Source organism: Procambarus clarkii, chromosome 15 (genome assembly GCF_040958095.1).
Source record: "Procambarus clarkii isolate CNS0578487 chromosome 15, FALCON_Pclarkii_2.0, whole genome shotgun sequence".
Lineage (NCBI taxonomy): Eukaryota > Metazoa > Arthropoda > Malacostraca > Decapoda > Cambaridae > Procambarus > Procambarus clarkii.
In genome coordinates this window covers 50,221,967-50,294,055 of record NC_091164.1, presented here as the reverse complement: position 1 = coordinate 50,294,055, position 72,089 = coordinate 50,221,967, and the positions used below count along the sequence as shown (strand labels likewise).

The following is a 72,089-nucleotide window of genomic DNA, read 5'->3' as shown; positions in this document are numbered from 1 at the left end:
TAGTGGAAAGGGTTAGAGTCCATGGCGGACTGAAGAAAATGTATATATGCTGGTTAGCATTGTTAATGTGTGGCCACGTCTGTGGTAGAAAATAATACAAAAAATCAAATAAAGGTATTATTGAAACTTTATAGGAAAACATTAAATCCTAAATATATCTTTAATATTATACTTGAAATATTGTATACTTTGCTCTTTCCATCGTACTTCTGCACCTGCTGGCAAGTGGTTCGGTGCAGTGTGCAGGTGATGTTCATTACTGGGTGAGCTGGCAGGTGGTGCTCACCTGCCAGCTCACCCAACGAAAATTTGGTTTTTAATACACTTACACATTTATTGGGTCTTTCCTTCACCTTCATTCAAGCACTAGGGTATTACAGTAAGTGTTTTAATTATAATATTTATTAACGTTATTATTTTTAATTTTTATTATTATTAGTATTATTATTAACAGGAGAGGAGTGTGTGTGTGTGGGGGGGGGGGGGGGGGGGTGTATAATGGTACACATGTCCACATCCCAATGCCCGCCGAGGACTGGGGGTGCGGGGGTGTACAATAAACTATACCCACATCCGGCGGCAGCTTGTCGAAGGCGGAAGTGTAGCCTAGACAATTTGTCATGATAATTAGTGATGACTCTTATTTTGATTATGGGTCCGTAATCCAGTTAAGCTTTTATTCTTAATTTATATTACAATGCTGGTAAAATACACTTCTTGATGATGAGTATGGAGTACAAATGAACTCATTGTGTACCCAAGTTCAAGTTCAAGTATGTTTATTGAGATAAGCAATAAATACATCTCAAAGGGATAGAGTAGCTTAGGCTATTTCAACCCCCCCTCTAATTCAAGTCCCTCAAGGGGCGCACAAATACTGTGACTACAAATAGACAAATAACATTACAAGAATCCAAACAAGAATTGTGTACCCTATACTCACAGGATGAATATAGGGTACACAATAAACTACCACTCACATCATGGGTATGGGTTGCACAAGAAACTATCGCGCAGAGGATGAATATAGAGAGCAAAGTAAACAAAGATTCACACGATGAGAAAGGGTTGCGCAATGTCCTATGACTCACAGAATGAGTATTAGCTGCACAATAAACTACAGGTCACAGGATAAGTATGGGTTGCACAATAAATTACAGGTCACAGGATGGGTATGGGCTGCACAAACTACCGGTAACAGGATGAGTATGGGATGCACAATAAATTACGGGTCACAGGATGAGTATGGGTTGCACAAACTACTGTTAGCAAGATGAGTATGGGGTGCACAATAAATTACCGCACAGAGGATGAGTATAGGGTGCACAAACTGGTTGGGTAAATGGAAATGGTTGGGTACATTTCCTTTCACCTAATGCGACTATTCATGTGTCCGGACACCGGCGATTGTGTGGTATTGGCTATTTATTTAACCATAACTTTGCATTCATTTAATAATTATATTAAGATATGTTTTCCTTGAAATGTAGTTACATTATCGTCTACATGGCTTTATTCTGACATAAAGACCTATGGCGTTACTTTGCATATATGCAAAGTAATTATAAAATTGATTGGCTTGTGTGGAGGCCTTCACACTCCCTGAGCGAGCCATCAAGTATACAATACAATACAATACAATACAACAATACAATTTTATTTAGGTAAGGTACATACATACAATAAATATTTACAAGGATTGTTTGACTTATAGGTAGAGCTAGTACATACAATGCCTAAAGCCACTATTACGCAAAGCGTTTCGGGCATGATAAACTTAAATGACAAGCTTAATACTAATTGAGCATAATGAGTAGAATGAAAACAAGAAATGAAAACATAGATGAAAAAGCAGCACAAATACAATTATGTCAACAAACAGCGCTCTTTAAAGAAAAAAAACAGACATTGGTTGACAATAGAAGGGTAAGGTAGGTTACAGGGAATTTATTAGGTATAGCTTCGCTTTTAACTTAAACTGGTTGAGAGAGGTACAGTCTTTAACATGGTTGGGAAGGTCATTCCACATTCTGGGCCCCTTGATTTGTACAGCATTTCTAGTTTGATTAAGTCGTACTCTAGGAATATCAAAACTGTATTTATTTCTGGTGTGATGCTCATGGGTTCTGATACAACCTTCTATGAAGCTTTTGAGATCAGGATTGGCATTATAGTTTAGCGTTTTATATATGTATAATACACATGAGAGAATGTGCAGTGACTTAATGTCTAACATATTCAGAGATTTAAGAAGGGGTACCGAGTGATGTCTGGGGCCAGAATTGGATATTGTCCTAATAGCAGCTTTGTGTTGAGTAATTAGAGGACGTAAGTGATTTTGGGTAGTAGAGCCCCAAGCACAAATACCATAGTTGAGATATGGATAGATAAGGGAGTAATAGAGAGTCACCAGGGCAGGGCGTGGTACATAATATCTGATCTTAGAAAGAATGCCCACAGTTTTTGAAACTTTTTTTGATATGTTTAGAATGTGTCCCTGGAAATTAAGCTTGTGGTCAATGAGAATGCCAAGGAATTTGCCATCTAATTTGTTACAAATTTGGGTATTGTTTATTTTGAGATTTATTTGATTAGAGGATTTATTGCCAAACAGAATATAGAAGGTTTTGTCAATGTTAAGGGTGAGTTTGTTAGCAGTTAGCCACAGATGGACTTTATTTAGCTCAGTATTTACTGTGGCATTTAGAGCAAGGGGATCAGGACTGGAGTAAATGAAGGTTGTATCGTCAGCAAATAGAATTGGTTTGAGGTGTTGGGAGGCATTTGGAAGGTCATTAATGTAGATGAGAAAGAGGAGAGGGCCAAGTATGCTGCCCTGGGGAACACCAATGTTGATGGGTAGGGTGGGAGAAATTGTATTATTCACAGAAACATATTGGAGCCTGTCAGTAAGGTAGGATTTGAGGTATTGTAGGGAGTGTCCTCTGACTCCATAATGATGTAATTTAAGAAGAAGGTTTTGGTGGTTAACAGTGTCAAAAGCTTTACGCAGGTAAGTAACTATAAAAAGGCATATATCTTAACTTTCAATTCAGTTATATTTATGCCAAATTATTAACATGCAGCTTATATTTATGTCTTTATGATGACATAGAAAACTTCGTTTATTACAATATCTAGATTAAATTAACATTGATCTTCGGAAGGTCATAGTTCCCATATCGGTAAGGAGAGCGTCGGCCATGAGGCCTTGTTTAAAGTATGAATAGTTTTCCTCTCTAATAAGGTATAATCTCTGTGATGGATTCACAAAAACTATTTTATATCTGCCTTTCTGATAACATATACAAATATAATCTTTATTTGTGAATATTTGTTAATTAAGCAATATATCAGAGGGCGTGTAGGGTTCGGTGTTCAATGAACGAAAAGGACTGGATCACTGTGTACAGGAGGCTGATATGGCAGCAAACACTCTCCTGGCGACCATATATCTTGGATAAGTCGCTCCACACAATTGTCGCTTGGACCGTCGACTTCCTATGGCGTCACCTCTCACATATTTACGTCTAATTTCGTTATGAAATTAGATTATTTCAGAGTAAAAATAGGTTTGATCATGTTCTATGTGTAGCACCAACATTATAGTAAGTAAATATACCATATTTCTTCATTACTTACGTAATGCTAGGACGATTTGGGTAGTTTTGGGCCGATTTGGGTAATTCTATGGACCGCCGGCGGGTCCTGCTAAGATGGCGGCGGTTGTTTACCCTCTCATCACCTGAGCGTTGCAATGTTTTTGTCAGGTTCCACATATCATTTTTCCTACTTCTTATTTTTGTTAATAAGTGATCATTTACAATTAACACTTGTATTTATATTCATGTTTTTCAATCAGAGAATGTACTTGAAATTATGTACGGATACAAGACACTCCGTACATTGACAACATCGCACACTAATATTTTTACCACTTCGGACACCAGCTTTCGACGTTTCGCATATGTGTACGTGTTCCATATTAAAACGACAATATAATGCTATTTATTTATTTATTTTTATTTATTTATTTATGCATATACAAGAATGTACATAAGGAATGTGAGGATACAAATATGGTAATTACAGTCTTGTAAAGCCACTAGCACGCGCAGCGTTTCGGGCAGGTCCTTAATCTAAGAATATTTTAAGGAGGTAAATACTTGCAAAATTTATAGACAAAAAAATGATAACAGATTACATGGAATGAAAAAAAAAGATGATAGAAAATTATAAGTACAGTATATTAAAGCACATAGGTAGCTATGATTGATTGCAATGACAGCTTAAAATGGTAGTTGACAACAAATTGGTAGGCACAATACAGCAGAAACAATATAAGATTGATTGCAATGACAGCTTGAATGGTAGTTGACAAAAATTGGTAGTCACAATACAGCATATGGCTAGCACATAAAAGAAGACAGCAATGAACACAATGATAAGGTTGTTTGATATTACATAAAAATTAGGAGATTGGGTAACACTAGGTACAGAGCAAATTTAAAGCTCAGTGTAGGAAACTAAATAGATGAAGTTAGGTACTTTTTGGTTTTGCTTTTAAATAAGGCAAAAGTTTTACAGTTTTTCAATTCACTAGGGAGTGAGTTCCATAGACTAGGTCCCTTAATTTGCATAAAGTGTTTACACAGATTAAGTTTGACCCTGGGGATATCAAAGAGATATTTATTTCTGGTGTGGTGATAATGGGTCCTATTACATCTGTCCAGGGAGAGTTTCAGAGCATGGTTTGCATTTAAGAACAGGGTTTTGTAAATGTAGTTGACACAAGAGAATGTGTGGAGGGAGTTAATATTTAGCAAGTTTAGGGATTTAAACAAGGGAGCTGAGTGTTGTCTGAAAGCAGAGTTAGTTATTATTCTGATAGCAGATTTTTGCTGTGTGATGATGGGCTTAAGGTGGTTTGCAGTAGTAGACCCCCATGCACAGATACCATAATTAAAATAGGGGTAGATTAGTGCATAATATAGTGAGAGGAGAGCAGAGTTAGGAACATAATATCTGATTTTGGTGAGTATACCAACTGTCTTAGAGACTTTCTTAGTTATGTGTTGAATGTGGGTGCTGAAGTTGAGTCTCTTGTCTAGGAATAGGCCAAGAAACTTGCCATCATTTTTATTACTGATGTTAATGTTGTCTATCTGTAGCTGAATTGCATTTGATGATTTGCTTCCAAATAAGATGTAGTAAGTCTTTTCGATGTTTAATGTTAGTTTGTTCGTTGACATCCATAAGTGGACTTTTTTTAATTCATTATTCACAACATTATTTAGTGTATGTGGGTTGAGGTTTGAGTAGATAAGGGTAGTATCGTCAGCAAACAATATAGGTTTGAGAATATTAGAGACATTAGGCAGATCGTTTATATATATAAGAAATAGAAGAGGTCCTAAGATGCTGCCCTGTGGCACTCCAACGGTAATTGGTAGAGTGGAAGAAGTTGTATCATTGATGGTTACATATTGGTGTCTGTCACTAAGATAGGATCGGATGTAGTCAAGGGCAAGGCCTCGGATTCCATAATGCTGGAGTTTAAGTAAGAGGTAGTTGTGATTAACAGTATCAAAGGCTTTTCTTAGGTCAATGAAGAGTCCAATCGGAAACTCATTTTTGTCAAGGGCTGAGTAGATAATGTCAAGGAGACTAATGATTGCATCATTGGTGCTCTTTTGGGACCGGAAGCCAAACTGGCAGGGGCTGAGTATGTCGAATTTTACGAGGTAGGAATAGAGCTGTTTGTAAATAATTTTTTCAAATATTTTTGATAGAATGGGTAGATTTGATATTGGTCTATAATTGTTTATGTCCGCCAGATTGCCTCCTTTATGGACTGGCGTTACTCTTGCTTTTTTGAGGATATCAGGGAAGGTGTGATACTCTATAGATTTGTTGAACAGTAGTGCTATGGGTGGGGCAAGGGCATGGGAGGCTCTCTTGTACACAATGGACGGAATTTCACTGGTGTTCCCTGCCTTGGTTTCTAGAGAATGTATGATGGACACAACATCTGCCGGGCTGATTGGTGAAAGGAGAAGAGAGTTTGGATAGCTATTAACAATTAAAATCTTTTATTTAACAGGCATATAGTTATTAAATGAAGTTTAGTGATGTAATAGACATAATCTGGAGTTAGTAAGGACGCCGCCGGCCAGCGTAAACACAACACACCCGAATGCCCACAAACACGATACAACGCACAAAACACAACACTTCTGTCAGTTTTTGGATAAACTCCTTTTATATTTATTATGTGAGAGTTATACTTTTATAAAATGATAACTATTATAGGTAAGCGCCTAATATTTAATATTAATCAATAAAAAGAAGTCAGAAGCCACACGCCTGTCTGTACATGTCTTTTGTGTAAAAGTATTTTGGGCGCTCATGTACTTGTGCGCTAGCTGGCGTTCACAACTGTTCTCGCCTACAAGCATTAGAATTAAACAAACGAATTCATTTTTTCATTTATATACAAGAAGAGAAGGCTACCCTTGAGTCTGTAATATTCATCTGATCACTGGTCTCCCATTTGGTCCTCATTGCTTTATCTTACTATTATTGAATGTCAATAACCGTATTATGCAATTTCAATTTCTTCTATTTCTTTCTTTATTATGCACCCCATACCCATCCCGTGGGCGGTGGTGTAAAGGATTACAGAGGCACATAATCGGTTCAGGAACTGAACCCTCTAGTTCGTTTAGCTAAGCAAATAACAATGTTTGACGCTAGTTGTAAAATTATTAATGTTGTATACACATGTACACACACTCATACATACATACATATATATATATATATATATATATATATATATATATATATATATATATATATATATATATATATATATATATATATATATATATATATATATATATATATATATATATATATGTCGTACCTAGTAGCCAGAACGCACTTCTCAGCCTACTATGCAAGGCCCGATTTGCCTAATAAGCCAAATTTTCATGAATTAATGTTTTTTCAACTACCTAACCTAACCTAACCTAACTTTTTCGGCTACCATACCTAACCTAACCTATAAAGATAGGTTAGGTTAGGTTAGGTAGGGTTGGTTAGGTTCGGTCATATATCTACGTTAATTTTAACTCCAATAAAAAAAAAATGACCTCATACATAATGAAATGGGTAGCTTTATCATTTCATCAGAAAAAAATTAGAGAAAATATATTAATTCAGGAAAACTTGGCTTATTAGGCAAATCGGGCGTTGCATAGTAGGCCGAGAAGTGCGTTCAGGCTACTAGGTACAACATACATACACATACATATATAATCACCTACACAAATACACACATCAATAATCTTTGTGTCACAAGTGATCAACAAGAGGCTCACAACAGTTACTATAAAAGGCACTTTACATCTATAGTGAGTCACACAGTTACTAGTCTTGCTCCACACCCACCCAACTGGGCGGCAGCTTTACAGTCATGTGCTCCACACCCACTCAACTGGGCGGCAGCTTTACAGTCATGTGCATGCATTACCAACAGCAAGCAAATTTTGGATACTTCGCTAAGATTTCGGGCAGCACATCATTATGAATGAAGTACTTACACATTTCATTATGCAACTTTAATAAAGTTGTCCTTCAGCATTTTGTGGTGTTCAGCTACCCTTATCTTCTGTATGTTCCTCACATTACCAGTATACACAAACATTGACATGTAGGGATATAGACTCTCAGGTAAGTTAGTAATTTAAATGCACAGTAGCAGTCCTAGGCGTTCAATCCCCGACCGCCGTCCAAGTGGTTTGGCACCATTCCTCCCCATCCCATCCCAAATCCTTATCCTGATCCCTTCCCAGTGTTAAATAGTTGTAATGAACAGGCACTATATATATATATATATATATATATATATATATATATATATATATATATATATATATATATATATATATATATATATATATATATATATATATATATATAATGTCGTACCTAGTAGCCAGAACGCACTTCTCAGCCTACTATGCAAGGCCCGATTTGCCTAATAAGCCAAGTTTTCATGAATTAATTGTTTTTCGACTACCTAACCTAACCTACCTTTTTGGGCTACCTAACCAAACCTAACCTATAAAGATAGGTTAGGTTAGGTTAGGTAGGGTTGGTTAGGTTCGGTCATATATCTACGTTAATTTTAACTCCAATAAAAAAAAATTGACCTCATACATAATGAAATGGGTAGCTTTATCATTTCATAAGAAAAAAATTAGTAAAAATATATTAATTCAGCAAAACTTGGCTCATTAGGCAAATCGCGCCTTGCAAAATAGGCTGAGAAGTGAGTTCTGGCTACTAGGTACGACATATATATATATATACATATATATATATATATATATATATATATATATATATATATATATATATATATATATATATATATATATATATAATTATACCAGTATAATCTAATAATATATACTGGTCTAATAAAATAATTAGACCAGTTAATACTCTCACTCATTGTGTTAGGATATGTTAGCTTGATAAAACTGACTGTTCATAGTTGAGAAATGTGTTAACAAACAATATATCTGACTTTATCAAGACTGTAGCTTGCTTAGCAAAAGGAACTTTATTAAATTTGGGTTCAGTTTAACTACCTCTCAATGGATGAGTAATTGGGGCATAATAAAGGAACTAAGCTGATAAAATGAAGATGGGAAAACAACATTAGAGAGATAAACTCGAGAGACGTTTTCATGTTAACCCGAAAATTATTTGAGGAGCAAGACGGACTGCAGGTCAGGCAATTGGTCTTCATGCTATCGTTATGGGGGATCAGCCATTACACGTGTTAATGACTCTTGTATAGTTGTGTAGTAAACACAACTATACAAGACAACAGGGTAAAGGGGTAATGGGCATTGTGGTTGATTGTTCTACCTGGGAATCCTCCACTGTTTTATATCTTATGTATGTATGTATGTACTCACCTAGTTGTGTTTGCAGGGGTTGAGCCCTGGCTCTTTGGTCCCGCCTCTCAACCGTCAATCAACTGATGTACAGATTCCTGAGCCTACTGGGCTCTGTCATATCTACATTTGAAACTGTGTATGGAGTCAGCCTCCACCACATTATTGCCTAATGCATTCCATTTATTAACTACTCTGACACTGAAAAGTTCTTTCTATAATCTCTCTGTGGCTCATTTGGGTACTCAGCTTCCACCTGTGTCCCCTTGTGCGTGTACCACATGTGTTAAATAAATGCATGTATGTAAGGAGAGAGAGAGAGAGAAGGAGAGAGAGAGAGAAAGAGATGAAGACCGAGACAGAGAAATAGATATAGACAGAGTCAGGGAGAGAATGTTAAACACAGAGACGGATAGATAAGGATATGCAAAGTTAGTGAGAGAATGACAGAGATAGAGCGAGGAAAGAGACAGAGAGATAGGCTGACACAGAGAATGGCAGAAACGAGGAGAGGCAGAGACAGAGGGGGACAGGGACAGGGATAGGCGGACAGGGACAGGAGCAGAGGGACAGGGACAGACGGACAGGGCCAGAGGAGGGACGGGGGAACAGAGGGGGGGGCAGTGGGACAGGGAGGGAGACAGGGACAGAGAGGGGGACAGGGACAGAGACAGAGGGAAAGGGTCAGAGAGAGGGACCGGGGGACAGAGGGAGGAGAGGGGACAGAGGAGAGACAGGGGATAGAAAGAGTGGGCAAGGGGACAGGGAGGGACAGGAACAGACAGAGAAGGACAGGGACAGGAACAGGGGGCAGAAAGGGCGGACAGGGGGACAGGGGGCAGAGATAGGGACAGGGGAACAGAGACAGGGACAAGGGGACTGGAGGAAAGGGAGGGGGACAGATGAAGGACAGCGGACAGAAAGAGTGGGCAGGGGGACAGAGAGGTACAGGGGACAGAGAGAAGGACAGGGGGACAAAGATGGACAGGGCGACAAAGATGGACAGGGCAACAAAGATTGACAGGGGGACAGGAGGAAAGGGGGGAGATGTATGAGGGGGAATGTTTGCGAGAGATGGAGAAGGGGTATTTAGAACGATAAGTTAGAGAGGGGACAACTAAGGCGCATCATTGAAAAGCAAATGAGCATCATTGCAATAGCAGGAGCCACGCACATCTTCAGCCTGCATTGTTGAGACATTGTCAATTAAGCGGTGTCCAATGACAGTATCTTCGGTATTTAAGCGATACCTTTAAAAATACTGGAAATATTGAAAGATATTAATCCAGATATTAATCCCCTTGTGAAACGCACACAAGAGGCAACAGCTTCTAGCTCTGCAAGCGGCAATATAAAATAGAGAATAGGCGATTGTTTTCACTCATAGTGTAATAAACCCACGGACCCACCCACCCGCTGAAGCCATAAATGCCAAGACATTACTTCCGTTTAAAATTAAGCCGGAAAAATCCTCAGGTATGTGGAGGATGGGGGAGGCCTTTGATCAACCGCCGACTTCCTGCCCCCGTCGACGGGGCCATCAGCCCTCAGTGTGCCCTCAGCCAAATTCATGTGAAACATGTATGTGTGTGTATTAAATATTTTAATTTATTATTTCTAAGATTTAGCTGTTAGCTCTTGGACCCCGCCTTTCTAAGCGTCGGTTGTCTAATGTACCGACTCTCAGCCTCTTTTCCTCCATCATATCTAAACAACATATATTTTTATCTAACACACACACACATCCCCAAGATGCAGCCTTTAGCAGCTTCCTGACTTTCAGGTTCCTATTTACTGCAAGGTGAATAGAGGCATTAGTGTGTGTATGTCTGTGTCTGTGTGTGTGTGTGTACGTGTGTGTGTATGTGTGTGTGTATACTCACCTAGTTGTGGTTGCGGGGGTTGAGCTCTGGCTCTTTGGTCTCGCCTCTCAACTGGCAATCAACTGATGTACAGATTCCCGAGCCTACTGGGCTCTATCATATCTGCATTTGAAACTGTGTATGGAGTCAGCCTCCACCACATCACTGCCTAATGCATTCCATCTATTAACTACTCTGACACTGAAAAAGTTCTTTCTAACATCCCAGTGGCTCATTTGGGTACTAAGTTTCCACCTGTGTCCCCTTGTTCGCCTACCACCCGTGTTAAACAGTTTATCTTTATGTACCCTATCAATTGCTCTGAGAATTTTGTAGGTAGTGATCATGTCTCCCCTTACTCTTCTGTCTTCCAGTGTCATGAGGTGCATTTCTCGCAGTCTGTCCTCGTAACTTATGCCTCTTAGTCCTTGGACTAGCCTATTGGCATACCACTAAAATTTTTCAAGCTTCGTCTTGTGCTTGACAAGGTGTGTGTGTGTACGTGTGTAACACACACGTACTTATGTGGTACGTATGTACTACATAATTGTAAGGCGTTTGCTGAATTAGAAAAGTCGGCTAGCAGTTCACCCTTAACGACACAATTAACTCATTACATAAAAAAATACGTGGCTGTGCAACAGTGTGTGGGAATTGGGGAACTGGTGTGCATTTAGACGACTGGTGAGGACCAACAATGACGTAGAAGGATGGCACCAGCGTCTGAATCAAAGGGCAGTGAGGGACAACTTGGCTTTATATATTTTAATCCCCTTACTATACCGTGAGGCGTCCCTGGTAACCTTACAATACCAACTGGTTTCTGATCAAAAGCTAAAGTCTAGTCGCCGCAGGGGCAATAAAGAGAAACAGGAGCATATGTGGAAGCTTTGGGACCGTTACGAGGAAAAACAGATAAGCACCTCACAGTTCCTCAAGGAATGTTCGCGTTTTATCCCAGGAAGTGCCTGAACTAGAATTAGAAAACAGCAGTCTGTTTACTGGTTGTTATTTAACTTAAGTTAGTTGTAAATGATAATGTAAAAATAGCCACTGAGAACTGATGAGTTGGCCAAGACTTTTGCTCGTAAAGAGGGAATTGATTACCAACTTGGACTGCCTTTGAGCAGCCTGAGGGCAGCAATATCCCAGGAACATCAACTAAATTTCGGAGACTTGAGGCAAAGTTAAATTCACACCAGTTACTCCATCTATCATCATTCCATTATGCAAAAAGAACCGCACGTCTATGGGTCATCCAATAATGTTAGCAAACTTCTAGATGTTACCACTGCTAGGCTTAGGCTCGGCTACAAGTACCTCTGGGAGTTTGTAACATTTGCTGATGTAGATTTGACTAAATGTAATCTCTGTCAGCAGAACTATTCACATACTTTGCGTCATTATATAATGGAATGTGAAAAAATCCCGGAATTTAGAGATAACACCATCAATAGTGTCCAAGAAATGTGTAAGTACTTCATTCATAATGATGTGCTGCTCGAAATCTTAGCGAAGTATTCAAAATTTGCTTACTGTAGGTAATGCATGCACATGACTGTAAAGCTGCCGCGCAGTTGGGTGGGTGTGCAGCAAGACTAGTAACTGTGTGACTCACCATAGATGTAAAGTGCCTTGTATAGTGACTGTTGTGAGCCTATTGTTGATCACTTGTGACACAAAGATTATTGATGTGTGTATTTGTGTAGGTGATTAGATATGTATGTGTATGTATATATGTATACGTAAAATGATATTTTTTGTAACAAAGTTCAAATAAAGTAAATATATATGTGTACATACAAAAGAATGGGGGTGGTAGGAGAAGATAATATTAATGTTCAGTGAGAAACCACAAGTTCTCCTCTGAATACTTTTTATTTTCTTCTCCGAGGCTATGGGTCCCCACATTGGTACCAGAGGTGGTACCCTCGCAATCTATACGTATATATATATGTACATGTATGTATGAGAGTGTGTACATGTATATATAATATTAATAATTTTGTAACTAGCGTCACAAATTGTTATTTGCTTAGCTAAACGAACTAGAGGGTTCAGTTCCTGAACCGATTATGTGCCTCTGTAATCCTTTACACCACCGCCCACGGGATGGGTATGGGGTGCATAATAAAGAAAGAAATTGAATTGAATTGGTCTGATTAAGACTTTATGACCATGTAATCTATGTTTTGCTCCACTACTTACTGGTTGAGTATGGAGTGCATAACAAATAATAGCCTCCTTCGGGGGCGCCTTGTTTCTAAACGTGTTAGTCTTAAATCCTTTAATCTCAAATCTTGCTACAATGTACCTCTTAATATATGTTATGTACTCTCGCAACCCAATGTACCTTCTTGTATATAAATAAATAGATTTCAACTGTAAGGGGGTATGGTTTGCACCTTGTTATTCTAATAATGGATAAATAATTCTAATAATGGAAGCGCTAATTATATGAACAAGTGCCATGTATTTATTCAGAGGAGAACAACAGCGAACACAAACCAGCGCATATACGAATGGAATGGTTTGTATGTACAAACTTCTCAGTGAACGAAGTTAATTCTAGCCCGGTATCCGAAATTGCAGTATACGACTTGACCAGTCCCCCCCACAGTGGATGCACTACATACGCAGAGTTGACCAACAAGAGTTTCATATTCACTTTTATCTATATATATATATATATATATATATATATATAAAGAAATATATATATATATATATAATATATATATAAAGAAATATATATATATATATATATATATATATATATATATATATATATATATATATATATATATATATATATATATATATATATATATATATATATATATATATATATGTCGTACCTAGTAGCCAGAACGCACTTCTCAGCCTACTATGCATGGCCCAATTTGCCTAATAAGCCAAGTTTTCATGAATTAATTGTTTTTCGACTACCTAACCTACCTAACCTAACCTAACCTAACTTTTTCGGCTACCTAACCTAACCTAACCTATAAAGATAGGTTAGGTAGAGTTGGTTAGGTTCGGTCATATATCTACGTTAATTTTAACTCCAATAAAAAAAAATTGACCTCATACATAATGAAATAGGTAGCTTTATCATTTCATAAGAAAAAAATGAGAGAAAATATATTAATTCAGGAAAACTTGGCTTGGCTTATTAGGCAAATCGGGCCTTGCATAGTAGGCCGAGAAGTGTGTTCTGGCTACTAGGTACGACACATATATATATATATATATATATATGTCGTACCTAGTAGCCAGAACTCACTTCTCAGCCTACTATTCAAGGCCCGATTTGCCTAATAAGCCAAGTTTTCCTGAATTAATATATTTACTATAATTTTTTTCTTATGAAATGATAAAGCAACCCTTTTCTCTATGTATGAGGTCAATTTTTTTTTATTGGAGTTAAAATTAACGTAGATATATGACCGAACCTAACCAACCCTACCTAACCTAACCTAACCTATATTTATAGGTAAGGTTAGGTTAGGTAGCCAAAAAAAGCTAGGTTAGGTTAGGTTAGGTAGGTTAGGTAGACGAAAAAACATTAATTCATGAAAACTTGGCTTATTAGGCAAATCGGGCCTTGAATAGTAGGCTGAGAAGTGCGTTCTGGCTATTAGGTACGACATATATATATATATATATATATATATATATATATATATATATATATATATATGTCGTACCTAGTAGCCAGAACTCACTTCTCAGCCTACTATGCAAGGCCCGATTTGCCTAATAAGCCAAGTTTTCCTGAATTAATATATTTACCATAATTTTTTTCTTATGAAATGATAAAGCAACCCTTTTCTCTATGTATGAGGTCAATTTTTTTTATTGGAGTTAAAATTAACGTAGATATATGACCGAACCTAACCAACCCTACCTAACCTAACCTAACCTATATTTATAGGTAAGGTTAGGTTAGGTAGCCAAAAAAAGCTAGGTTAGGTTAGGTTAGGTAGGTTAGGTAGACGAAAAAACATTAATTCATGAAAACTTGGCTTATTAGGCAAATCGGGCCTTGAATAGTAGGCTGAGAAGTGCGTTCTGGCTATTAGGTACGACATATATATATATATATATATATATATATATATATATATATATATATATATATATATATATATATATATATATATATATATATATATATATATATATATATATATATATATATATAATATGGAAGGGAGTACCACCTCTAGCTGGAAGAAGGGGGACCCATAGCCTCGGATGAAACCACGCATAACGCATTAGAGGGAATGTTTAGATCCCCTCCAATACAGTTTCTGTGTGCTTTTCTCCTACCACCCCCTTCCTTTTTTATTTTTTGTGCTTTATTATGCATTTGATGGTTACAAGATATACATGGGTTGATACAAAAATAATAATGCAAAAAGGTGCTTAAAGGTTATGGATCTCTTGAAAAACACAACAATGGGAAACATTGATGAATGTCACAGACGGGTTCGATCATTGTTGCAAGTCAAACACTTCTTCGAATTCCTCTGAAGTTGGACTAGTGCCGAAGACGCAACAGGCATTTCCCCTCTGAATCGCAACACTGAGGCGCTGGAACAAGAAACTTTTTGCTCTCTGGTCTTTTGTAGCGCTGATCAATTTGTCCCCCAATTCCTTCAGGAACTTCAATGCACATTTTCCCCACGAACCGAGGGTCTCTGAGCCGATCGGAACAAAGCTGTAGCAGTGTGCTAGACCTCTGTATTTAATAATTTTCTGCGATTCCCTGAAAGAAGCAGCACCACCGATTTCACGTGTGTTGTAGTGGAGGGAGGTACTGGCCAGTGTGGCAGCGCACGTGGAGTCCAATACCACTTGCTTGCCATCCTTCCAAGGTAGCAAGGTGACCCCATCAGGGCGCTTCTGAGGGTCGTTAGGTCTGGATAAGCGTTGTTCTCTTTGTGCCAGGCAGTGGGCTGTGGCGAGGCTCCTCTTGATGATGTCGTTGACTTCTTCATGTCTTGCAATTTTACCCTGTGATTTACGACATACCAGACCATGACGACCATATTGGTCTGCCATCGCAGTTCCGCAGATGCACCTATGTTCGGTGAGGATGGGGGCGGCAAGGCGAAGGGCAACTCCAATGCGGAGAGCGTCATGACTGAGGCGAGTTCCCAGGGCTGCATTGGGCACAGCAAATAAAAAATCACCGGCATGGGGTGCTGTTACCGCTAGGAGGCGGGCTTTGTTTTCAGCATCAGCGTTGTCAATCATTGCTGTGACAGTCTTTTCCATTATGGGGCTATCCCAGTGGCCTGCTTGTGGTCTTTTGGGACTTGTGGTCGGGGTTGAGGGTGTGCAATGGTGTCCCATTGTCTGGCTGCTTTGATGAACGTTTGATCATGAGTTCCCGCTGTCTCTCTCATACGCTCTGGTAGGATCTGCCCTACCAATTCGTTGGCTGCTGTACATGAGGATAAGAATGCTGGAAGTGCTACCTCAGTTGCCTTTCGTATGCCTATCCCTCCAAATCTCACTGGTAGTGTTGCTTGGTCCCACTGACTGTCATTAAATCTAGGTTGAGCGCCTTCCTGAATATTGACCTGAGGAGCTCATCATATTGATGTAGAAGTGGGTTGCCAAAAGTTGGTGCACACACCTTAAGAAGTATGCTAGCCTGGGCAAGGTAAGGCACTTTGTGAGAAGGTAGAGGGCATCGTGGGAGTCCAAGTCCCCAATTCTCTCTTCCATCCTCTTTAGGTCTCTAAACTTTTCGTCAAGGACTGCAGCAATTGAATTGTGGCCCAGAGGTGCTCCGAGTAGTGTGCTGTCGGTAGGTTTAACGACTGAGGCTTCTGGTAGAACTGATTTCACTGCTCTAATGATTACTTCACTGGAAGCAATAATTTCGCACTTGGAGGGGTTAAGAACGAGACCCATGGACTCCCCCCCGTGTCTTCGCCAGCTGTAGGTCTTCTAGCAGGGAATCTTGTGTGCCTGCCAGAGTGCCATCATCCAGGAACCAGATGTTGAGCTCACTGGACAGTCTGGTTGTAATTTCTCGAACCGCTATGCAAAAGAGGAACGGTGCAAGTGGGTCACCCTGTTGAATTCCCTCTGCTGAGGTGACTTCATGTTTGCCAAACAGGAGGGTTGAGTCTTTGCTGTAGCCTGCTGACACAAACGGGAGAATGCTTGGGCAATGTTCCTGGACTGCAGTGAGGATTGCTTCCCTTTTGACCGAGTTGAAAGCGTTTTTAAAATCTAATTTTACTACTGCCTGGTCTTCAGTAAGAGAGCTAATGTAGGCTCGTGCAGCATGACCCGCTGCTTCACAGCCTTGGGGGACTCCAAACCCCAGCTGGTTGGGTTGCAGCATGGTGGCTGCTTCCATTCGGATACTTCTGACAGCAGCTCTTGCAACTAGGCGGCGAAGGGTATTACCAACGGCAATGGGTCTGATCCCTCCCCCCTTCTTTTTCAGGGCACATAGGGATGCACCAAAGAAGAATGGTTTGATTTCATCAGGGATTAACCCGGCGAGGCAGTTGTTGACAAACGTTGTGATTTCTGTCAGGAGCGCTTCTGCAGCTGGGCCAAGAACAGGGTTCACCATTTCCTTCACATGTTGAGGTCTTACCCCTGTGTAGCCTCCTGAGGAGCCCGGGGTAAATGAAACGATAGCTTTATAAACCTCTGACTCCCGGAGGACGAGAGGTTCCTTGTTAGGGGCGAGCCTGACCTGTGGGGGAGGTCCACCTACGGCCCAGAGGGGGTGTTTTTCTCTCAGTGCTTGGGCTGTGGTTTCATCGCTGGGCAAAATTTTGTCCTCACTTGTGATCAACCTGAGTGCCCCGACTGTATTGCCCTCTTCAATTTTCTTGCTGACTTGGGTACCTAATTTTCTGTTGTCGCTGATTGTCGTACTTGGTCTGCCTCGGCGGTGTTTGGTGTGTTTGGGGAGGCGGACTAGGTTGTCAGTCCTAGGAAAATCCCTAATTGCTTTATTGACGGATGAGGCCAGTGTCTTGCCTCCTCTGTCTGGTACACCTAAGCATGCATTGCCAAAAAGTAACAGATTGTGCCAGGCTTTGATGGTATCAGGTGCATCAAGGTTATTTGACCCTCTGTTGACTTTTGCGATGAGGTCCGTGTATTTCCCGGCAGCAAATGGGCGAGAGGCCTTTGGGATGTGGGTGAGTGTCCTGGTTGACGTTGCTTTAATTGCCTCTAGCAGGTCGTCTGTTGCAATGTAATCTGTTGCGATTTGTACTGGTGCAACAGGCTCCTGAGTGCTGCCTCCTCCCAAGGGAGGCTTCCCTGACCCAGGACAGTCGCCATGCTATATACATATATATATATACATATATACATATATATATATATATATATATATATATATATATATATATATATATATATATATATATATATATATATATATATATATATATATATATATATATATATATATATATATATATATTATTATTAAATATGACCGAACAAGTAAGATTAATAATTCTAACACGAATTTTCTCAATCTTTCGTACATTTCTTTTCAATGTTGGAGGTAATTCAAAAATCAATTCTCCAAAATTCATTTTATTTCTAGTCTGACGCGACACTTGAGCGCATTTCGTAAAACTTATTACATTTTCAAAGACTTTACATATACACAACTGAATAGAACTTACATATCTCCGATTTGTTTATATCTACATTTGAGTGAGGTGGATGGGGTGAGGTGGTATTTAATAGGGTATTAATTTCATCAACACAAGACAGAACACGAAACAATGGGTATTGAAATGGAAGTGATTGTAGAAAGCCTATTGGTCCATATTTCTTGATGCTTCTATATTGGAGCGGAGTCTTGAGGTGGGTAGAATATAGTTGTGCATTTATTGGCTGTTGATTGCTGGTGTTGACTTCTTAATGTGCAGTGCCTCGCAAACGTCAAGCCGTCTGCTATCGCTGTATCTATCGATGATTTCTGTGTTGTTTACTAGGATTTCTCTGGCGATGGTTTGGTTGTGGGAAGAGATTATATGTTCCTTAATGGAGCCCTGTTGCTTATGCATCGTTAAACGCCTAGAAAGAGATGTTGTTGTCTTGCCTATATACTGGGTTTTTTTGAGCTTACAGTCCCCAAGTGGGCATTTGAAGGCATAGACGACGTTGGTCTCTTTTAAAGCGTTCTGCTTTGTGTCTGGAGAGTTTCTCATGAGTAGGCTGGCCGTTTTTCTGGTTTTATAGTAAATCGTCAGTTGTATCCTCTGATTTTTGTCTGTGGGGATAACGTTTCTAATAACAATATCTTTCAGGACCCTTTCCTCCATTTTATGAGCTGTGGAAAAGAAGTTCCTGTAAAATAGTCTAATAGGGGGTATATAGGTGTTGTGTTAGTTGTCTCTTCAGAGGTTGCATGGCGTTTCACTTTCCTTCTTATGATGTCTTCGACGAAACCATTGCAGAAGCCGTTGTTGACTAGGACCTGCCTTACCCTACAGAGTTCTTCGTCGACTTGCTTCCATTCTGAGCTGTGGCTGAGAGCACAGTCGACATATGCGTTAACAACACTCCTCTTGTACCTGTCTGGGCAGTCGCTATTGGCATTTAGGCACATTCCTATGTTCGTTTCCTTAGTGTAGACTGCAGTGTGGAAACCTCCGCTCTTTTCCATGACTGTTACATCTAGAAAGGGCAGCTTCCCATCCTTTTCCATCTCGTAAGTGAAATGCAGCACGGAACTCTGCTCAAATGCCTCCTTCAGCTCCTGCAGATGTCTGACATCAGGTACCTGTGTAAAAATGTCGTCAACATACCTGCAGTATATGGCCGGTTTCAAGTTCATGTCGACTAAGACTTTTTGCTCGATGGTACCCATGTAGAAGTTTGCAAACAGGACACCTAGGGGAGAACCCATGGCGACCCCATCTACTTGCTTATACATGTGCCCATCCAGGCTCAAGAAGGGTGCCTCTTTAGTACAAGCTTGGAGTAGTTTCCTCAGAATATTTTCTAGTATGTCAAGAGGAGTACAGGCTGGATCACGATACACTCTGTCGGCTATCATCCCGATTGTCTCGTCCACAGGTACGTTGGTAAACAGCGGAGGTTTCCACACTGCAGTCTACACTAAGGAAACGAACATATGAATGTGCCTAAATGCCAACAGCGACTGCCCAGACAGGTACAAGAGGAGTGTTGTTAACGCATATGTCGACCGTGCTCTCAGCCAGAGCTCAGAATGGAAGCAAGTCGACGAAGAACTCTGTCGGGTAAGGCAGGTCCTAGTCAACAACGGCTTCTGCAATGGTTTCGTCGAAGACATCATAAGAAGGAAAGTGAAACGCCATACAACCTCTGAAGAGACAACTAACACAACACCTATACCCCCTATTAGACTATTATATTTTACAGGAACTTCTTTTCCACAGCTCATAAAACGGAGGAAAGGGTCCTGAAAGATATTGTTAATAGAAACGTTATCCCTACAGACAAAAATCAGACGATACAACTGACGATTTACTATAAAACCAGAAAAACGGCCAGCTTACTCATGAGAAACTCTCCAGACACAAAGCAGAACGCTTTAAAAGAGACCAACGTCGTCTATGCCTTCAAATGCCCACTTGGGGACTGTAAGCTCCAAAAAACCCAGTATATAGGCAAGACAACAACATCTCTTTCTAGGCGTTTAACGATGCATAAGCAACAGGGCTCCATTAAGGAACATATAATCTCTTCCCACAACCAAACCATCTCCAGAGAAATCCTAATAAACAACACAGAAATCATCGATAGATACAGTGATAGCAGGCGGCTTGACGTTTGCGAGGCATTACACATCAAGAAGTCAACACCAGCAATCAACAGCCAATTAATGCACAACTATATTCTACCCACCTCAAGACTCCGCTCCAATATAGAAGCATCAAGAAATATGGACCAATAGGCTTTCTACAATCACTTCCATTTCAATACCCATTGTTTCGTGTTCTGTCTTGTGTTGATGAAATTAATACCCTATTAAATACCACCTCACCCCATCCATCTCACTCAAATGTAGATATAAACAAATCGGAGATATGTAAGTTCTATTCAGTTGTGTATATGTAAAGTCTTTGAAAATGTAATAAGTTTTACGAAACGCGCTCAAGTGTCCCGTCAGACTTGAAATAAAATGAATTTTGGAGAATTGATTTTTTAATTACCTCCAACAGTGAAAAGAAATGTACGAAAGATTGAGAAAATTCGTGTTAGAATTATTAATCTTACTTTTCGGTCATATTTAATAATATATGTCTACAGGAAAGTCTTTCCTGTAGACATATATTATTAAATATGACCGAAAAAGTAAGATTAATAATTCTAACACGAATTTTCTCAATCTTTCGTACATTTCTTTTCACTGTTGGAGGTAATTCAAAAACCAATTCTTATGCTTATGCATAAGCAACAGGGCTCCATTAAGGAACATATAATCTCTTCCCACAACCAAACCATCGCCAGAGAAATCCTAGTAAACAACACAGAAATCATCGATAGATACAGCGATAGCAGGCGGCTTGACGTTTACGAGGCACTGCACATTAAGAAGTCAACACCAGCAATCAACAGCCAATTAATGCACAACTACATTCTACCCACCTCAAGACTCCGCTCCAATATAGAAGCATCAAGAAATATGGACCAATAGGCTTTCTACAATCACTTCCATTTCAATACCCATTGTTTCGTGTTCTGTCTTGTGTTGATGAAATTAATACCCTATTAAATACCACCTCACCCCATCCACCTCACTCAAATGTAGATATAAACAAATCGGAGATATGTAAGTTCTATTCAGTTGTGTATATGTAAAGTCTTTGAAAACGTAATAAGTTTTACGAAACGCGCTCAAGTGTCCCGTCAGACTTGAAATAAAATGAATTTTGGAGAATTGATTTTTGAATTACCTCCAACAGTGAAAAGAAATGTACGAAAGATTGAGAAAATTCGTGTTAGAATTATTAATCTTACTTTTTCGGTCATTTTTAATAATATAATATATATATATATATATATATATATATATATATATATATATATATATATATATATATATATATATATATATATATATATATATATATATATATATATATATATATATATATATATATATTTAATGCACAGACTACCCTATTCCAGTAGCTGAAGTTTATAACTTTTTAGACACTCAACCCACCAGGGGACTCGAACACTGGCCAACAAGGTGGCAGTTGCATGCTGTATCCACTACACTATACTTCAAAGCCATAAAGAGAGGTAGGAATTCTGGGGTATTTAACCAACCAGAACTCCAATCCTCTCCTAGGCAATGAGATAGTGTGGGACCTCGGATGCTCTTTCATCGGTTCCTGTTATATGGGAAAACTCAGTGCCAAATGCTTAATGCACAGACTACCCTATTCCAGTAGCTGAAGTTTATAACTTTTTAGACACTCAACCCACCAGGGGACTCGAACACTGGCCAACAAGGTGGCAGTTGCATGCTGTATCCACTACACTATACTTCAAAGCCATAAAGAGAGGTAGGAATTCTGGGGTATTTAACCAACCAGAACTCCAATCCTCTCCCAGGCAATGAGATAGTGTGGGACCTCGGATGCTCTTTCATCGGTTCCTGTTATATGGGAAAACTCAGTGCCAAATGCTTAATCTAAGAAAATTTTAAGTAGGTAAATACTTGCAAAATTTATAAAAAAAAATGATAACAGTTACATGGCAAGAGAAAAAACGATGAGAGAAAATTGTAGGTACAGTATATTAAAGCACATAGGTAGCTAAGATTGATTGCAATGACAGCTTGAATGGTAGTTGACGAAAATTGGTAGGCACAATACAGCATATGGCTAGCACATAAAAGAAGACAGCAATGAACACAATGATAAGGTTGTTTGGGTTAAATACATAAAAATTAGGAGATTGGGTAACACTAGGTACAGAGCAAATTTAAAGCTCAGTGTAGGAAACTAAGATGAAATTAGGTACTTTTTTATTTTGCTTTTAAGGCAAAAGTTTTACAGTTTTTCAATTCACTAGGGAGTGAGTTCCATAGACTAGGTCCCTTAATTTGCATAGAGCGTTTACACAGATTAAGTTTGACCCTGGGGATATCAAAGAGATATTTATTTCTGGTGTGGTGATAATGGGTCCTACTACATCTGTCCAGGGAGAGTTTCAGAGCATGGTTTGCATTTAAGAACCGGGTTTTGTAAATGTAGTTGACACAAGAGAATGTGTAGAGGGAGTTAATGTTTAGCAAGTTTAGGGATTTAAACAAGGGAGCTGAGTGTTGTCTGAAAGCAGAGTTAGTTATTATTCTGATAGCAGATTTTTGCTGCATGATGATGGGCTTAAGGTGGTTTGCAGTGGTAGACCCCTATGCACAGATACCATAATTAAGATAGGGGTAGATTAGTACATAATATAGTGAGAGGAGAGCAGAGTTAGGAACATAATATCTGATTTTGGAGAGTATACCAACTGTCTTAGAGACTTTCTTAGTTATGTGTTGAATGTGGGTGCTGAAGTTGAGTCTCTTGTCTAGGAATAGGCCAAGACCAATCAAATGGTCCAAAACCAAGACCAATCAAATGGTGTCACCTTAAGTACGTCTCAGATTGTCTTCTTTACCAACTCCAATGCTAAATAATATTACAACAAAAATGTCCATAACTTAGCTACAGAGTATATTACATTTTAAATAAAATTCCACAGGAAGCAAAAAAAGGAAGCACATTATTTACATAAATATGAAGAAAAACATTTAAAGCTTTGTTTTACTGTTGCTAAATTAAAGAGATATTTCTATACAGTACTTATAAGCAATTTTGAGTTTTCCTAGTGACAGCTTCTCTAGTTCTTGCTTAGTCATCTAACTTTCATAAAAGAACAATATAATAAAATATCTTCATCTCTTTACCTTTCATTGTGAAGTGTATTTCTCAAACAAAATATAATTACCTCTGAAGAGGGGTCAGGTACACAATGCCAAGCCAAAACACTCGGCCAAAGGTTCACGTGCTCACAAGTAGGTACACTCACCTGAGTCCCAGTCCTCATCTTCTTCGTCATCGTCATCATCATCCGTGTCAGACGAGGAGCCTGACGGAGTGATTGTGCTTGGCGTAGAGCCACTATCTCTGGAGTCTAACACATTACTACCCCCCTTGTTAACATACCTCACCATCAACCATAGCTCAATCACCGCCATAGCTTTCACAGTCTCCGTGGTGTAGTGGAAAGACACTCGCCTGGCGTTCCGCGAGCGCTACGTCATGGGTTCCTCGCTACGTCATGGGTTCGTATCCTGGCCGGGGAGGATTTACTGGGCGCAATTCCTTAACTGTAGCCTCTGTTTAACGCAACAGTAAAATGTGTACTTGGATGAAAAAACGATTCTTCGCGGCGGGGTTCATATTCCAGGGACCTGCCCGAAACGCTACGCGTACTAGTGGCTGTACAAGAATGTAACAACTCTTGTATATATCTCAAAAAAAAAAAAAAAAAAAAAAGAACATCCAACTGACATTGTGATAGCACGATAGCACATTGTTAGATTAAAGGTAAGTTAATATACCATTATGTGCCTCATTATCCTTCAACATTCTCTTAATTATCTTTCACACTCAAAGTGTTTAGCCTATTATCTGCATGTATCATCTTGTGCCTCTTCATACTTCCAAGATGACTAAATCTCTTCCCACACTCTGGACACTCGTTAGGCTTGTCACCTGAATGCACTAACATGTGCTTTATTATACATCCACGTTCTCTAAATTTTTTACCACACTCTGCACATTGAAAAGGTCTCTCATCCGCATGCACCATCCTGTGCCTCTTCAAATGTCCACGCTGACTGAATCTCTTCCCACACTCTGGACACTCATGAGGCTTGTCACCTGAATGCACTAACATGTGACGCTTCACATCTCCAGAACGGGTGAATACCTTCGGACACTGTGGACACTGGTGAGTCTTCATCTTCTTTATGACAGGTGCAGTTTGTGTGAAGGTTTTCTCCCCCGGATGTTGGGAGAAGCGTCAAGGCTTGAGTGTCGTTTCTTAGAGTTAGATTTGATGTGAGCACTTGGCGGTCAATGGTGGTGCTTCTTCTTTATGATAGGTACAGTTTGTGTCAAGGTTTTCCCTTAATGCTCGTGCTGAACACTGTCATGTTCACAGAAAATGGTACCATCCGTTTTCTATGTGCGGCGGCTGAGACGCCAGAGAGAGAAGGTAAACAATAGAGCGTACAGGACGCCCGCCAAGCTTGGTAGCTACTAGTCATGTAATCATATTAAGTATTAGAGTCAGTAACCAAGTCATGACTTTACATCAACCCTACAACCAAGACTTCCTCAGTAACACACAAACACCACATTGGCGACGAGGATGAATTGTGAACGCAGGTATTTGTTCAGTTTCAAACACAAGGGAGAAGCATGCTGCCTGGAGGAGGAAGAGAAGCTGTGAGCGCCATACCCGATGCTGTATGCTAACCGATGCTGTGTGCTAACCAAGCTGTGTGCTACCCAAGCTGTGCTGAAGAAACTGTGTACTGAGGAATCTGCCGACGATGTGTACGAAACGACGCATTGATGTGTACAAAACCTGATGTTTTGGTTACGAAACGACGCTTCGTGCTACAAAATTCATCACACTGAACTGACTGCTGTAACCAACTGCTGTACCAACTGCTGCACCAACTGCTGCACCAACTGCTGTACCAACTGCTGCTGTACCAACTGCTGTGCCAACTGCTGTGCTGCTGCTGTGAGTAGGAACAACACATGTACACAAGGGCTAGGTAAGAAGTCAGTTGCTGCTATATTGTGCACTGTTGTGAACTTTTGCATTAAAATCCTTGTGTGCTTTGCAAAATTAAAGTAATTACAGTGAATTCTTGACTAACATATACAGTGCAGTAAGTGTTTAATAGTCTGAGGAACATTTAAGTGATAAGTTACATTTATTCAGTAAAAATGGCAAATATACCTCAGTTTCCTGCATTTGATCCTGACTGTGACCAGACAAACCTGTCACAGAGGTGGGTCAAATGGCTTAAAAAGTTTGAAAATTTGTTGATAGTTTCTGACATCAAAAGTGCTGAAAGAAAGCGTGCCTTTCTACTTCATTATGCAGGTGATAGAGTTTGTGACATCTTTGACACACTGAAAGACACTGGTGGTGCCAAAGATTATGACACTGCCAAAGCCAAACTAACAGAGCATTTCAAACCAAGGCAAAATACTGCTATGGAAATTATGCATTTCAGGAGAGCAAAACAACTTTCTAATGAAACTGTGGATCAATACCATACACGTCTGCAGGGTTTAGCAGCCCATTGTGAGTTTGCTGATGTTGACAAAGAAATCAAACAGCAAATAATTGAAACATGCACATCTACACGTCTCCGTCGAAGAGCTCTAGAACTTGTTGATGATGAAAGTTCTCTTACCAAGATACTGGATATTGCTCGTCGAATGGAAGATGCTGCACGTGATGCTCGTGTCATGGAGTGCAGTGCCAATAACGGTTCTGCCACTGTTACTAACAGTGATGAGGTACGTAAGGTTCAGGGAGAACACCGTGATCAAAGAAGATATCATGGCAAACCTAACAGTAAATTGAGCCGAGAACCACATCACAACTGGAGTCAAGGAACAAGACTCAAACAGTCACGACGACCCACATCAGAGGGTGTCAACAATAAATGTTACAATTGTGGAGGAGACTACCCACACCAAGATAATGTTTGTCCTGCTCAAGGTAAGAAGTGCTATGAGTGTGGAAAACTAGGTCATTTTGGTGCTATGTGTCGTTCCGCACTAAAGAAACCACAGTCAATGAATAAAAGCACTGTACGAGGATCAGGTCATAGGGATCGAGGTGGTAAACACAATATTGCACCTCATATCCAGAATGTTAATAATGTACAAGACAACATTTCATTACAACCAGTCTCAGATGACAGTGAATGTGATTATACTTATGGAGTACAAGCAATCACAGAATGGAATGATCTTCCAAACAACCCAGAGACATGTGTATACATTGCTGGTATTTGTCTCAAGGTTCTCATTGACACTGGATCAAACATTGACACCATTGCTGAGTGCCACTATGAGAAATTTAAAAAACAGTTCCCAAAGTTTGAGAACTATAATGGCAAAGCCACTGCCTATGCTTCAAAGGTAGCCTTGCCAGTGATTGGAACTTTCACTGCAGAGATTAAGTCAAAGAATGCAATGCTCATTACTACATTCCATGTTGTTAGGAATGCAAAGGAGTCTTTACTCAGTTACAAGACTTCAACCAAATTGGGGCTACTTCAGCTTTCTAATGCTGTAGCAGTGGAATCTGCAAACAATGTTGATGCTATTGTTGCTGAATTTTCTGATCGATTTAAATCCATAGGTTGTTATACTGATAGCAAAGTACATCTGCATATCAACCCAGATGTAATTCCAGTTGCCCAACCACATCGCCGACAACCATTCCATACTCGCAAGAAAGTCAATGCTGAACTGGATAGGCTGATGGAACTAGATATCATTGAACCAGTAACAGGCCCAACACCATGGGTAAGCCCAATTGTCACTCCACCAAAGCCGAAGAATCCAGATGAGATACGCATTTGTGTGGGCATGCGTGTTCCCAACAAGGCAATAATGCGTGAACGCCATCCTACACCCACTGTAGATGATATGATCTACCGCTTGAATGGTGCAACTGTATTCAGCAAGTTAGATTTAAACAAGGGCTATCATCAGCTTGAACTTGATGATGAGAGTCGCTTCATCACAACGTTTACGACACATCGAGGTCTGTATAGGTACAAGCGCCTGAGTTTTGGTATTAACAGTGCTGCCGAGGTATTCCAGCACACCATCAGCCAGGTATTGCAAGATATACCTAATGCTGACAACATGTCTGATGACATCATTGTTTATGGCCGTACCCAAGCTGAACACGACAAAGCTCTTCGTGCAACATTGCAACGCTTACGAGAAAAGAATTTGACGCTAAGCCGAGCAAAGTGTGAGTTCAATCAACATAAAATTGAATTCTTTGGACATGTACTTAGTGACAAAGGTCTGTCTCCAGATCCTAAGAAAGTTGCAGATATCAAGAATGCTGCACCTCCTTCAACGTCCACTGAAGTACATAGTTTTCTGGGAATGGCAAACTACTGTTCTCGCTTCATTCCAGATTTTGCTACCATTACAAAGCCTCTACGTGAGCTCCTGAAGAAAAATGCATCATGGTACTGGAGCGATATCGAGCAAAATGCATTTGATGCTGTGAAAGATGCACTAGTAGAGAATGCGACTGCTGCATACTTTGATCCATCAATGGACACTGAGTTAACGGTGGATGCTAGTCCTGTTGGATTAGGTGCAGTTTTAGCCCAACACAAACCTGGTCAACCAGATTCCAGAGTAGTAATTGCCTACGCCAGCCGTTCTCTCACAGATGTTGAGCAACGATACAGTCAGACAGAGAAGGAAGCTCTTGCTCTTGTATGGGGCTGTGAACACTTCAATGTGTATCTGCTTGGTGCGCCCTTCACCACGATAGTCACTGACCACAAACCGTTGGAGACCATCTTCAATAATCCAAAGTCCAAACCACCAGCTCGCATTGAGAGATGGGCTCTTCGTCTGCAACCATACAACTTGGTGAAATTACGGTGAAATACAAGCCGGGTGCAGGCAATCCCGCTGATTACATCAGTCGACATCCTGCAAACAGTTTCACCATCACCAAGCATCAGCAAGTTGCCGAGGAATATGTACACTCTGTAACCTGTGATGCAGTCCCCAAGGCTCTCACTCTTGATGAAATCCGTACTGCAACCCTGGAGGACCCAACTCTGCAAGCAACAGTGGATGCATTGGCTAAGAAAAAGTTTCCACGCATCCCACCCTCAGGAGTTGACCAAGATGCATTCAAAGCACTTGAACGCTTCCAGACAGAATTAAGTGTTACGCAACAACGCGACACTGTGCTGCGAGGTACTCGTATCGTTATTCCAGCTGTTCTCCAGCAACGTGCTCTGAAGCTTGCACATCAAGGACACCAAGGTCTTGTTAGGACCAAACAGCTGCTAAGAGAAAAGGTGTGGTTTCCTGGCATTGATCGTCAAGCAAAGGATATGCATGATGCCTGTGTCCCTTGCCAAGCTGCAGTGGATACTTCAAGACCAACACCTCTACAACCTTCACCACTACCTGCTGCACCATGGACGGAAGTATCGATGGACTTCTGCGGACCACTACCAACTGGAGAGTACTTGATGGTAGTCATTGATGATCACTCACGTTATCCAGAAGTAGAAATCATCAATTCCACATCTGCAAAGGCCGTCATCCCGAAACTCGACAAGATCTTTTCAAACTTTGGCATTCCCGAAATTGTCAAGACAGACAATGGACCGTCATTCAATGGACAAGACTTCGTCAACTTTTCTGAGCATATTGGATTCAAACACCGCCGTGTGATGCCACTACATCCCCAAGCAAATGGAGAAGTTGAGAGATTCATGCAACCTCTCATGAAAGCGGTACGCTGTGCTCATGCCGAAGGACGATCCTGGAAACAAACTATGTATGCTTTTCTCAGGAACTACCGTGCAACACCACATGGAACACTGGGCAAGTCGCCTGGCGAACTTTTATTTGGACGTCCTATGAGAATCGCACTACCCGTCATGCCAGCCGAGGTAACGGATAAACGTCTCGCTCAGAAGGATGCACTAGCCAAGGGCAAAATGAAAATTGCTCATGATCAACGTGCAAAGGAACAGTTCATAAAGGTTGGAGACACTGTTCTCGTTAAAAAGAAAAAAGAGGGAAAGTTAGATATGCCGTATGATACAAAACCATATAAAGTGATTAGTGTAAAAGGAACTATGGTAACAGCTAGTAATAGAGATCATAGTATAACACGTAATATGGCTTATTTCAAAGTGATTCCAACTAGTGTAGAAAATGTTGAAGTGCAAAGTCGTGCAAAAGAAAAAGAAAAAAATAGTTATAACCCGACAAACAATTCATCAAGGGATGTTATTGCATTTAAGGACTCTCGTCCTAAACGTCATGTTAAACGCCCTACACGATTTGATGATTAATTGTGTTCCTATGTAATGAAAAGTATTTACTTATTGTGCTAAACTAAATTTAATATTGTTTGAATAATGCAGATATCTCATTCAATATTTTGTAACTTTGTATTACAGTTTCTTTCATGTTTGTTTAACATTGCATATGTATTTTTAACATTGAAATCCTTTGTGGAAAAGATTAAGTTGTTTAAATTCTTTGTGTGCTTAATTAATGTTAAATGTATGCAGTATCTCTTGATATGGTAATAACTTACTTTGTGTCAATAACTTTGCTTTGTGCTACAAGCATGGTAGACATCCTGTATTCATTCTTTTTAAAGAAAAGGAGGGATGTCATGTTCACAGAAAATGGTACCATCCGTTTTCTATGTGCGGCGGCTGAGACGCCAGAGAGAGAAGGTAAACAATAGAGCGTACAGGACGCCCGCCAAGCTTGGTAGCTACTAGTCATGTAATCATATTAAGTATTAAAGTCAGTAACCAAGTCATGACTTTACATCAACCCTACAACCAAGACTTCCTCAGTAACACACAAACACCACAAACACTCACCGGCTGGGGCGCTAAAATGGCGGCGGTTGTTTACCCTCTCATCACCTAAGCGTTCCAATGTTTTTGTCTGGTTCCACATATCATTTTTCCTACTTCTTATTTATGTTTATAACTGGTCATTTACAATTAACGCTTGTATTTATCCTCATGTTTTTCAATCAAAGAATGTACTTTGGAATTGTTTCTTTAAACATAATGCCACACGATTACATCTTTTGAAGGAAACAGCTCTCTCACAGGGATACAAGATACTCCTTACATTGACAACACTAATTTTTTTGCCATTTCGGACACCAGTTTTGGACGTTTCACTTATGTGTACGTGTTCAGTATTAAATCGACTATATAATGCTATTAATAATTAAATTATTATAAATTAAATAATTAAATTATTTATTATAAATAAATACTTAAAAAATGTATTATGTATGTTGTATTAAAAATTAAAAATACGGATGTACACTATTTCACTCGGAGATATTTGTGTATTACGAATTATAATCTGAAAATATATACATATAACAATGTATAACCATGAATGAAAAATCAAACAGGAAATTACTTAAGCACTTGTGTGATAATCAACACGTCATAATATACTTTGGCTGATATGTTCATCAACATGGAAGTGCTTAAGTTTTTTCCTTTCATAATTTTCCTTCGTGGTTATACATTGTCTTCAACTCTACATTGTCATACTATTCATTACTTGTTAATTTTTTCATGAAGCCTGTGAGGTGCGGATAAAAGATAAACTTATAGCCAGTTTTTTTACTTACTCTTTGTAATTCTTCATACAGAATATCGTAGAATTATATAGAATAGGGTAGCAGCACAATGCTGCGTATACCTAAGCTTATCAATGAAAAAAAGGGATTTATATACACGCACACACAAATATATATATAAATATATATATATATATATATATATATATATATATATATATATATATATATATATATATATATATATATTTTTTTTTTTTTTTTTTGAGATATATACAAGAGTTGTTACATTCTTGTACAGCCACTAGTACGCGTAGCGTTTCGGGCAAGTCCTTAATCCTATGGTCCCTGGAATACGATCCCCTGCCGCGAAGAATCGTTTTTTCATCCAAGTACACATTTTACTGTTGCGTTAAACAGAGGCTACAGTTAAGGAATTGCGCCGAATTGGAATATATATATATATATATATATATATATATATATATATATATATATATATATATATATATATATATATATATATATATATATATGTTCTGGCTATATATATATATATATATATATATATATATATATATATAGCCAGAACGCACTTCACAGCCTACTATGCAAGGCTCGATTTGCCTAATAAGCCAAGTTTTCATGAATTAATGTTTTTTCGACTACCTAACCTACCTAACCTAACCTAACCTATTTTTTTTTTTTGGATACCTAACCTAACCTAACCTATAAAGATAGGTTAGGTTAGGTTAGGTAGGGTTGGTTTGGTTCGGTCATATATCTACGTTAATTTTTACCCCAATAAAAAAAAGATTGACTTCATACTTAATGAAATGGGTAGCTTTATCATTTCATAAGAAAAAAATTTGAGAAAATATATTAATTCATGAAAACTTGGCTTATTAGGCAAATCGAGCCTTCCATAGCAGGCTGAAAAGTCCATTCTGGCTACTAGGTGCGACATATATATATATATATATATATATATATATATATATATATATATATATATATATATATATATATATATATATATATTAGTATATTTTGATAGCAGTCTTTCCTGTAACAGTCATGGAAAGGAGCGGAGGTTTCCACATTGCAGTCTATACTAAGGAAACAAACATAGGAATGTGCCTAATTGCCAACAGTGACTGCCCAGACAGGTACAAGAGGAGTGTTGTTAATGCTTATGTCGACCGTGCCCTCAGCCACAGCTCAGGATGGAAGCAAGTCAATGAAGAACTCTATAGGGTAAGGCAGGTCCTAGTCAACAACGGCTTCTCCAATGGTTTCGTTGAAGACATCATAAGAAGGAAGGTGAAACGTCATGCAACCTCTGAAGAGACAACTAACACAACACCTATACCCCCTATTAGACTATTTTACAGGAACTTCATTTCCACAGCTCATAAAACGGAGGAAAGGGTCCTGAAAGATATTGTTAATAGAAACGTTATCCCTACAGACAAAAATCAGAAGATACAACTGACGATTTACTATAAAAAAAAAACGGCCAGCCTACTCATGAGAAACTCTCCAGACACAAAGCAGAACGCTTTAAAAGAGACCAACGTCGTCTTTGCCTTCAAATGCCCACTTGGGGACTGTAAGCCTCAAAGAACTCAGTATATAGGCAAGACAACAACATCTCTTTCCAGGCGATTAACGATGCATAAGCAACAGGGCTCCATTAAGGAACATATAATCTCTTCCCACAACCAGACCATCACCAGAGAAATCTTAGCAAACAACACAGAAATCATCGATAGATACAGCGATAGCAGGCGGCTTGACATCTGCGAGGCACTACACATCAAGAAGTCAACACCAGCAGTCAATAGCCAATTAATGCACAACTATATTCTACCCACTTCAAGACTCCATTCCAATATAGAAGCATCAAGAAATATGGGCCAATAGGCCCTCTGCAGTTACTTCCATTCTTACCATCAATTTATCCAATTAATACCTATTGTTTCGTGTTCTGTCTTGTGTTGAAAGTTTTGTTCACCTCATCCAAAACTGTTGTAACATATCACCTCACCCAAAATGAGGGTATAAAATATAATGAAAGCTGTTTAAATCATAGTATAGTAAGAACTCTGTTTAGTGTTTGCAGGTTATAGTTGTGTGTATGTAAACTAAAAGTCTTTGAAAATGTAATAAGTTATTACGAAACGCGTTCAAGTGTCGCGTCGGACTAGAAATAAAAATGAATTTTGGAGAATTGATTTTTCAATTACCATCAACAGTGAAAAGAAATTTTGAGAAAATTCGTGTTAGAATTTTTAATTATTAATCTTACTTTTTCGGTCATATTTAACAATATATATATATATATATATATATATATATATATATATATATATATATATATATATATATATATATATATATATATATATATATATATATATATATATATATATATATATATATATATATAGGTTAGGTTAGGTTAAAAGTAAGATTAATCTTACTTTTTCGGTCATATTTAATAATATATGTATATATATATATATATATATATATATATATATATATATATATATATATATATATATATATATATATATATATATACATACAAAGCCAGTGTACAATTCAATTTCTTTCTTTATTATGCACCCCATACCCATCCCGTGGGCGGTGGTGTAAAGGATTACAGAGGCACATAATCAGTTCAGGTACTAAACCCTCTAGTTCGTTTAGCTAAGCAAATAACAATTTTGACGCTAGTTACAAAATTATTAATGTTGTATACACATGTACACGCTCTCATACATACATACATACATACGAGAGCACAAAGGAGAAGATTCTATCAAAGAAGAGCTCACTGAAAAACGTGGGAAAATTAAAAAATGTATTCCTCCAGAGAGACATGGCACGGGAGGAGAGAGCCGTAGCGGCAGAAGCAAGGAAGAGCCGCAGGTCAAGAGGGGAAAACCAGGAAGTCACAGCTCCCAACACAACACCCCCAGAGGCGAGGGGGAACCCACAACTAGCTACCCAGTAACACCAGAGGGAAGGACAACCCCGACACCCTCCTCTGCATAGAAAACCCCCCTACCCGAACTCTCCCTGCCCCCACTCAAATGTTCTGCCAAATCTCCCTCCCCCCACACCCAATCCCTACCTTTCTACCCCCTCCCCTCCTCCCGCCGAGTCCTCCCTCCCCCCCTTTCCTTCCTGTCCTCCCTCCCCTCTCACCCCATACCCTGCCTGTCCCTGCCCTTTCACAGAATCCCCCGCCCCTCATCCCAGTATCCTCTGAGACCCTGTTATCCACCTCACAGGACCTCACACCCATAGAACAGCTTCCCCCACCAGCAGAACACTCACCAAGGAGGCGATTTGAGAAGGGACAAAAGAAAGTCTCAAGGCAATATACACTAACATAGATGGAATTACAAATAAAGCAAATGAGCTTGGAGAACGGGTACTAGAGAAAAACCCAGACATAATAGCCCTCACAGAAACAAAGCTAACAAAAACGATAACAAATGCAATGTTCCCACAGGACTATTATGTTATGAGGAAAGAGAGGGAAGGACGAGGTGGTGGTGTCGTAGCTCTGCTGGTAAGAAAAGGCTGGGATTTTGAGGAGATAGATATTCAGGGCTGTGAAGATTTCAGTGACTACATAGCAGGTACCGTAACAAATGGAGGGAAAAAAATTATAGTAGTAGTCATGTATAATCCACCACCAAATGACAGAAGACCCAGACAGGAATATGATAGAAACAACATGGCCACCATTAACATAATAGAAAGAGCAGCTTCTGTTGCTAGCAGGAATGGATCTGGACTACTAATTATGGGAGACTTCAACCATGGGAAGATAGATTGGGAGAACAGAGACCCGCATAGATGACCAGAAACATATGGAGAGCTAAGCTGCTGGACGTGGCAACAAGAAACTTTCTAAGCCAGCACATCAAGGAACCAACAAGAATGAGAGGAGAAGATGAACCAGCAATGCTTGATTTGATATTTACCCTAAATGAGTGGGATATAAGGGAAGTTAAGATGGAAGCGCCCTTGGGAATGAGTGACCACAGTGTATTGAACTTTGAGTACCTGGTAGAGCTAGGAATTATCTCCCCCAAAAAAGAACTAGGATTCAAAAGGCTGGCATACCGAAAGGGAAATTATGAACAGATGAGAAGTTTCCTAAGTGAAATACCTAGGGACACAGACCTCAGAAATAAGTCTGTACAGGGTATGATGGACTATGTTTCCCAAAAGTGTCAGGAGGCAGTAAAGAGGTTCATCCCGGCCCAAAGGGAAAAATCCGTGAAGCAACAAAAGAATCCATGGTATAATAGGGCATGTATGGAAGCGAAGAAACTGAACAAAAGGGCGTGGAGGAACTTCCGGAATAACAGAACACCAGAAAGCAGAGAGAGATACCAGAGAACCAGGAATGAGTATGTCAGGGTGAGGAGAGAAGCAGAGAAAAGTTTTGAAAATGATATAGCAAACAAAGCCAAGACCGAACCAAAGCTACTCCACAGTCACATCAGAAGGAAAACAACAGTGAAAGAACATGTATTGAAACTTAGAACAGGCGAGGACAGGTATACAGAGAATGACAAAGTGGTGTGTGAAGAACTCAACAAGAGGTTCCAGGAGGTCTTCACAATAGAACAAGGTGAAGTCACTGTGCTAGGAGAAAGGGAGGTAAACCAGGCGGCCTTAGAAGAGTTCGAAATTACGAGAGAGGAGGTCAAGAGACACCTGCTGGATCTGGATGTTAGAAAGGCTGTTGGTCCAGACGGGATCTCACCATGGATACTGAAAGAGTGTGCAGAGGCACTTTGCTTGCCACTCTCTATAGTGTATAGTAAGTCACTGGAGATGGGAGACCTACCAGAAATATGGAAGACGGCGAATGTGGTCCCAATATACAAAAAGGGCGACAGGCAAGAGGCACTGAACTACAGGCCAGTGTCCTTGACTTGTATATCATGCAAGGTGATGGAGAAGATCGTGAGAAAAAACCTGGTAACAGATCTGGAGAGAAGGGACTTTGTGACAAATCACCAACATAGGTTCACGGAGGGTAAATCTTGCCTTACAGGCTTGATAGAATTCTACGATCAGGTGACAAAGATTAAGCAAGAAAGAGAGGGCTGGGCGGACTGCATTTTCTTGGATTGTCGAAAAGCCTTTGATACAGTACCGCATAAGAGGCTGGTACATAAGCTGGAGAGACAGGCAGGTGTAGCTGGTAAGGTGCTCCAGTGGATAAGGGAGTACCTAAGCAATAGGAAGCAGAGAGTTACGTTGAGGGGTGAGACCTCCGATTGGCGTGAAGTCACCAGTGGAGTCCCACAGGGCTCTGTACGCAGTCCTATCTTGTTTCTGATATATGTAAATGATCTCCCGGAGGGTATCGATTCATTTATCTCAATGTTTGCGGACGATGCCAAAATTATGAGAAGGATTAAAATAGAAGAGGACTGTTTGAGGCTTCAAGAAGACCTAGACAAGCTGAAGGAATGGTCGAACAAATGGTTGTTAAAGTTTAACCCAACCAAATGTAATGTAATGAAGATAGGTGTAGGGAGCAGGAGGCCAGATACAAGGTATCATCTGGGAGAGAAAATTCTTCAGGAGTCAGAGAAAGAAAAAAAACTTGGGAGTTGATATCACATCAGACCTGTCTCCTGCAGCACATATCAAGAGGATAACATCAGTGGCATATGTCAGGCTGGCCAACATACGAACGGCATTCAGAAACTTGTGTAAAGAATCATTCAGAACTTTGTATACCACATATGTCAGGCCAATCCTGGAGTATGCAGCCCCAGCATGGAGTTCATATCTAGTCAAGGATAAGACTAAACTGGAAAAGGTTCAAAGGTTTGCCACCAGACTAGTACCCGAGCTGAGAGGTATGAGTTACGAGGAGAGACTACGGGAATTAAACCTCACTTCGCTGGAAGACAGAAGAGTTAGGGGGGACATGATCACCACATTCAAGATTCTGAAGGGAATTGATAGGGTAGATAAAGACAGGCTATTTAACACAAGGGGCACACGCACAAGGGGACACAGGTGGAAACTGAGTGCCCAAATGAGCCACAGAGATATTAGAAAGAAATTTTTTAGTGTCAGAGTGGTTGACAAATGGAATGCATTAGGAAGTGATGTGGTGGAGGCTGACTCCATACACAGTTTCAAGCGTAGATATGATAGAGCCCAATAGGCTCAGGAATCTGTACACCTGTTGATTGACGGTTGAGAGGCGGGACCAAAGAGCCAGAGCTCAACCCCCACAAACACAACTAGGTGAGTACATGGAAATTCCGGGCTGTGACGGATTCAGAGACTACATAACAGGAACTATTACAATGGGTGGACCTAAGATAATAGTGGCAGTCATTTACAACCCTCCTCTAAATGACAGAAGACCTAGACAGGAGTTTGATAGGAACAACATGGCAACCATTAATATAATAGAGAGAGCAGCTTCAGTTGCCTGCAGGAATGGCTCAAGACTCTTAATCATGAGCGATTTCAACCATGGAAAGATAGACTGGGAGAATGGGGACCCACATGGTGGTGCAGATACGTGGAGAGCTAAACTCTTGGAAGTGGAAACAAGGAATTTTCTGAGGCAGCATGTCAAGGAACCCACAAGAGTGAGAGGGAATGATGAACCAGCTAGACTCGACTTGATATTCACCCTGAATGAGTCAGAAATAAGGAAAGTCAAAGTTGAAGCCCCCATAGGAATGAGTAACCACAGTGTACTGACCTTTGAGTACTTGGTGGAGGTAGAGATAACCTATCCAAGGATGGGATCGGAGGGAAAAAGACTGAATTACCGAAGAGGAAAATATGACGAGATGAGGAATTTCCTCAGGGGGAATACCATGGGAAACAGAACTTAGAGACAAGAATGTGCAGGTCATGATGGAATTTGTCACTCAGAAATGCCAGGAAGCTGCAGACAGGTTTATCCCTGTCCAAAAGGAGAAAAACTAAAAACAACAGAAAAACCCATGGTTCAACCAGGAATGCAAGGTAGCGAAGCAACTGAGTAAAAGATCATGGAGAAACTACAGAAATATCAGAACACCAGACAGCATGGAGAGATACCAGAGGGCCAGAAATGAGTACCTCAGAATGAGGAGGAAAGCAGAGAGACAGTTTGAAAATGACAGCGTGAGTAAAGCCAAGACCCAACCAAAGCTGCTCCACAGCCACATCAGGAGGAAAACAGCAGTGAAGGAACAAGTGACGAAGCTGCGAAAAGGGGATAACAGATACACAGAGAATGACAAGGAGGTGTGTGAAGAACTCAACAAGAGATTCCAGGAGGTCTTCACAATAAAACAATTACCCAACTATACCCAAGACTATACCCAAACCTCTAAGAACCAAGAAGAGATGTTACAAAAGTTAGAGAACCATTTTAACTCCCTACAACAGCAACACACTGCAACCCAAGACGAATCAGACCAACTTAAGCTCCTTGATTCTGTCATCATCTCATCACAGGATTTTCCCCATGAAACTGACAGAGAAGACTGTACTGCCATCGTGATCCAGGAATTGCGTACTAAGTTGAATTATTCAATCGAAGCAAGTGACAATAAGTCAGCTTATAGAGTGGGTATGAAATCATCTAGTACAAATAACAGGAAGATTCGTGTGAAATTAGATAGCTGCTCCCGCAAGTCAGACCTTATCACTGCTGCAGTCGCTAGGAAATCCAATGTTTATGTGAACGAATGTCTTACCAGATTCAGACAAAATCTCTTATTTAAACTACGTGGAATCTGCAAAAGATCCCCTGCTATTAAACATTGTTTTGTGCGCGATGGTAAAATAATAGCTAGGAAGACTGACTCTGGAAAAACTTCTGTCATAACCACTGAGGCACACCTCACTTCTTTACTGGATGACTGTGGGATATCAGCTGAATAACCAGAACATAATTTGTAGTCTCACATACTACCAAAGTGTACTTAAGCTCTGCCTTTCCTTTCCAACGATTTTTCAATTTTATTTTTATTTTTTGTTTGTCATCTTTGTTGTTGAAATTGCTTGTATCTGGAAAACCTTTCCAGATATCCTAAAGAAAGCGAGAGTAACCCCTGTACACAAATCTGGTGATCTCACAGATGTTAACAACTACAGACCTATATCAATCCTGCCTAACTTATCAAAATTTTTTTAAAAACTAATCTACAAGCAGCTTTACTCTTATCTAGCCAAACTCAATATACTTAGCTCTTGCCAATATGGCTTCAGACCCAAAAAAAAGCACTAACGATGCACTTATTAGTATGATTAACTTGATTCATGCAGCTCTTGATAAAAATGAGTTCCCTGTTGGGATATTTGTGGACCTGCGTAAGGCTTTTGACACTGTCAACCACCAAAACCTTCTTCTTAAATTACATCATTATGGAGTCAGAGGACACTCCCTGCAATACCTCAAATCCTACCTTACTGACAGGCTCCAGTATGTTTCTGTGAATAATTAAATTTCTCCCACCCTACCCATCAACATTGGTGTTCCTCAGGGCAGCATACTTGGCCCTCTCCTCTTTCTCATCTACATTAATGACCTTCCAAATGCCTCCCAACACCTCAAACCAATTCTATTTGCTGACGACACAACCTTCATTTACTCCAGTCCTGACCCCCTTGCTCTAAATGCCACAGTAAATACTGAGCTAAATAAAGTCCATCTATGGCTAACTGCCAACAAACTCACCCTTAACATTGACAAAACTTTCTATATTCTGTTTGGCAATAAATCCTCTAATCAAATAAATCTCAAAATAAACAATACCCAAATTTGTAACAAATTAGATGGCAAATTCCGTGGCATTCTCATTGACCACAAGCTGAATTTCCAGGGACACATTCTAAATATATCAAAAAATGTTTCAAAAACTGTTAACATTCTTTCTAAGATCAGATATTATGTACCCCGCCCTGCCCTGGTGACTCTCTATTACTCCCTCATCTATTCATATCTCAACTATGGTATTTGTGCTTGGGGTTCTACTACCCAAAATCATTTACGTCCTCTAATTACTCAACACAAAGCTGCTATTAGGACAATATCCAACTCTAGCCCCAGACATCACTCGGTACCCCTACTCAAATCTCTGAATATGTTAAATATTAAGTCACTGCACATTCTCTCATGTGTATTATACATATATAAAACGCTGAACTGTAATGCCAATCCTGAACTCAAAAGCTTCATTGAAGGTTGTAATAGAACCCATGAGCACCACACCAGAAATAAATACAGTTTTGATATTCCAAGAGTACGACTTAATCAAACTAGAAATGCTCTACAAATCAAGGGGCCCAGAATGTGGAATGACCTTCCCAACCATGTTAAAGACTGTACCTCTCTCAACCAGTTTAAGATAAAAACGAAACACTACCTAATAAATTCCCTGTAACCTACCTTACCCCTCTATTGTCAACCCATGTCTGTTTTTTTTTTAATCAACGCTGTTTGTCGCAGTTTGCAGCTGTTTACAGCTACATTCTGGCAATTCCTGCGACCACACTGGTGCCAAGCATATCGGCGCCTGCCTTTCCCTTGGACCACTTGGAGATGGGAGAGGTATCTCTCCTGGGAGAGATACATAATAATTTACACGTGGAAAATAATTGAGGGGCTGGTCCCAAACCTGCACACAGAAATAACACCACATGAGACCAGAAGACATGGCAGGATGTGCAGAATACCCCCGTTGAAAAGCAGAGGTGCAACAGGTACTCTGAGAGAGAACTCTATCAACATCAGAGGCCCGAGACTGTTCAACACGCTTCCACTACACATAAGGGGCATAACTGGCAAACCCCTCACAGTGTTCAAGAGAGAACTGGATAAGCACCTCCAAAGGATACCTGATCAACCAGGCTGTGACTCATACGTCAGGCTGCGAGCAGCCGCGTCTAACAGCCTGGTTGATCAGTCCAGCAACCAGGAGGCCTGGTCGACGACCGGGCCGCGGGGACACTAAGCCCCGGAAGCACCTCAAGGTAGCCTCAAGGTAGGTACCCCCTTTTTTATCTCTATTTTTATTTGTTCTCAACACATTTTATTCTTTATACTCAATTAGTATTAAGCTTTAGTCATTTAAGTTTTTCATGCCCGAAACGCTTTGCGTAATAGTGGCTTTAGGCATTGTATGTACTAGCCCTATCTATGAATCAATTATTCTTTGTAATTTCTCTTGTATGTATGTACCTTACCTAAATAAACATTTATTTATTTATTTATTTATTTGTGGCTAAACCCACGCATGGGAAAGACTTCGGGAGTCAACCCTGAGGAAAAATCCGGAGTCGGAGTCCCTAAGGCAGTTTGCAGCTGTTTACAGCTACATTCTGGCAACTCCTGCGACCACACTGGTGCCAAGCATATCGGCGCCTGCCTTTCCCTTGGACCACATCGGTGGCGTGGAGAGGGTGGATCTGCTGCATGGGTAACGGCCGTTTCTCCATAATTACTGCCCAGGCCTGTGCCCTGGAGAGGACACTCCAGCATCTCCTTGGCGATGGCTCAACACGGGAAGCGACAGTCACCGGTGATAAGCCTTCTGGGAGAAATCATCCGATTTCATAGGACAGCTGTCGCCCGCCTCAAGCTGGGCAGCCCCCATCCAATAAGGTGCTGTCCCGCCACGGTCCACCTGCTCCACTGGGTGCGTGAGGCTTAGGGCCACAATCCAATAAGCGGATCGTCAACCCATGCACCAGGCAAAAGAAAACAAACACAGAGCTACCCAGCTTTCAAACCGGGCACATGAAATGTAAGTACCATGACACCGGATCACTCGGAAGATCGACTGGAAGCATTGTGTTGTGGGGCCCTCTCAACCTCGTGGCCCCAACCCAGGGAACCAGGGGTATTCTCTTGCACCATCGGTCTGTGTCAGGTTCGGTTAAAGGCAGTGTGTCCTGTGGAGGCAGGAATGTACTAGATGATCCTTAAGTGACTTTCCTCGTCTCCAGGCCAGCATTGGAGGTGTTTGGGCAAACCTAGGCCAGGAAGGGTGGTCCCCATAGGTGTTTCTCAGCCAGTTCCAGATGTCAGTCAGGGCATTATGGAGAGGGCTTGCTAGGCCGTTAAAATACAGTGATGGGAGGATCCATCTCGACTGAGGGTCTGGGGTAGGGGCCTGTATGAGGAGCTCTGACCTCGTCTTCAGGTCTAGTTTGTTTTTAGCCGTTGCTATTACTCGTTCTGGGTATCCTCTGGCTGAGAACATGTCCCAGAGGTCTAGAAGTTGCAACCCGTTCTCGCAAATTCGTAAAGTCAATATTGACTTATTACCTACGTGCATAGGTGATATACTAAACATAATAGATACCCTTAAAAAGATTCATAGAAAACACCGACCTTACCTAACCTTGTTAGTATCTTAAGATAAGCATCTTATTGCTTCGTAATTACAATTATTACTTAACCTATACCTATTATAGGTTAGGTAATAATTGTAATTACGAAGCAATAAGATGCTCATCTTAAGATACTAACAAGGTTAGGTAAGGTCGGTGTTTTCTATGAATCTTTTTAAGGGTATCTATTATGTTAAGTATGTCACCTATGCACATATTTAATAAGTCAATATTGACTTATTAAATTTGCGAGAACGGGTTGAGAAGTTGAGTAGCAAGTGTGTCTTCAAGGCTGTTTATCCTCTTCAAACGTAGACCTAAGGAGTAGGGTAGGGAGTTCTTCAAGGAGGAGGGGTGACTGGAGTCGTATCATAGATACGTGTGCAGGTTTGTGGGCTTGTAGTAGGCCTTCGTGTGAAGGAGCCTGTCCTCACTGCCGATGAACACTGTCGTATCCAGGAAGTTTATCTCTGTTTTACTCTGCTCCAAGGTGAACTTCAGATTTTCGTGGGCTGTATTTGTCCAGGCGTAGGAAGACTGGAGGAGTGTGTCTTGTCCAGTCATTATACCGAAAATATCATCAATATAACGGAAGTACACGTCTGGTTTATCTGGGCGGAGTGCTCTCTGGTGCTCAAAGGCCACGTGAACAAAGATTTCCGCTATAGCCACACTACTTGATGCTCCAATTGCCGTTCCCTTTACTTGTCTGTACGCTGCTGAATCGAAGGATAGAATTGTATCCCTCATGACATGCAGAATCGCTTCCTCCAGGAGAGCCCTTGATGGGGGCCTCCAAACTCCTGCGTCTCTGAGAGGCTGGCGTATGAGGTGTTTGCCCGCAAGACATCTGTGATCAACAATGAACTACGCAGGCTCCAGATGGACATAGTCGCCTTGCAGGAGACACGTCTGCCCGCGACCAGCAGCATACGGGAGAAGAATTTTACCTTCTACTGGCAGGGCAAACCACCAGAAGAGGTAAGGGAGCATGGCGTTGGCTTTGCCATCAGGAACAGGTTGTTAGGGTCCATAGTACCGGCCACGGAGGGGTCTGCAAGGATCATCAAACTTCAGCTTCATACAGCAGCAGGAATGGCCAGCCTCATCAACGCCTATGCACCAACACTGACCTCCTCTTCCGAAGCGAAGGGCGAGTTCTATGATGACCTCGGCCTAACTCTCAGAGACATACCTCAACAAGAGCCAGTCTTCTTCCTGGGAGACTTTAATGCAAGAGTTGGTTCTGATCACAGCTCTTGGCCTTCCTACTTGGACCAGTTTGGGAAGATGCATGAGAGTGGGCAGCGCCTCCTGGAGTTCTGGTGTCGTCATGATCTCTGCATCATCATCTCCTTCTTCGACACCAAGCCCCAGCATAAGGTTTCCTGGAGACACCCAGGTCTAAGTATTGGCACCAACTCTACTTGGTGCTTACGTGGCAAAGCAATCTGAGAAGCGTCAACCTGACCCGCAGCTTCCAGAGCGCAGATTGTGACACCGACCACTCTCTCTTCATTTGCAGAGTAAAGTTCCAGCCCCGGAAAATCCACAGAGCAAAGAAGGAGGGAAGGCCACGCATTAACGTAAACAAGACCCGTGACCTTCACAAGGTTGAGGAAATTACTACCCTACAACCAAGACTTCCTCAGCTACACACAAACACCACACTGGAGACGAGGATGAACTGGGAACGCAGGTATTTGTTCAGCTTAAAACACAAAGAAGAACATGCGGTCTCGCCCCCGGAGGAGGAAGGAAGTCGTGCTGTCTGTGAGCACCATACCTGATGCAGTATGCTAACCAATGCTGTGTGCTAACTGATGCTGTGTGCTAACCAATGCTGTGTGCTAACCAATGCTATGTGCTAACCAAGCTGTGCTGACTGAAGCCGTGTACTAAGGAATCTGCGATCCATGTGTGCCGATGCTGTGTACGAAACGACGCTTTGATGCTGTGTACAAAACCCGATGTTTTGTGTACAAAACGACACTTCGTGCTACAAATTTCATCATGCTGTGAACTCTGCTGTGTTGACAGTGCTGAAAACTCATCAAACAACAACATTGCTGCTAACTGCTGTACCAACTGCTGTACCAACTGCTGTACCAACTGCTGCCAACTGCTGTACCAACTGCTGACAACTGCTGTACCAACTGCTGACAACTGCTGTACCTACTGCTGTACCAACTGCTGCCAACTGCTGACAACTGCTGTACCAACTGCTGTACCAACTGCTGTACCAACTGCTACCAACTGCTGTACCAACTGCTGACAACTGCTGTACCAACTGCTGAACCAACTGCTGTACCAATTGCTGCCAACTGCTGTACCAACTGCTGTACCAACTGCTGCCAACTGCTGTACCAACTGCTGACAACTGCTGCCAACTGCTGTACCAACTGCTGTACCAACTGCTGTGCAAACTGCTGTACCAACTGTTGTACCAACTGCTGTACCAACTGCTGACAACTGCTGCCAACTGCTGTACCAACTGCTGTACCAACTGCTGACAACTGCTGCCAACTGCTGTACCAACTGCTGTACCAACTGTTGTGCCAACTGCTGTACCAACTGCTGACAACTGCTGACAACTGCTGCCAACTGCTGTACCAACTGCTGTACCAACTGCTGTGCCAACTGCTGTGCCAACTGCTGTACCAACTGCTGACAACTGCTGCCAACTGCTGTACCAACTGCTGCCAACTGCTGCCAACTGCTGTACCAACTGCTGTACCAACTGCTGTACCAACTGCTGCCAACTGCTGTACCAACTGCTGACAACTGCTGCCAACTGCTGTACCAACTGCTGTACCAACTGCTGTGCAAACTGCTGTACCAACTGTTGTACCAACTGCTGTTCCAACTGCTGACAACTGCTGCCAACTGCTGTACCAACTGCTGTACCAACTGCTGTACCAACTGCTGACAACTGCTGCCAACTGCTGTACCAACTGCTGTACCAACTGCTGTGCCAACTGCTGACAACTGCTGACAACTGCTGACAACTGCTGTACCAACTGCTGTACCAACTGCTGTGCCAACTGCTGTGCCAACTGCTGTACCAACTGCTGACAACTGCTGACAACTGCTGCCAACTGCTGTACCAACTGCTGCCAACTGCTGCCAACTGCTGTACCAACTGCTGTACCAACTGCTGTACCAACTGCTGTACCAACTGCTGACAACTGCTGACAACTGCTGACAACTGCTGTACCAACTGCTGTACCAACTGCTGTACCAACTGCTGACAACTGCTGTACCAACTGCTGTACCAACTGCTGTACCAACTGCTGACAACTGCTGTACGAACTGCTGCCAACTGCTGTACCAACTGCTGCCAACTGCTGTACCAACTGCTGTACCAACTGCTGCCAACTGCTGTACCAACTGCTGCCAACTGCTGTACCAACTGCTGTACCAACTGCTGCCAACTGCTGACAACTGCTGTACCAACTGCTGTACCAACTGCTGTACCAACTGCTGCCAACTGCTGTGCCAACTGCTGTACCAACTGCTGCCAACTGCTGTACCAACTGCTGCCAACTGCTGTACCAACTGCTGTACCAACTGCTGTGCAAACTGCTGTACCAACTGTTGTACCAACTGCTGTACCAACTGCTGACAACTGCTGCCAACTGCTGTACCAACTGCTGTACCAACTGCTGTGCCAACTGCTGTACCAACTGCTGACAACTGCTGACAACTGCTGCCAACTGCTGTACCAACTGCTGTACCAACTGCTGTGCCAACTGCTGTGCCAACTGCTGTACCAACTGCTGACACCTGCTGACAACTGCTGCCAACTGCTGTACCAACTGCTGCCAACTGCTGTACCAACTGCTGTACCAACTGCTGTACCAACTGCTGACAACTGCTGCCAACTGCTGACAACTGCTGTACCAACTGCTGTACCAACTGCTGTACCAACTGCTGACAACTGCTGTACCAACTGCTGACAACTGCTGCCAACTGCTGTACCAACTGCTGTACCAACTGCTGACAACTGCTGTACGAACTGCTGCCAACTGCTGTACCAACCGCTGTACCAACTGCTGCCAACTGCTGTACCAACTGCTGTACCAACTGCTGTACCAAATGCTGACTACTGCTGTGCCAACTGCTGACAACTGCTGTGCTGCTGTGAGTAGGAACAACACATGTACACAAAGGCTAGGTAAGAAGTCAGTTGCTGCTATATTGTGCACTGCTGTGAACTTTTGCATTAAAATGCTTGTGTGCTTTGCAAAATTAAAGTAATTACAGTGAATTCTTAACTAACATATACAGTGCAGTAAGGGTTTAATATTCTGAGGAACATTTTAAGTGATAAGTTTACATTTATTCAGTAAAAATGGCAAATATACCTGAGTTTCCTGCATTTGATTCTGACTGTGACCAGACAAACCTGTCACAGAGGTGGATCAAATGGCTTAAAAGGTTTGAAAATATGTTGATAGTTTCTGACATCAAAAGTGCTGAAAGAAAGCGTGCCTTTCTACTTCATTATGCAGGTGATAGAGTTTGTGACATCTTTGACACACTGAAAGACACTGGTGGTGCCAAAGATTATGACACTGCCAAAGCCAAATTAACAGTATATTTCAAACCAAGACAAAATACTGCAATGGAAATTATGCATTTCAGGAGAGCCAAACAACTCTATAATGAAACCGTTGATCAATACCACACACGTCTGCAGGGTTTAGCAGCCAATTGTGAGTTTGCTGATGTTGACAAAGAAATCAAACAGCAAATAATTGAAACATGCACATCTACACGTCTCCGTCGAAGAGCTCTAGAACTTGTTGATGATGACAGTTCTCTTACCAAGATACTGGATATGGCTCGTCGAATGGAAGATGCTGCATGTGATGCTCGTGTCATGGAGTGCAGTGCCAATAACGGTTCTGCCACTGTTACTAACAGTGATGAGGTACGTAAGGTTCAGGAAGGATCCTGTGATCATAAAAGATATCATAGCAAACCTAACAGCAAATTTAGCCGAGAACCACATCACAACTGGAGTCATGAAACAAGACTCAAGCAGTCACAACGACCCACATCAGAGGGTGTCAACAATAAAGGTTACAGTTGTGGAGGAGACTACCCACACCAAGATAATGTTTGTCCTGCTCAAGGTAAGAAGTGTAATGAGTGTGGAAAACTAGGTCATTTTGGTGCTATGTGTCGTTCCGCACTAAAGAAACCAGTCAGTGAATAAAAGCACTGTACGAGGATCAGTTCATAGGTGTCGAGGTGGTAAACGCAATATTGCACCTCATATCCAGAATGTTAATAATGTACAAGACAACATTTCATTACAACCAGTCTCAGATAACAGTGAATGTGATTACATTTATGGAGTACAATCAATCACAGAATGGAATGATCTTCCAAACAACCCAGAGACTATAGTATACATTGCTGGTATTTGTCTCAAAGTTCTCATTGACACTGGATCAAACATTGACACCATTGCTGAGTGCCACTATGAAGTATTTAAAAAACAGTTCCCAAAGCTTGAGAACTATAATGGCAAAGCCACTGCCTATGCTTCAAAGGTAGCCTTGCCAGTGATTGGAACTTTCACTGCAGAGATCAAGCCAAAGAGTGCAATGCTCATTACTACATTCCATGTTGTTAGGAATGCAAAGGAGTCTCTACTCAGTTACAAGTCTTCAACCAAATTGGGGCTACTTCAGCTTTCTAATGCTGTAGCAGTGGAATCTGCAAACAATGTTGATGCTATTGTTGCTGAATTTTCTGATCGATTTAAATCCATAGGTTGTTATACTGATAGCAAAGTACATCTGCATATCAACCCAGATGTAATTCCAGTTGCCCAACCACATCGCCGACAACCATTCCATACTCGCAAGAAAGTCGATGCCGAACTGGATAGGCTGATGGAACTAGATATCATTGAACCAGTAACAGGCCCAACACCATGGGTAAGCCCAATTGTCACTCCACCAAAGCCGAAGAATCCAGATGAGATACGCATTTGTGTGGACATGCGTGTTCCCAACAAGGCAATAATGCGTGAACGCCATCCTACACCCACTGTAGATGATATGATCTACCGCTTGAATGGTGCAACTGTATTCAGCAAGTTAGATTTAAACAAGGGCTATCATCAGCTTGAACTTAATAATAATAATAATAATAATAATTTTTATTTAGGCAAAGGTACATACATAAAGAGATTTTACAAAGTTTGTTGGTTTTATAGATAAGAGCTAGTACATACAATGCCTAAAGCCACTATTACGCAAAGCGTTTCGGGCAGGAAAAAACACTACTGACTAAAGCTTAAAACTAATGGGTAAAAAGAAAAAAATGCGTTGAGTACAAATAAAAATAGAGGTAAAAGAGGGGGGAACATTGTTGAAAAAACAGCACAAATACAATTACAAATTATTACAGAAAATTACATTAAAACAGCGTTGATTTGAAAAACAAAAAACAAAAACAAAAAACATACATGGGTTGACAATAGAGAGGTAAGGTAGGTTACAGGGAATTTATTAGGTATAGCTTCGTTTTTAACTTAAACTGGTTGAGAGAGGTACTGTCTTTAACATGGTTGGGAAGGTCATTCCACATTCTGGGCCCCTTGATTTGTAGAGCATTTCTGGTTTGATTAAGTCGTACTCTAGGAATATCAAAACTGTATTTATTTCTGGTGTGGTGCTCATGGGTTCTGTTACAACCTTCTATGAAGCTTTTGAGATCAGGATTGGCATTACAATTTAGCGTTTTGTATATGTATAGTACACATGAGAGAATGTGCGGTGACTTAATGTCTAACATATTCAGGGATTTGAATAGGGGTACCGAGTGATGTCTGGGGCCAGAATTGGATATTGTCCTAATAGCAGCTTTGTGTTGAGTAATTAGAGGACGTAAGTGATTTTGGGTAGTAGAACCCCAAGCACAAATACCATAGTTGAGATATGGATAGATAAGGGAGTAATAGAGAGTCACCAGGGCAGGGCGTGGTACATAATATCTGATCTTAGAAAGAATGCCCACAGTTTTTGAAACTTTTTTTGATATGTTTAGAATGTGTCCCTGGAAATTCAGCTTGTGGTCAATGAGAATGCCAAGGAATTTGCCATCTAATTTGTTACAAATTTGGGTATTGTTTATTTTGAGATTTATTTGATTAGAGGATTTATTGCCAAACAGAATATAGAAAGTTTTGTCAATGTTAAGGGTGAGTTTATTGGCAGTTGGCCACAGATGGACTTTATTTAGCTCAGTATTTACTGTGGCATTTAGAGCAAGGGGATCAGGACTGGAGTAAATGAAGGTTGTGTCGTCAGCAAATAGGATTGGTTTGAGGTGTTGGGAGGCATTTGGAAGGTCATTAATGTAGATGAGAAAGAGGAGAGGGCCAAGTATGCTGCCCTGGGGAACACCAATATTGATGGGTAGGGTGGGAGAAATTGTATTATTCACAGAAACACATTGGAGCCTGTCAGTAAGGTAGGATTTGAGGTATTGTAGGGAGTGTCCTCTGACACCATAATGATGTAATTTAAGAAGAAGGTTTTGGTGGTTGACAGTATCGAAAGCTTTACGCAGGTCCACAAATAACCCAACAGGGAACTCATTTTTATCAAGAGCTGTATGAATCGAGTTAAGCATACTAATAAGTGCATCGTTAGTGCTTTTTTTGGGCCTGAAGCCATATTGGCAAGGGCTAAGTATATTGAGTTTGGCTAGATATGAGTAAACTTGATGATGAGAGTCGCTTCATCACAACGTTTACGACACATCGAGGTCTGTATAGGTACAAACGCCTGAGTTTTGGTATTAACAGTGCTGCTGAGGTATTCCAGCACATCATCAGCCAGGTATTGCAAGATATACCTAATGCAGACAACATGTCTGACGACATCATTGTTTATGGCCGTACCCAAGCTGAACATGACAAAGCTCTTCGTGCAACATTGCAACGCTTACGAGAAAAGAATTTGACGCTAAGCCGAGCAAAGTGTGAGTTCAATCAACATAAAATTGAATTCTTTGGACATGTACCTAGTGACAAAGGTCTGTCTCCAGATCCTAAGAAAGTTGCAGATATCAAGAATGCTGCACCTCCTTCAACATCTACTGAAGTACATAGTTTTCTGGGAATGGCAAACTACTGTTCTCGCTTCATTCCAGATTTTGCTACCATTACGAAGCCTCTACGTGAGCTCCTGAAGAAAAATGCATCATGGTACTGGAGTGATATCGAGCAAAATGCATTTGATGCTGTGAAAGATGCACTAGTAGAGAATGCGACTGCTTCATACTTTGATCCATCAATGGACACTGAGCTAACGGTGGATGCTAGTCCTGTTGGTTTAGGTGCTGTGTTAGCCAAACACAAATCTGGTCAACCAGATTCCAGAGTAGTAATTGCCTATGCCAGCCGTTCTCTCACAGATGTTGAGCAACGATACAGTCAGACAGAGAAGGAGGCTCTTGCTCTTGAATGGGGCTGTGAACACTTCAATGTGTATCTGCTTGGTGCACCCTTCACCACGATAGTCACTGACCACAAGCCGTTGGAGACCATCTTCAATAATCCAAAGTCCAAACCACCAGCTCGCATTGAGAGATGGGCTCTTCGTCTGCAACCATACAACTTTACGGTGAAATACATGCCGGGTGCAGGCAATCCCGCTGATTACATCAGTCGACATCCTGCCAACAGTTTCACCATCACCAAGCATCAGCAAGTTGCCGAGGAATATGTACACTCTGTAACTTGTGATGCAGTCCCTAAGGCTCTCACTCTTGATGAAATCCGTACTGCAACCCTAGAGGACCCAACTCTGCAAGCAACAGTGGATGCATTGACTAAGAAAAAGTTTCCACGCATCCCACCCTCAGGAGTTGACCAAGATGCATTCAAAGCACTTGAACGCATCCAGAATGAATTAAGTGTTACGCAACAACGTGACACCGTGCTGCGAGGTACTCGTATTGTCATTCCAGCTGTTCTCCAGCAACGTGCTCTGAAGCTTGCACATCAAGGACACCAAGGTCTTGTTAGGACCAAACAGCTGCTACGAGAAAAGGTGTGGTTTCCTGGCATTGACCGTCAAGCAAAGGACATGCATGATGCCTGTGTCCCTTGCCAAGCTGCAGTGGATACTTCAAGACCAACACCTCTACAACCTTCACCACTACCTGCTGCACCATGGACGGAAGTATCGATGGACTTCTGCGGACCGCTACCAACTGGAGAGTACTTGATGGTAATCATTGATGATCACTCACGTTATCCAGAAGTAGAAATCATCACTTCCACATCTGCAAAGGCTGTCATCCCGGAGCTCGACAAGATCTTTTCAAACTTTGGCATTCCTGAAGTTGTCAAGACGGACAATGGACCGCCATTTAATGGAAAAGACTTCGTCAACTTTGCTGAGCATATTGGATTCAAACACCGCCGTGTGATGCCACTACATCCTCAAGCAAATGGAGAAGTCGAGAGATTCCTGCAACCTCTCATGAAAGCGGTACGCTGTGCTCTTGCCGAAGGACGATCCTGGAAACAAGCTATGTATGCTTTTCTCAGGAACTACCGTGCAACACCACATGGAACACTGGGCAAGTCGCCTGGCGAACTTTTATTTGGACGTCCTATGAGAATCGCACTACCCGTCATGCCAGCCGAGGTAACGGATAAACGTCTCGCTCAGAAGGATGCACTAGCCAAGGGCAAAATGAAAATTGCTCATGATCAACGTGCAAAGGAACAATTCATAAAGGTTGGAGATACTGTTCTCGTTAAAAAGAAAAAAAGAGGGAAAAATAGATATACCATATCATACAAAACCATATAAAGTGATTAGTGTAAAAGGAACTATGGTAACAGCTAGTAATAGAGATCATAGTATAACACGTAATATGGCCTATTTCAAAGTGATTCCAACTAGTGTAGAAAATGATGAAGTGCAAAGTCGTACAAAGGAAAAAGAAAAAATGAGTTATAACTCAATAAACAATTCATCGAGGGATATTATTGTATTTGGGGACTCTCGTCCTAAACGTCATGTTAAACGCCCTACACGATTTGATGATTAATTGTGTTCCTATGTAATGCAAAGTATTTACTTATTATGCTAAACTAAATTTAATATTGTTTGAATAATGCAGATCTCTCATTCAATATTTTGTAACTTTGTATTACAGTTTCTTTCATGTTTGTTTAACATTGCATTTGTATTTTTAACATTGAAATCCTTTGTGGTAAAGATTAAGTTGTTTAAATTCTTTGTGTGCTTAATTAATGTTAAATGTCTGCAATATCTCTTGATATGTTAATAACTTACTTTGTGTCAATAACTTTGCTTTGTGCTACAAGCATGGTAGACATCCTGTATTCATTCTTTTTCTGTATTCATTCATCCTGTATTCATTCTTGCAAATGACATTCCATCTTCCAGTACTGACATTAAGGACTATCTTACAGGTAACTATCCACAGTCTCTGTACCTAAAGCCTATTAATTCCACTGACGTCAATGAGATAATCCTTTCCCTTAAAACCAAGTCTGGTGCCCTTGAGGAGATACGAACTTTAATTTACAAAAAAGCCTCCAGATCTTTAGCCCCTGCTATTGCTTTGCTCTTCAACAAGTCACTTGAACTCCAAACCTTTCCAGATATTCTAAAAAAAGCGAGAGTAACGCCTGTCCACAAATGTGGTGATCTCACAGATGTTAACAACTACAGACCTATATTTATCCTGCCAAACTTGTCAAAAATTTTTGAAAAACTAATCTATAAGCAGCTTTACTCATATCTAACCAAACTCAATATACTTAGCCCTTGCCAATATGGCTTCAGACCCAAAAAAAGCACTAACGATGCACTTATTAGTATGCTTTACTCGATTCATACAGCTCTTGATAAAATTGAGTTCCCTGTCGGGTTATTTGTGGACCTGCGTAAAGCTTTTGATACTGTCAACCACCAAAACCTTCTTCTTAAATTACATCATTATGGAGTCAGAGGACACTCCCTACAATACCTCAAATCCTACCTTACTGACAGGCTCCAATATGTTTCTGTGAATAATACAATTTCTCCCACCCTACCCATCAACATTGGTGTTCCCCAGGGCAGCATACTTGGCCCTCTCCTCTTTCTCATCTACATTAATGACCTTCCAAATGCCTCCCAACACCTCAAACCAATTCTATTTGCTGACGACACAACCTTCATTTACTCCAGTCCTGATCCCCCTTGCTCTAAATGCCACAGTAAATACTGAGCTAAATAAAGTCCATCTGTGGCTAACTGCCAACAAACTCACCCTTAACATTGACAAAACTTTCTATATTCTGTTTGGCAATAAATCCTCTAATCAAATAAATCTCAAAATAAACAATACCCAAATTTGTAACAAATTAGATGGCAAATTCCTTGGCATTCTCATTGACCACAAGCTGAATTTCCAGGGACACATTCTAAACATATCAAAAAAAGTTTCAAAAACTGTGGGCATTCTTTCTAAGATCAGATATTATGTACCACGCCCTGCCCTGGTGACTCTCTATTACTCCCTTATCTATCCATATCTCAACTATGGTATTTGTGCTTGGGGCTCTACTACCCAAAATCACTTACGTCCTCTAATTACTCAACACAAAGCTGCTATTAGGACAATATCCAATTCTGGCCCCAGACATCACTCGGTACCCCTACTCAAATCTCTGAATATGTTAGACATTAAGTCACTGCACATTCTCTCATGTGTATTATACATATATAAAATGCTGAACTGTAATGCCAATCCTGACCTCAAAAGCTTCATAGAAGGTTGTAACAGAACCCATGAGCACCACACCAGAAATAAATACAGTTTTGATATTCCTAGAGTATGACTTAATCAAACTAGAAATGCTCTACAAATCAAGGGGCCCAGAATGTGGAATGACCTTCCCAACCATGTTAAAGACTGTACCTCTCTCAACCAGTTTAAGATTAAAACGAAGCTATACCTAATAAATTCCCTGTAACCTACCTTACCCTTCTATTGTCAACCAATGTCTGTTTTTCTTTAAAGAGCGCTGTTTGTCGACATAATTGTATTTGTGCTGCTTTTTCATCTATGTTTTCATTTCTTGTTTTCATTCTACTCATTATGCTCAATTAGTATTAAGCTTGTCATTTAAGTTTTATCATGCCCGAAACGCTTTGCGTAATAGTGGCTTTAGGCATTGTATGTACTTGCTCTACCTACAAGTCAACCAATCTTTGTAAAAATTTATTGTATGTATGTACCTTACCTAAATAAACATTTTCATTTTTCATTTTCATTTTCAAAAGGAGGGATGTCATGTTCACAGAAAACGGTACCATCCGTTTTCTATGTGCGGCGGCTGAGACGCCAGCAGAAGGTAAACAGAGAGCGTACAGGACGCCCGCCAAGCTTGGTAGCTACTAGTCATGTATCAGTTTAAGTATTAAAGTCAGTAACCAAGCAATGGCTTTATATATATCAATGGCTTTACAAGGAGTTCTCGCGGTTGAGTGCACGCTACGCTCCTCACTCTAAGCTGTATTTCAGCCCTTAAAGTACTGCCAGATGATGTAGACCGCCACCCACCGGCAGCTAAGTACATGGAGTCCAAGCATGTTATAGCAAAACCAAAGTAACCAACCAAAATCAACTCATTCCATCTCAAACAAATTTCAAAACAATCCTCTACGGCTGTAAGTATCAGTACATGCTGCCCGCCACCGCGCTGCCTGACGCAAGTTTCTTCACAACATATACTCCAAGTCCATTCTAACCAATCATGTCTCCTAAAAATGTGACTGCGCAGGGTAATAAGGGCATCAAACCCCTTAACAAGGCATCCATCCTGGCCAACTCTAACAACCTTCGTGTTTCTCCGTCCGGAAGCTCTGGGGTCCGTGGCGGCGGTGCTGCCCTCCCCTCCTCCCCATTGAGCCAGGGAGCGGTGTCCTCTCAATCCTCTCTTATTAACACGCTAACATCCCAGTTTACGCAATTCAAGAGAGCTTCCGGTCCCTCACTGGATTTCCCTAACTTGACCGAGAATCAGTGGTTCAAAAAGTTGTGCCTAGTCCTCGAGTCTCAAAATGCTATCATCTTGAGTCTTCAAAATGAGAATCTAGCGAACCGCGCAAATCTCCATCAACAACAAGAAATAAAGATTTAGAAATGGCAAATGAATTTAATAGTTTCTTTTCATCGGTTGGTGCTAATCTTGCCAGTAAAATCCCACAGACTCAGACACATATTAACACATATCTCTCAGGCAGCTATCCAAACACTCTTCTTTCACCAATCAGCCCGGCAGATGTTGTGTCCATCATACACTCTCTAAAAACCAAGGCAGGGAACACCAGTGAAATTCCGTCCATTGTGTACAAGAGAGCCTCCCATGCCCTTGCCCCACCCATAGCACTACTGTTCAACAAATCTATAGAGTGTCACACCTTCCCTGATATCCTCAAAAAAGCAAGAGTAACGCCAGTCCATAAAGGAGGCAATCCGGCGGACATAAACAATTGTAGACCAATATCAAATCTACCCATTCTATCAAAAATATTTGAAAAAATTATTTACAAACAGCTCTATTCCTACCTCGTAAAATTCGACATACTCAGCCCCTGCCAGTTTGGCTTCCGGTCCCAAAAGAGTACCAATGATGCAATCATTAGTCTCCTTGACATTATCTACTCAGCCCTTGACAAAAATGAGTTTCCGATTGGACTCTTCATTGACCTAAGAAAAGCCTTTGATACTGTTAATCACAACTACCTCTTACTTAAACTCCAGCATTATGGAATCCGAGGCCTTGCCCTTGACTACATCCGATCCTATCTTAGTGACAGACACCAATATGTAACCATCAATGATACAACTTCTTCCACTCTACCAATTACCGTTGGAGTGCCACAGGGCAGCATCTTAGGACCTCTTCTATTTCTTATATATATAAACGATCTGCCTAATGTCTCTAATATTCTCAAACCTATATTGTTTGCTGACGATACTACCCTTATCTACTCAAACCTCAACCCACATACACTAAATAATGTTGTGAATAATGAATTAAAAAAAGTCCACTTATGGATGTCAACGAACAAACTAACATTAAACATCGAAAAGACTTACTACATCTTATTTGGAAGCAAATCATCAAATGCAATTCAGCTACAGATAGACAACATTAACATCAGTAATAAAAATGATGGCAAGTTTCTTGGCCTATTCCTAGACAAGAGACTCAACTTCAGCACCCACATTCAACACATAACTAAGAAAGTCTCTAAGACAGTTGGTATACTCTCCAAAATCAGATATTATGTTCCTAACTCTGCTCTCCTCTCACTATATTATGCACTAATCTACCCCTATCTTAATTATGGTATCTGTGCATGGGGGTCTACCACTGCAAACCACCTTAAGCCCATCATCACACAGCAAAAATCTGCTATCAGAATTATAACTAACTCTGCTTTCAGACAACACTCAGCTCCCTTATTTAAATCTCTAAACTTGCTAAATATTAACTCCCTCCACACATTCTCTTGTGTCAACTACATTTACAAAACCCTGTTCTTAAATGCAAACCATGCTCTGAAACTCTCCCTGGACAGATGTAATAGGACCCATTATCACCACACCAGAAATAAATATCTCTTTGATATCCCCAGGGTCAAACTTAATCTGTGTAAACACTCTATGCAAATTAAGGGACCTAGTCTATGGAACTCACTCCCTAGTGAATTGAAAAACTGTAAAACTTTTGCCTTATTTAAAAGCAAAACCAAAAAGTACCTAACTTCATCTATTTAGTTTCCTACACTGAGCTTTAAATTTGCTCTGTACCTAGTGGTATCCAATCTCCTAATTTTTATGTAATATCAAACCTTATCATTGTGTTCATTGCTGTCTTCTTTTATGTGCTAGCCATATGCTGTATTGTGACTACCAATTTTTGTCAACTACCATTCAAGCTGTCATTGCAATCAATCTTATATTGTTTCTGCTGTATTGTGCCTACCAATTTGTTGTCAACTACCATTTTAAGCTGTCATTGCAATCAATCATAGCTACCTATGTGCTTTAATATACTGTACCTATAATTTTCTCTCATCTTTTTTTTTTTTTTTTCATTCCATGTAATCTGTTATCATTTTTTTGTCTATAAATTTTGCAAGTATTTACCTCCTTAAAATTTTCTTAGATTAAGGACCTGCCCGAAACGCTGCGCGTGCTAGTGGCTTTACAAGACTGTAATTACCATAATTGTATCCTCACATTCCTTATGTACATTCTTGTATATGCATAAATAAATAAATAAATAAATAAATAAACCCTCCTCCGCGAGGATATTAGAAACTTTAAGGCTAGCCAAGACCAACTCCAGCATGACTTGAATGATCTCCGTGAGGAAAACAATCTTCTGAAAACTGATGAAGCCATAAAAAAACAGGAGGAAGCTCTCAGTAAAATGACTGCATGTATCAGTACATTATCCGCCCAACGTTCCGTCTCCCAGGAAGAACAAGACCAACAAAAGCTGCTAGACTCTGTTATTGTGTCGTCCCAAGATATACCTGTGGAACGTGAAGGTGAAAAGTGTGTAGAAATAGCTCAGGCTCTCATACAAAACGAATTGCAGGTCATTTTAAACAAAACTGACATTATTGCTGCCTACAGAGTAGGCAAAAAGAATCCATCAGGTCAAAACCAGCGGAAAATTCGCCTGAAGCTGACTTCCCAGTTCATGAAATCCCATCTTGTCCGGACAGCTGCATCCATACGAAAGGGATTATACATCAACGAGTGCTTGACTAGGAACAGACAGCAACTCCTCTACCGCCTGCGTCAAATCCGTCAACAAAACCCAGATGCGATTCATCAGTGCTTCGTTAGAGATGGATTGACAAAGGTGAGAAAGACCACAGAGGGCAAAATGTTTACAATTGCTAATGAAGAGAACCTCAATACTTTCCTCTCCCAATGTGGTTTGTCTCACCATATCATCACTCTCAATGAATTAACCCCCTTGTCAACTAGTGGGGCTAGGTATCCTTAGTCTCCTTGTTTCATTTTTTGACTTAATTTGTAACTTACTCTTCACTAGTCATTTACTGAACTTAATTAATTGAGTGCATTAATATTTCTTCAGGTCTTATTAATTGCACAGTCATAACTGAACTATTGATAGTTTATAATCATTAGCTTAAATTTGCCTATGTTTAATATTCAACTTTTTCTTTGATTTCATTTATTACCTAGGTTGCCTAGCCTCGCCATACTCCCTTGCTCCATTGTACCCCTGGCTTTGACTGTATTTCAAATTGCAAATTGTTACTTACAGTGTACCTGAGAGTACTTGTAAGCAATCTACCTCATTTTTTCTTTTTTTGCTCAATTTGTTTTTGTATTGTATAGTCTTGTTTATATCTTTGTTTTGTATTTCTATATCTTTTGTTTTGTATAGTCCATGTTTATATGTTTTTTCTTTAATTTCATTTATTACCTAGGTTGCCTAGCCTCGCCATACTCCCTTACTCCATTGTACCCCTGTAAGCCCCTTGTAAGCTACCTCATTTTTTTCTTTTGTTGTTCATATTGTGTTTGTTTGGTATATTATTGTTTATAATTTTTTCCCCCTTTTATAGCTTAATTCTACTTTGTAATTTGCCTTTCTTGCCTTATTTTCCTGCAACCAGCTTTTTTATGCAGACAAGTATAGACCCTGAACTAAACCTCTTATCCACTATCTATGACAATCATCACTTTAATGAACTAAATTGCAGATATTTTGCAGCACATGATGTAAACAATGTATTAACTCATAATCACAATATCTCTGTAATCAACTTGAACGTTAGATCCCTAGGTAAACACTTCGATGATGTTAGTGCCTTGATTGAAACTATTGACAACAAATTCTCTTTTATTATACTTACTGAAACATGGTTGAAAGAGGATACTACTCAACTCTTTAACATGCCTAACTACTCGGCAATTCACAACTGTCGTCAACTTCAGAGAGGTGGTGGCACTGCTCTTTACTACCACCAAGAACTAACATGCTTAAAAGAAATTAGAACTAGAGACTGCTATGGGGAGTATATCTTCGCCAGCTTCAGAGTCAAGGGTGCCGAATCTGTCCTGTCTGTTGGTGCAGTCTATAGAATTCCTAACACTGATGTGTCCGAATTCAACTCAAACCTTAGAAATCTAATACTTGATAACAGACTGAAAAAAAACATCTAATTATCGCAGGGGACTTTAATATTGACCTCTGCGAGCCTGAACACCCTACTGCTGTTAGCTTCCTCAACTGTATGAATTCCTGCTTCCTCATACCCTTAATCACTAGACCTACTAGAATCACTGATAGCACTGCCACGACTCTAGATCACATCTGGACAAACATAACCTCTCCGCTTACTTCAGGTATAATCACCGATAGCACTACAGACCATTACCCCACATTTCTCTTAACTAACATTAGCAAACCACCTCTAGAGTCAAGAGAGTTAAGTTTTAGACTGCACAATGAAACTGCTATAGACAATTTTATAACTGCTGCTGATAATGTCAACTGGGAGTCCGAGTTAGGTAACATAGAGGACATCAACCTAGCAGTGCAATCTTTTCTTCAAAAAACTTTTAGTCTTTATAACACCCACTATCCTATGCTTACAAAACAAGTCACAACCAAAAGGCTTAACAATCCCTGGCTTACAAAGGGAATACTTAAATCCATTAATAAAAAACATGACCTTGAGAAGAAGTATAGGTTAGGAATTGTCTCCAAAGAATTCTCAAAGAATTACTCATTATTGCTATCTAAGATAATTAGACGAGCCAAAACTAAATACTACGAAGATAAATTTACCCAAATAAAGAGCAACATTAAACAAACTTGGAGCACAATTTCACAAATATTGGGATCAAAGAAGACTTTAAATAACAAACCAACACTCCTGTCCAATAACGATGGTCAGCTTTCAGCCTCTGATTCTGCTATTGAGTTCAATAGGTTCTTCTCTTCCATTGGTTCATCCCTTGCAAATGATATTCCATCTTCCAGTACTGACATTAAGGACTATCTTACAGGTAACTATCCACAGTCTCTGTACCTAAAGCCTATTAATTCCACTGACGTCAATGAGATAATCCTTTCCCTTAAAACCAAGTCTAGTGCCCTTGAGGAGATACCAACTTTAATTTACAAAAAAGCCTCCAGATCTTTAGCCCCTGCTATTGCATTGCTCTTCAACAAGTCACTTGAACTCCAAACCTTTCCAGATATTCTGAAAAAAGCGAGAGTAACGCCTGTCCACAAATGTGGTGATCTTACAGATGTTAACAACTACAGACCTATATCAATCCTGCCAAACTTGTCAAAAAATTTTGAAAAACTAATCTATAAGCAGCTTTACTCGTATCTAGCCAAACACAATATACTTAGGCCTTGCCAATATGGCTTCAGACCCAAAAAAAGCACTAACGATGCACTTATTAGTATGCTTAACTCGATTCATACAGCTCTTGATAAAAATGAGTTCCCTGTTGGGTTATTTGTGGACCTGTGTAAAGCTTTTGACACTGTCAACCACCAAAACCTTCTTCTTAAATTACATCATTATGGAGTCAGAGGACACTCCCTGCAATACCTCAAATCCTACCTTACTGACAGGTTCCAGTATGTTTCTGTGAATAATTCAATTTCTCCCACCCTACCCATCAACATTGGTGTTCCTCAGGGCAGCATACTTGGCCCTCTCCTCTTTCTCATCTACATTAATGACCTTCCAAATGCCTCCCAACAACTCAAACCAATTCTATTTGCTGACGACACAACCTTCATTTACTCCAGTCCTGATCCCCTTGCTCTAAATGCCACAGTAAATACTGAGCTAAATAAAGTCCATCTTTGGCTAACTGCCAATAAACTCACCCTTAACATTGACAAAACTTTCTGTATTCTGTTTGGCAATAAATCCTCTAATCAAATAAATCTCAAAATAAACAATACCCAAATTAGTAACAAATTAGATGGCAAATTCCTTGGCATTCTCATTGACCACAAGCTGAATTTCCAGGGACACATTCTAAATATATCAAAAAAAGTTTCAAAAACTGTTAGCATTCTTTCTAAGATCAGATATTATGTACCCCGCCCTGCCCTGGTGACTCTATTACTCCCTTATCTATCCATATCTCAACTATGGTGTTTGTGCTTGGGGCTCTACTACCCAAAATCATTTACATCCTCTAATTACTCAACATAAAGCTGCTATTAGGACAATATCCAACTCTGGCCCCAGACATCACTCGGTACCCCTACTCAAATCTCTGAATATGTTAGACATTAAGTCACTGCACATTCTCTCATGTGTATTATACATATATAAAACGCTAAACTCTAATGCCAATCCTGACCTCAAAAGCTTCATAAAAGGTTGTAACAGAACCCATGAGCACCACACCAGAAATAAATACAGTTTTGATATTCCTAGAGTACGACTTAATCAAACTAGAAATGCTCTACAAATCAAGGGACCCAGATTGTGGAATGACCTTCCCAACCATGTTAAAGACTGTACCTCTCTCAACCAGTTTAAGATTAAAACGAAGCTATACCTAATAAATTCCCTGTAACCTACCTTACCCCTCTATTGTCAACCAATGTCTGTTTTTTTTTTTTAAAGAGCGCTGTTTGTCGACAGAATTGTATTTGTGCTGCTTTTTCAGCTATGTTTTCATTTCATGTTTTCATTTTACTCTTTATGCTCAATTAGTATTAAGCTTTAGTCATTTAAGTTTTACATGCCCGAAACGCTTTGCGTAATAGTGGCTTTAGGCATTGTATGTACTAGCCCTATCTATAAGTCCACCAATCTTTGTAAAAATTTCTTGTATGTATGTACCTTACCTAAATAAACATTCATTTATTTTATTATTTATTTTATTATTTTATATCAACCCTACAACCAAGACTTCCTCAGTAACACACAACACCACACTACCCAATCCCCCAATACATGTATCTAAGCCATGTGGGTATGTATTCACCTAGTTGTGCTTGCGGGTGTTGAGCTCTGCTCTTTCGGCCCGCCTCTCAACTGTCAATCAATCAACTGTTACTACTATTTATTTTTTTTCACACGCACACACATACCCCCAGCAAGGAGCCCATAACAGTTGTCTAACTCCCAAGTACCAATTTACTGCTAGGTATCAAGGGCATCAGGGTGAAAGAAACTCTGCGCATTTGTCTCTGCCGGCGCCAGGAATCGAACCCGGGCTGCAGGATTCCGAGTCCTGCACTCTGTCCACTCAGCTACCAGACCCCTTTACTTATTGTATAGGGGTGCTTATATGTGCTATCAATATGCTTTATTGTGCCAGGTAATCTTTGTCAAATTATCAATCAAGCTATCAATGTTATCAATCAAAGTTCAATGTACTTTAATATACCTACTAATCTCTCTAAATTTTTTCTTACAATGTACCTGTTAACACTTTATAAATTTTGCTAGAATTTACCTTCTTAATATTATCTGTTAGATTACACTAACATCACTTTTACCCAGATTACCCAGACATCACTCAGTACCCCTACTCAAATCTATGAATATGTTAGATATTAAGTCACTGCACATTCTCTCATGTGTATTATACATATATAAAATGCTGAACTGTAATGCCAATCCTGACCTCAAAAGCTTCATAGAAGGTTGTAACAGAACCCATGAGCACCACACCAGAAATAAATACAGTTTTGATATTCCTAGAGTACGACTTAATCAAACTAGAAATGCTCTACAAATCAAGGGGCCCAGAATGTGGAATGACCTTCCCGACCATGTTAAAGACTGTACCTCTCTCAACCAGTTTAAGATAAAAACGAAGCTATACCTAATAAATTCCCTGTAACCTACCTTACCCCTCTGTAGCGAGTAGATTATCCCAATAATATACTCGCTCCAAATGCTTTGTTAATATTCCTGTCAACCTTTGGAGATGAATGAGGTGAGGCGTTGCCCGGGCAACACGGTGAGGTGTTGCCAGAGCATATAAGCAGCAGAATAGCAAACATTAACCAGTCTACTTTCAAGTGTGGTCTAGAGCAGACACTTGCGAGATACTGTACCGACGCTCAGTGCGCCCAACTCACACCAAAGTATCACCTGTGTACTTCTGTATATTCGACCAAATATATATATAGTATCTTAGTGTCTGTGTTTATTTGTCACCATACTTTACGTAACAATAGAACATTGTCATTGACAATATTGTCAACCAATGTCTGTTTTTTTTAAAGAGCGCTGTTTGTCGACAGAATTGTATTTGTGCTGCTTTTTCAGCTATGTTTTCATTTTACTTTTTATGCTCAATTAGTATTAAGCTTTAGTCATTTAAGTTTTTTATGCCCGAAACGCTTTGCGTAATAGTGGCTTTAGGCATTGTATGTACTAGCTCTATCTATAAATCCATCAACTTTGTATCTTACCTTGTATGTATGTACCTTACCTGAATAAAAATATATTTATTTATTTATTTATTGATTAAGGACCTGCCCAAAACGCTTTGCTTCTAGTGGCTTCACAAGAATGTAAACACAATGCTATGTACTCCCAAAAACCCAATGTACCTTCTTGAATATAAATAAATAAATAAATAAATAATAAATAAATAAATAAATAAATAAATAAATACATAAATAAATAAGTAAAAGTGAATATGAAACTCATCCTGGTCGGGGACTGGTCAAGTCGTATACTGCAATTTCGGATACCGGGCTAGAAACAACTTCGTTCACTGAGAAGTTTGTACATACAAACCATTCCGTTCGTATATGCGCTGGTTTGTGTTCCCTGTTGTTCTCGTCTGAATAAATACATGGCACTTGTTCATATAATTAGCGCTTCCATTATTAGAATTATTTATCCATTATTAGAATAACAAGGTGCAAACCATACCCCCTTACAGTTGAAATCTATTTATTTATATACAAGAAGGTACATTGGGTTGCGAGAGTACATAACATATATTAAGAGGTACATTGTAGCAAGATTTGAGATTAAAGGATTTAAGACTAACACGTTTAGAAACAAGGCGCCCCCGAAGGAGGCTATTATTTGTTATGCACTCCATACTCAACCAGTAAGTAGTGGAGCAAAACATAGATTACATGGTCATAAAGTCTTAATCAGGCCAATTCAACTCTATTTCTTTCTTTATTATGCACCCCATACCCATCCCGCGGGCGGTGGTGTAAAGGATTACAGAGGCACATAATCGGTTCAGGAACTGAACCCTCTAGTTCGTTTAGCTAAATAAATAATAATTTGTGACGCTAGTTACAAAATTATTAATATTATATATACATGTACACACTCTCATACATACATGTACATATATATATATACGTATACATATATACATACACATACATATCTAATCACCTACACAAATACACACATCAATAATCTTTGTGTCACAAGTGATCAACAAGAGGCTCACAACAGTCACTATACAAGGCACTTTACATCTATGGTGAGCCACACAGTTACTAGTCTTGCTGCACACCCACCCAACTGGGCGGCAGCTTTACAGCCATGTGCTCCAGACCCATCCAACTGGGCGGCAGCTTTAGTCATGTGCTCCACACCCACCCAACTGGGCGGCAGCTTTACAGTCATGTGCATGCATTACCTACAGTAAGCAAATTTTGGATACTTCGCTAAGATTTCGAGCAGCACATCATTATGAATGAAGTACTTACACATTTCTTGGACACTATTGATGGTGTTATCTCTAAATTCCGCGATTTTTTCACATTCCATTATATAATGACGCAAAGTATGCGAATAGTTCTGCTGACAGAGTTTACATTTAGTCAAATCTACATCAGCAAATGTTACAAACTCCCAGAGGTACTTGTAGCCGAGCCTAAGCCTAGCAGTGGTAACATCTAGAAGTCTGCTAACATTATTGGATGACCCATAGACGTGCGGTTCTTTTTGCATAATAGAATGATGATAGATGGAGTAACTGGTGTGAATTTAACTTTGCCTTAAGTCTCCGAAATTTAGTTGATGTTCCTGGGATATTGCTGCCCTCAGGCTGCTCAAAGGCAGTCCAAGTGGTAATCAATTCCCTCTTTACGAGCAAAAGTCTTGGCCAACTCATCAGTTCTCAGTGGCTATTTTTACATTATACTTACAACTAACTTAAGTTAAATAACAACCAGTAAACAGACTGCTGTTTTCTAATTCTAGTTCAGGCACTTCCTGGGATAAAACGCGAACATTCCTTGAGGAACTGTGAGGTGCTTATCTGTTTTTCCTCGTAACGGTCCCAAAGCTTCCACATATGCTCCTGTTTCTCTTTATTGCCCCTGCGGCGATTGGACTTTAGCTTTTGATCAGAAACCAGTTGGTATTGCAAGGTTACCAGGGACGCCTCACGGTATAATAAGGGGATTAAAATATATAAAGCCAAGTTGTCCCTCACTGCCCTTTGATTCAAACGCTGGTGCCATCCTTCTACGTTATTGTTGGTCCTCACCAGTCGTCTAAATGCACACCAGTTCCCCAATTCCCACACACTGTTGCACAGCCACGTATTTTTTATGTAATGAGTTAATTGTGTCGTTAAGGGTGAACTGCTAGCTGACTTTTCTAATTCAGCAAACGCCTTTCAATTATGTAGTACACACGTACCACATAAGTACGTGTGTGTTACACATGTACACACACACCTTGTCAAGCACAAGACGAAGCTTGAAAAAGTTTAGTGGTATGCCAATAGGCTAGTCCCAGGACTAAGAGGCATGAGTTACGAGGACAGGCTGCGAGAAATGCACCTCATGACACTGGAAGACAGAAGAGTAAGGGGAGACATGATCACTACCTACAAAATTCTCAGAGCAATTGATAGGGTACATAAAAATAAACTGTTTAACACGGGTGGTAGGCGAACAAGGGGACACAGGTGGAAACTTAGTACCCAAATGAGCCACTGGGATGTTAGAAAGAACTTTTTCAGTGTCAGAGTAGTTAATAGATGGAATGCATTAGGCAGTGATGTGGTGGAGGCTGACTCCATACACAGTTTCAAATGCAGATATGATAGAGCCCAGTAGGCTCGGGAATCTGTACATCAGTTGATTGCCAGTTGAGAGGCGGGACCAAAGAGCCAGAGCTCAACCCCCGCAACCACAACTAGGTGAGTATACACACACACATACACACACACGTACACACACACACACAGACACAAACATACACACACTAATGCCTCTATTCACCTTGCAGTAAATAGGAACCTGAAAGTCAGGAAGCTGCTAAAGGCTGCATCTTGGGGATGTGTGTGTGTGTTAGATAAAAATATATGTTGTTTAGATATGATGGAGGAAAAGAGGCCGAGAGTCGGTACATTAGACAACCGACGCTTAGAAAGGCGGGGTCCAAGAGCTAACATCTAAATCTTAGAAATAATAAATTAAAATATTTAATACACACACATACATGTTTCACATGAATTTGGCAGAGGGCACACTGAGGGCTGATGGCCCCGTCGACGGGGCAGGAAGTCGGCGGTTGATCAAAGGCCTCCCCCATCCTCCACATACCTGAGGATTATTCCGGCTAAATTTTAAACGAAAGTAATGTCTTGGTATTTACGGCTTCAGCGGGTGGGTGGGTCCGTGGGTTTATTACACTATGAGTGAAAACAATCGCCTATTCTCTACTTTATATTGCCGCTTGTAGAGCTAGAAGCTGTTGCCTCTTGTGTGCGTTGCACAAGGGGATTAATATCTTTCAATATTTCCAGTATTTTTTAAGATATCGCTTAAATACCGAAGATACTGTTATTGGACACCGCTTAATTGACAATGTCTCAACAACGCAGGCTGAAGATGTGCGTGGCTCCTGCTACTGCAATGATGCTCATTTGCTTTTCAATGATGCGCCTTAGTTGTCCCCTCTCTAACTTACTGTTCTAAATACCCCTTCTCCATCTCTCGCAAACATTCCCCCTCATACATCTCCCCCCTTTCCTCCTGTCCCCCTTTCCATCTTTGTCGCCCTGTCCATCTTTGTCCCCCTGTCCATCTTTGTCGCCCTGTCCATCTTTGTCCTCCTGTCCCTCATTTTGTCCCCTTGCCCACATTTTATGTCCTCTGTCCCCGATCCCTTTCCCCCTGTCCCCCTCTCTGTCCCCCCTTTCCATCTCTCTGTCCCCCGGTCCCTCTCTATCCCATTGTCCCTCTCTCTGTCCCCCTGTCCCTCTCTATCCCATTGTCCCTCTCTCTGTCCTCCCTGTCACTCTGTCCCCCTGTTCCTCTATGTCCCCCTGTCCATCTCTGTCCTTCTCTCTGTCCCCTGTACCTCTCTGTCCCCCTGCCCACTCTTTCTGTCCGCTGTCCTTCATCTGTCCCCCTCCCTTTCCTCCAGTCCCCTTGTCCCTGTCTCTGTTCCCCTGTCCCTATCTCTGCCCCCTGTCCGCCCTTTCTGCCCCCCTGTTTCTGTCCCTGTCTGTCCCTGTCCCCCTGCCCACTCTTTCTATCCCCTGTCTCTCCTCTGTCCCCTCTCTCTTGGTCTCCTGCCCCCCTCTGTCCCACGGTCCCCCTCTCTGACCCTGTCCCTCTGTCTCTGTGTTTCTGTCCCTCTGTCTCTGTCCATGTCCCCCTCTCTGTCCCTGTCCCACTGCCCCCCCCCCTCTGTTCCCCCGTCCCTCCTCTGGCCCTGTCCGTCTGTCCCTGTCCCTCTGCTCCTGTCCCTGTCAGCCTGTCCCTGTCCCCCTCTGTCTCTGCCTCTCCTCGTTTCTGCCATTCTCTGTTTCAGCCTTTTTTTTTTTTTTTTTTTTTTTTTTTTTTTTTTTTTTTTTTGAGATATATACAAGAGTTGTTACATTCTTGTACAGCCACTAGTACGCGTAGCGTTTCGGGCAGGTCCCTGGAATACGATCCCCTGCCGCGAAGAATCTTTTTTTCATCCAAGTACACATTTTACTGTTGCGTTAAACAGAGGCTACAGTTAAGGAATTGCGCCCAGTAAATCCTCCCCGGCCAGGATAAGAACCCATGACATAGCGCTCGCGGAACGCCAGGCGAGTGTCTTACCACTACACCACGGAGACTGCATCTATCTCTGTCTCTTTCCTCGCTCTATCTCGTCATTCTCTCACTGACTTTGCATATCTTTATCTATCCGTCTCTGTGTCTAACATTCTCTCCCTGACTCTGTCTATATCTATTTCTCTGTCTCGGTCTTCATCTCTCTCTCTCTCTCTCTCTCTCTCTCTCTCTCTCTCTCTCTCTCTCTCTCTCTCTCTCTCTCTCTCTCTCTCTCTCTCTCTCTCTCTCTCTCTCTCTCTCTCTCTCTCTCTCTCTCTCTCTCTCTCTCTCTCTCTCTCTCTCCTTACATACATACATACATACATACATACATACATACATACATACATACATACATACATACATACATACATACATACATACATACATACATTTATTTAACACATGTGGTACACGCACAAGGGGACACAGGTGGAAGCTGAGTACCCAAATGAGCCACAGAGAGATTATAGAAAGAACTTTTCAGTGTCAGAGTAGTTAATAAATGGAATGCATTAGGCAGTAATGTGGTGGAGGCTGACTCCATACACAGTTTCAAATGTAGATATGACAGAGCCCAGTAGGCTCAGGAGTCTGTACATCAGTTGATTCACGGTTGAGAGGCGGGACCAAAGAGCCAGAGCTCAACCCCTGCAAACACAACTAGGTGAGTACATACATACATACATAAGATATAAAACAGTGGAGGATTCCCAGGTAGAACAATCAACCACAATGCCCATTACCCCTTTACCCTGTTGTCCTTAACTACACAACTATACAAGAGTCATTAACACGTGTAATGGCTGATCCCCCATCACGATAGCATGAAGACCAATTGCCTGACCCGCAGTCCGTCTTGCTCCTCAAATAATTTTCGGGTTAACATGAAAACGTCTCTCGAGTTTATCTCTCTAATGTTGTTTTCCCATCTTTCATTTTATCAGCTTAGTCCCTTTATTATGCCCCAATTACTCATCCATTGAGAGGTAGTTAAACTGAACCCAAATTTAATAAAGTTCCTTTTGCTAAGCAAGCTACAGTCTTGATAAAGTCATATATATTGTTTGTTAACACATTTCTCAACAATGAACAGTCAGTTTTATCAAGCTAACATATCCTAACACAACAACGAGTGAGAGTATTAACTGGTCTAATTATTTTATTAGACCAGTATATATTATTAGATTATACTGGTATAATTATATATATATATATATATATATATATATATATATATATATATATATATATATATATATATATATATATATATATATATATATAAATAAATATATATATATATATATATATATATATATATATATATATATATATATATATATTTATATATATATATATATATATATATATATATATATATATATATATATATATATATATATAGTGCATGTTCATTACAACTATTTAACACTGGGAAGGGATCAGGATAAGGATTTGGGATAGGATGGGGAGGAATGGTGCCAAACCACTTGGACGGCGGTCGGGGATTGAACGCCTAGGACTGCTACTGTGCATTTAAATTACTAACTTACCTGAGAGTCTATATCCCTACATTTCAATGTTTGTGTATACTGGTAATGTGAGGAACATACAGAAGATAAGGGTAGCTGAACACCACAAAATGCTGAAGGACAACTTTATTAAAGTTGCATAATGAAATGTGTAAGTACTTCATTCATAATGATGTGCTGCCCGAAATCTTAGCGAAGTATCCAAAATTTGCTTACTGTAGGTAATGCATGCACATGACTGTAAAGCTGCCGCCCAGTTGGGTGGGTGTGGAGCACATGACTGTAAAGCTGCCGCCCAGTTGGGTGGGTGTGCAGCAAGACTAGTAACTGTGTACTCACCTATATGTACTCACCTATATGTGCTTGCAGGATCGAGCATTGACTCTTGGATCCCGCCTTTCGAGCATCGGTTGTTTACAGCAATGACTCCTGTCCCATTTCCCTATCATACCTGGTTTTAAAATTATGAATAGTATTTGCTTCCACAACCTGTTCCTGAAGTGCATTCCATTTCCCCACTACTCTCACGCTAAAAGAAAACTTCCTAACATCTCTGTGACTCATCTGAGTTTCAAGCTTCCATCCATGTCCTCTCGTTCTGTTACTATTCCGTGTGAACATTTCGTCTATGTCCACTCTGTCAATTCCTCTGAGAATCTTATACGTTCCTATCATGTCCCCCCTCTCCCTTCTTCTTTCTAGTGTCGTAAGGCACAGTTCCCTCAGGCGCTCTTCATACCCCATCCCTCGTAGCTCTGGGACGAGTCTCGTTGCAAACCTCTGAACCTTTTCCAGTTTCATTATATGCTTCTTCAGATGGGGACTCCATGATGAGGCGGCATACTCTAAGACTGGCCTTACGTAGGCAGTGTATAGCGCCCTAAATGCCTCCTTACTTAGGTTTCTGAATGATGTTCTAACTTTTGCCAGTGTAGAGTACGCTGCTGTCGTTATCCTATTAATATGTGCCTCAGGAGATAGATTAGGTGTTACGTCCACCCCCAGGTCTCTTTCACGCGTCGTTACAGGTAGGCTGTTCCCCTTCATTGTGTACTGTCCCTTTGGTCTCCTATCTCCTAGTCCCATTTCCATAACTTTACATTTGCTCGTGTTGAATTCTAGTAGCCATTTCTCTGACCATCTCTGCAATCTGTTCAGGTCCTCTTGGAGGATCCTGCAATCCTCATCTGTCACAACTCTTCTCATCAACTTTGCATCATCCGCAAACATCGACATGTAGGACTCTACGCCTGTAAACATGTCGTTAACATATACAAGAAATAGAATTGGTCCCAGCACCGATCCTTGTGGTACTCCACTTGTTACTGTTCGCCAGTCCGACTTCTCGCCCCTTACCGTAACTCTTTGGCTCCTTCCTGTTAGGTAGTTCCTTATCCATTCTAGGACCTTTCCCCCCACCCCCGCCTGCCTCTCGAGCTTGAACAGCAGTCTCATGTGCGGTACTGTATCAAAGGCTTTTTGGCAGTCCAGAAATATGCAGTCTGCCCAACCATCTCTGTCCTGTCTTATCCTCGTTATTTTATCATAGAATTCCAGAAGGTTTGTTAGGCACGATTTCCCTGTCCAGAACCCATGTTGATGTTTGATCACAAACCTAATGTTCTCCAGGTGTGCAACCAGTCGTAGCCTAATTATTCTTTCCAGTATTTTACAGGGGATGCTTGTCAGTGATACAGGTCTGTAGTTAAGT

The 72,089-nt window shown here is 40.6% G+C and overlaps 2 protein-coding genes across 2 annotated transcripts; one reads left to right on the top strand and one right to left on the bottom strand.

Moving 5' to 3' along the window:
- Positions 1-43,063: 43,063 nt before the first annotated feature.
- Positions 43,064-43,444, bottom strand: LOC138365098 (uncharacterized). Its single transcript, XM_069325211.1, has one exon. The coding sequence runs from the start codon at positions 43,442-43,444 to the stop codon at positions 43,064-43,066; it is 381 nt and encodes a 126-aa protein (XP_069181312.1).
- Positions 43,445-43,789: 345 nt separating this feature from the next.
- LOC138365097 (craniofacial development protein 2-like) lies at positions 43,790-44,149 on the top strand. Its single transcript, XM_069325210.1, has one exon. It carries the CDS (start codon positions 43,790-43,792, stop codon positions 44,147-44,149), a length of 360 nt encoding a protein of 119 aa, XP_069181311.1.
- The last annotated feature ends 27,940 nt before the right edge of the window (positions 44,150-72,089 follow it).

Bases quoted from the DNA above. Each gene is read 5' to 3' on its own strand.
- LOC138365098 (XM_069325211.1), bottom strand. From the start codon at position 43,444: ATGAGGGATACAATTCTATCCTTCGATTCAGCAGCGTACAGACAAGTA.
- LOC138365097 (XM_069325210.1), top strand. From the start codon at position 43,790: ATGGCCAGCCTCATCAACGCCTATGCACCAACACTGACCTCCTCTTCC.